This window comes from Mauremys reevesii, unplaced genomic scaffold (genome assembly GCF_016161935.1).
Source record: "Mauremys reevesii isolate NIE-2019 unplaced genomic scaffold, ASM1616193v1 Contig47, whole genome shotgun sequence".
NCBI classification, from domain to species: Eukaryota; Metazoa; Chordata; order Testudines; family Geoemydidae; genus Mauremys; species Mauremys reevesii.
Genome location: NW_024100859.1, coordinates 102334 through 174113, shown reverse-complemented (window position 1 = coordinate 174113; position 71780 = coordinate 102334). Strand labels below are relative to the sequence as shown.

The window sequence follows — 71780 nt, the reverse complement described above, 5'->3', positions numbered from 1 at the left end:
GCGTCATTTCAGCGGTGACGCCTCTCGATGATGCCGCTTGCCGCCGACAAACAATGTCATCGAGAGGCGTCGCTGCTGAAATGCCGCTGAAATTCGGCGGCATTTCGGTGGATGCTCGACCACCGCCGCAGTCCTTTGTCTGGCGCCCCCAGACAAAAAGTTTGGGGACCACTGATTTAGACACTTGGTATGTTTCGTCATCTCCTCCACAAACAATCCTGTAGTCTCAGCCTGATCACCGGATGCCTCAGGCAGATTGGTAACAGAAATCTGTCACAGTTTTGGTGGAGAATTGTGCGGGGTGGGGAGCACACCAACTGTTTTGCCTTTGGTATTTCATGTTTGCTCTGTCCGGCACTGTTGGTTTTACACATTGAGGATTTTATGATTAAAGTTGTGCCCACTCTCAGCCGTAGTAGATCTGAGAACCCGAGAGAGGTTTAGCATTCCTCTCTCCACCCCTTTTGGTGGGGATAGGGTGCAGGTGGGTATACTCCCAGTTGTAGAAGTCCGAGGTAGCAGTAGGACTCAGGGAGTCTCGCTCCACACATATAATCCTAGGTGCACACACCCCCAGTCATAGCATGCCTGAGTTGAAGAGGAGGACATAGGGTGTCTTACTCTGCCCGGGAAGGGTTTTGATGTATGGACCCTCGGTGATATTGGACTGAGTAATATGGAGGGAGGCTTAGCATCTCTCCCTCCGGCCCAGGGGGAGTGAACATTGTAGGCCTGGTGCCAGTGTGGGCTACATGAAATCTCAAGTAATTAAAAGATCTTAAGAGTTGTACTAATAAATTGTAACAACATGTTCAGGAAACAGAAGGGTACAGCTGCGGACTTGGGCATCCCGCAGTTGTGGGCGATGGCATCAATGACAGGTTCAAGGCCGGACATACAGGCATTAGGGAGCACGGACATGGAAGTCCGGCTGCCTGGTCAGCTGGCATCACAGGAGGCAGGTGGACCTGATGCCCAAGCCACGGGAGGGGTGACAAAGAGGGACGGGACCCTGCTGTCTCTTTCAAATGGGGGGTGAGGATCTCTCCCGGTTGGAGAGGGCTCTCACCAAAGTGGGATATCATCCCTGTGGTTCTGTAGTAGAGCTTCAGAAAAAAATGCAGACTGGGCAGGATTTGTTAGACCTGTATGCCGAGTATAAAAAGCTAAAGGGTAAAAACCTAGGGGTAGCTGTGGGATTAATTTGGACTGCAGTGGCCATATGATATCAAATGTTGGGACAGAGAGAGAAGGGGAGAAGGGAAGAGGTGTGTACCCGACAGCTGGTGGAAATTGAACAACTGAAAGCGCAAATCACTAGCCAGGCTGCAACCCATGTCTATGCCCAGGACAAGTCGCAAGCCTTGGAACAGGACTTCCAGGCAGAAAAGGTGGAATGCACCTGCCTTGAAGCTCTGGCTAAGCAAGTACCGGTCCTTCAGGGACTTGTGAAAGACTTGACCATCTGTGCCCAGCATATGCCACAACGGCAGTGTGCTCGCCATAAAAAAAAATTGAACAGTTAAAACGTCAGTTGGCCGTGCGTTCGGTCCAGGTGGTGAGCCTCACAGGAGATGATTCGGGTGATCCTTGTGAAAACTTGAATCTCTCCCTTTGTGGGGAACCTCAATTTTGGACCGAACCTTGTTGCACCCCTATAGTGGCCCTTATTGAAACCAAGGAGAGGTCCAGCAGGTGAAGGGGGAAAAGGTTGTATGTACGGCACCCCCGACTACGAGAAGAGCACCTCGTGGGGTAATGACAAAGAGCAAAGGGACCAGGAGGGGTGGTGGCTAGTTGAGGAGCCGACCTTCCTTGCTAAATTAGTAATAAAACGAAGCTTGTGCCCATAAAACAACCAATTCAGCAAAAAAAGCAAAATCGGGCCCAGTCAAGGAAGCAGGAAGCAAACAAACAAACAAACAAAAATGGTTTAAAAGCCCTAAGGGCATAGTGGCAAAAGTAAAAAAAAGCAGTAAGTGCAGGTATAAAAAATTAGAATCCCTAAAATAGTACTTAAAATGGTAACATCTAAGTTAATGTATGCGTCATTTTAAAAAATAGGCAAATAATTAAAAAAAATTAACTCTGCAAAAGCTAAAAAAGAATTAAGCAGTTAAACATTGTAACAAAGTTAAAAAAAGTGTTATATTAAAAAAAAATCTTGGTTTCTTTTCAGCCATTTTAGAGGGAAAATGGGCCCTTTTCCAAAAAAAAGTCTGTAAATAATCCAAGCAAAAAAACTATCGAAGTAAAATCACTTAACTATAAACAAGTTAGTCAAATTTGCTAAAAAAACATAAGGGGGTTCTGTTAAAACTTAACTGCCCCAAATATATATAAAAATGTAATTTATATACAGCTATATAAAAACAAAGCAATATAAGAAATGTGTATTTTCCCCAGGACATGTGCAGTATAGATATAAACAAACAAATAAATAAATAAATGCAAACCTACCAGGCTACTTAATTAAAATCCTATAAGGGCTCCAAAGGGAGCCACAATAAGTTGTATTTTCCTTTTCAAATCACTGTGTGTTTTAAAAGCAAAATTTAAAAATTAAAAGTAAGCAGAACTCTAGTAAAAGTTAATTGTGTCCCTGTAGCGGGGGGGGGGGGGGTGGTCACCCCGCTCCTGCCTGAAGGGGTTAAAATGGCCCTGGGAGAGGGCTGGGGCAGGGGAAAAGCTGGGCTGGTGGGGAAGCAGCCACAGCTGTAGCCAGTGCAATCAGGGCCCAGCTGGCCCCTATAAGAGGTCGGTGGCCAGAAGGACACACTCTCCCTCTAGCTGCATGAGAGAGCAGGGCCTGGCTGCCTGGAAGCTGAGGCGGGTACCTGGGGTGGAGCAGTGCTGGGGAAGGGCAGAGGGAGCTGGGGAGCTCCAGCCTAGCAAAGCCCCAGGCTGCAGGCCGAGTTAAGGGCCCACAAGAGGTACTGGGCCTGCAGAGGGGCAGCCCAGAGCTAGGCAGAGGCGGCTGGTCCATCCCCCCTTGCCAATGCTGAGTGGTTTACAGACTGTGTCTGCCCCAGGCAGTGGGGGCTAGATGATGACGGGCAGTAGCCACTGAGTGGGGACAGAGGGGTGGGGGTTCCCCTGGGTGGGGAGACCCAGATTGTGGGTTAGTGCTGGGGCAGGACCCAGAAGAAAAGGGGCACTGGGGTCTGGGAGGGACACAGGGGCCAGCGGCAGGCAAGACACTGGCCTGCAGGGAGCGCTCTGGGCTGGAAGAGCTAATTCCCTGGATGACCAGCAGGAGGCGCCGTGCTGGTGAGGCTTTGCCCCACCACAGTACCTTTTAAGACAAAGCCTCTGAGCTGCTAATGGCTTTAAATCCAAAAGCAAGTTAAAAAGCGTCTGTCAATGCAAATTACCTCACTAATAAAAATAGAAGCCATTAAACCTGGCCTGCTTATAAAACAAACAAAGGAAAATATGGGGGTAATTCCTCTGTTTTGCCTACAATCAGCAAAAATATTTATTAAAAAAATATTTTAAGCAATAATCTGCCATCCCCAAAGGGTAAAAATATGTTCTTTTTGTCTTTCAAAAAATAAAAAAAAGCTAATACCAGCTAAAAAGCAACCCCAAATACCATAAATCTACTGTCACAATAGAAAGTGTGTTTTGTGTTCTATTTCTTGTGTTGTTTGTCTTGTTGGTAGCACTGTTATGTATCAAATACTGCAAAAAAAAATCCATCCTCAGGTAGTAAACACCATATTACAAAAAATTGGTTTTAAAGCAAAAATATAAAAACTTAGCCCACTCCCCGTATTGCACATAGAATCTTTCTGGCTACCCTGGATCTCAAGCCAGTGGGCTAAAAAACCCCAAAAAACTACTGGACACCAAAGGCTGTACTGAGTGGACTCCTCAGAAGTGGATGTGCTTGTCCTGGCTTGTTGCTCCAAAGCCCTGTAGTAAAAACATGTCACTAAAATCCTGTATATAAAATAAATTAAACAATAAAACCAAAATACTGTATAATGGGCAATGTGTATATATTAATTCCTAAAAAAAAGTGTTTTAAAAAAATAAATGTTAGCAACCCACTAGTAAACAAATATAAATGTAATGTCAATATTATATATCAGAGGGGTGGCCGTGTTAGTCTGGATCTGTAAAAGCAGCAAAGAGTCCTGTGGCACCTTATAGACTAACAGACGTTTTGGAGCATGAGCTTTCGTGGGTGAACATGCATCCGACGAAATGGGCATTCACTCACGAAAGCTCATGCTCCAATACGTCTGTTAGTCTATAAGGTGCCACAGGACTCTTTGCTGTCAATATTATGTTTACCAATAATGACATTTACTGTTTGCCACAACCAAAAAAGTTTCAGCTTTGCCTAATTAAAAAAAAAAGCTATGCAAAGCCGTAAAGGCCACTTTAAAAAAAAAAAAGGCAAACACAAAGGAATCATCATTAAAAACATCTGGGAATAACACATTAAAAACAAGGTAATGTTGCAAAAACTGGGGAAAGTGGCCCACATCCCATTGTAAGCTGCATCTCTCCGGTAGTATATCAACTTCAGCTACCTGGGAAATTAAAATGGGTGCATGACAATCGGCTCAAAACATATGTTTCTTCCTAGGTTTTACTTCAGCTACCTGGGAAATTAAAATGGGCACATGACAATCGGCTCAAAACATATGTTTCTTCCTAGGTTTTTGGTCATGGCATCGTGGGCCCCAGCTGTGGACCAGCCGCCTGCCTGGACCATCTGGGTTTCCAGCTATCCATAAAATTATCTAAATTATGTATAATTAAAAAAAAAACAAAAAACCTTCAGAGGCTCTCCCTGGCTTGAGCTGCTGATGGGGCCCAACCCACAGTGTGGCACAAAGCTTAAAAAAAAGGTCCCTTAAAAACAATGCACAGTCCCGATAGACACAGCAGGGCCACAGCAAAATACCTGGTGCGTGGCGCTGAATCTCCCCTGAACCTCATGGGGACAAATCCTGTTCCTCCTGTGATGGCCTAAAGCAAAATAAAAACCCCTCTGGCAAATAATAGTAATCCCTGAACGCAGTATTGTTATTGCAACCTCCTAAACCAAACAAACAACATCCACAACAAAAGCCAAAAAAAGCTATAACAAAACAACTAATAACTTTAAAAGTTTTTGTATGTGCCTCAGTTTCGCCAATAAGTTCATTTACGTTGTTCTTTTTCTTTTCCTTTTGCTTTATTTACAAAACAAGGCAGTAATAGCAAGAGCCCCAAAACACCCTGAACAGAAGTGGTGGAACTGCTCTTGCTGCTTCAGGCCTGCAAAATCCTTCATTGTAATACAATGTTTTTCTGGGTATTCTTCAAAAGCGGCCCCAGCCAAAAGCCCCAGGTCCCCTGGCTCTGCATATCCCTCCCCAGTTAAGTCCCAAACAAAATTGACCCAGAAAAGCTCCGTACCTGCCAGGCATCCCCAGCCAGGACAACATCTCGTCCCATTGCCCCACCAGCGGTGGTGGCAAACGTTACCCGCCACTGAATGGGAGGCAGCCACTTAACGCTGAATCCTCCTGAATGCCACCTTGGGAGCTTTAGACATTTACCTGCCCCAACACGCTTTCAGGTCCCAGCCTTCCTTCCCAATTGTACCAGGGAGGCCACCCTCCAAATGGCCCTCCTCAGGCAGACATCCTTGTCCCCCCCCACAAAAAACCCAAACCTTAGTGGGCTCCTTGTGAAATGGGCCCAATACGGCAGCTAGTATTTAAAATATACTAGCAAGGGGCCATACAAAACAAACAATTAATAAAGGCCATAAAACTGGTCACAAGTACAAATCTCACCCACCTGACGGTGGCCACTGCCGCCCTCAAACATACTGCCAAATTGGCCCTCCACACGCGGAATACCTCGCAGGGACTAATTAAAACCATAATTAAGGACAAAAACCAACTAGCATGAAATTCAATGTGCTCTCAGCTCCAACAATATTTAATGAACAAATCTGTAGCATGTTTGTGCTATATCGGTGTTTATGCAAAAGGCCAAGAGTAACCCTAGCCACTGTATCAAAAAATAAAAATAAAAACCAGAATGGTGACCCCTCATAACAAAATGTTGATTCGGGGTCAAGGGGGGGACTGTCACCAGGCCCAAGGACTCCCTCCCATGGGGTCCCATGGGGAAGCAAATCAGCAAGGTGTGTTGCTAATGCGGTTGCAGGCATCACAAGGCGTTTTAGGGAAGGATCAAAGGTATAAGTGTAAAATAAAAAATTCCTTTGCAGGTTGCAAAAAGCCCCACCCCCAAAAAAGGAGGCAAAAATGGGTTAACTCCACACTCCTGCTAAGCCCAAAAATAAGATGCTGACTCCAGCAAGCCCAAGGCTGCAGCATAGAGCTGACTATCAGCTGCCGGCCAAGAAAGCTGGTGGGGGGGACTAAATTCCACCCGAACCAGCCATAAAAAAAAAAAATTCAACTAAACAACCAACAATCCTGCAAAAGCAGCCCCAGACAAACAAAACAGCAGAAGCTAACACACAAAAACAAAGTCGAGCCGGTATGTCTAAAGCTGGTATGTTTTAAAAAAGCTAAAAAGGCCACAAAAACCCAGTTTAAACTAATACAAAAAACACTAAAAGCAAAAGTCACTAAACAAAAACACCCCCCAAAAAACCCAGAGCTTAAAAACCCTCCCAAAAGCCAAAGCAAGCCGGAGATCACAGCGGACCCCAAACAACCTGGGACCAGGACAACCCCTGCCCCCCTTCTTCTTATGTTACACCCAGGCTTGGCCATTCTCAAATAAAGCGTGTGTATGTATAAAAGTGGGTTAGGGCTTGGGGCACTAACACTTTCTTCACAGATCACTCTCCGCTGTTTTATTTTTTTATTAATAAAGCTTTAAAATGCTCGTGTTTTATCATCTCCTCCCCAAACAATCCTGTGGCCTTGAAGGGCGCAAGTATCACCAACACCTTAACGCTGGGTTAGTGAAGTATTTTTGCCCTGTAATTTCTCTCTCTGTGTAGATAGTTAGCTATATAAAGAGCAGCACCGACTGGCACACGTATATGTTACACACTATTATACCTAAGTAGGTGAGTGCAGGGCGGGAAGATCCTGAGTCTCAGGTCTGGCCCAGCTGATCCTTTCACTCTGTCATTGACCCATGTCTGCCAATAACGCTCTGATTCTGTCTCTCTCCAGTGAATCTGACTCTGGATCCAGACACGGCACATCCTGAGCTCATCCTGTCTGAAGATCTAAAAACCGTGAGCCGGGGACACAAAAAACAGAGTTTGCCTGACAATCCGGAGAGATTTGATTATTCTTACTGTGTGCTGGGCTCTGAGGGCTTCACCTCGGGGAAACATTCCTGGGAGGTGAAGGTGGAGGGAGGGCCAGCTGGGCTCTGGGCTGTGGGGGTAGCTAGAGAGTCAGTGCAGAGGAAGGGAGAGGTTGGCTTTACTCCTGAGGAGGGGGTCTGGATGGGGGTGCGGCAGTGGGATGGTGTCCATGACTACCGGGCTCACACCAAACCTATCACCCCCCTGTCTTTGAGGAGAGATCCCAGGAGGATCCGGGTCTCTCTGGACTATGAAGGGGGGTTGGTGGCATTTAGTTATGCTGATAATCTGGCCCCAATCTTCACTTTCCCACGGGCTTCTTTCAATGGGGAGAAAATCTTCCCTTTCTTCTGGGTCTTGAATACAGGATTCCATCTGACCCTGCTTCCCTGAGACTCAGGGTAGCCCGGGGCCCTGTCAGTACCATAGAGAGCAGGCTAGATAAACCCATCTCACGGTCCGGCAGTGACGGCCCGGTCTGCTTGTTCTCATGCTGTATGGTTCTGTAGGGTTATATCAGAGAACAGGGTCAGAGAAAGGTGGGGGGGGGGGAAAGAGGGGGGGAAAGGAAAGGAAGTGCCTCGGGAGTGGGGGAGGAGGGGATGGGAAAGAAGAACTGGGGGCTTGGGCGGGGAGGGATGAAGGATGGATTACAAAGTGAACAGCTAGAAGGAGGAGGGGCAGCCACCCTGCAAAGTACGCAGCCCTTGATATCCATTTGAGGTGAGGATTTCATATTTCTCCTCGTGGAGTAAGTGAGATTCTTTGTCCCAGGGCAGGATCCTGTCTGGAGCACGCTCAGTGCACCAATACATCTGACAGAAACGGGATCCCTTAGAACAGGGGTGGGGAACCTTTTTTGTATCAGGAGCCATTGACCCACCCAAAAAATCAGTGGAGGGCCACACATGTTCAACTCACCCGCCTGGGGGGCACGGAGGCTGCAGCGGGGTGAGCCGGCACTCACAGCTCCAGCCTGTCGGGCGGGCACTGAGAGTCAGGGCTTCCCCCACGCAGTAGGGTGAGCCGGCACTTGCAGCTCACAGCCTTGGCGTGCACACGCACCCCCACGAGGCTGGAGCCAGGAGAGCCGGCTTGCCCTGCTGCGGGCGGGGGGAGGGGGAAGCCCCAAGCCTCCATTCACTTCCCCCACCCCCCAGTAGGTGATTGGCACATGTGTGGCCTGTGGGATGGATGAAAATGAGCAAGGGGCTGGATCCAGCCCACGGGCTGTAGAATGAGTCTGTGGGAGGTTCTGGCTGGACCCTGCCCGGGCGCGGAGGGTGCAAAGGAAAGCTGAGGGGTCGGCAGGCAGGGCCACAATGCCATTGGCCGTGCGATCCCCACCCCGTCCTAGAGCCACTGCGGCTGGAAGCTCAGCTGCACAATGGGCACCAGGAGCTCTGCCCTTTGCGCCCTGTGCAGGCCTTGGCCAGAACCCACCGTGGTGCTCACTGCCTGAAAGGGACAAAGTAAAACCAGGGCCATCGCCCTGCCTCTCCACCCCCTCTTCCTGTACAGGGCACAAGCCCTGGCAGCTCCCTGCACCGTCTCCACGTGCTCATCAGGGGTTTCTAGCTGATTCACATACACTTGCCCCACTCACAGCATGGGCCCTTTGCACAGTCTGAGGGGGCAGGTGTAGCCAGTTAGTTCATTTGATTATCCACGTACGGTTGTGCTGTGTGATGTAATGATTAACTCAGATGCTAAATTACTTCTAATGAAGGTAGCTAACTAGAGTTAAGGTGTAGGATTGTAGAAGTAGAAGAGTGATAAGTAGCATTAGGCATATACGTGTGGCATGGCTGAAACGCAAGGCCTGCAGGCTGAGGCCTGTCAGATTTCAGCTTAGTCATACTAGTGTCGAAGAAAAACTCAGTTCTCGCTTTCTGTTTGGGTGCAGCAAAATCAAATACTTTATTCTTTCTCTAGTAATTACAATAGAGGGAGGGAGTGTCCTAGGAAACAGGGTTGCCCCTTGTCCCGGACAGGTCTCTCTCAATTAGTAAACAATCACAGCAAGCATTTATACCTTTGTTACAGACAATAGCTAGCAATCCTGGAGACAGTAAAAAGAAAACATTTGCATTTGTTTATACATAAGCTTCTTTGCTATCTTATTTGTCTTACTACTAGAAAAAAACAAGACTGCATATTGCAAGGTCATAATAACTTTCACACAGTTCACTCTGTCTTACATTCTCTTGCTTCTACAAATCTCACATCATTAGGGTCACAGCTAGCCAACTCATGCTAACTTAACTAACATACATTTAAGATCCCTTCAAATCCTTGTTAATTATTAATTGGCTTCCACACTAGGCCATAGGTTTAAGAATGCTTGACATGAATAAGTAACCAAAGATTGACCCTACGCTAGTATGACATTATATTGGTGTAATATAATATCTCATTGAAAAGTGACACAAGGCCAGAAAGAGTTAATTATCTCATAGACAGACACGACCCATGGAAAAATTTTTAAGACTTGTTAGGAAGGGATGTGTAATGATAGTTGGGCTATCCCATTAGGTTAGAATAGAACTTTGAAATGCAAGCCTGGATTGTTAGAGATAGAAGGATAATGTTTACTCAGGTCTTGTGATGTAAGCAAACAAGTCTTGTCTATTAGTATAGCTTTGATTCAAGATCCAAAAGGAATATTAACATTTATGATGACACTTGACTGAAATAGTATTATTGTCTATATGTCTCTTTGAAGGTTGTGGTAACCTGTATCTGAACTGTTTAATGGATACATTACCCTGTGCTAATTGCCATGATGTGTGGGAGACAGAAGGTTAAGCCTATTGTTCTCTCAGGCCAAGAGGCTGCTGGAAATGTATAAAGACCCTGGGACACGATCCTTCTTTATCTCAGATCTGCTCTGGGTTTCAAGAGGGGGAAACCTTAGCCATAGGAATTGAGATCCCCAGTCATTGGCTGGAGTCACCCTGAATATGGACATTGGACTATTTCTAAAAGAACTTTTGGCAACTACAAATTCATCATCTCTGCTGTGTATCTGAACCTCAAGAACTGAAATCAAGTCTGTCTGTATATTTATCTTTTAACCAACACTCTATCTTTCCTTTTTTAATAAATTGTAGGTTAGTTAATAAGAATTGAGTATGACTATATTTATAACTTGGGCATGGGTATTCATAGGATTTCTATATGCTTGGGTAATTGTAACCTTGCTTGGGACGCTAATAAAACGTGTAATACAGACTAGACGTGGTACTTGTGAATGTGTGTGTCACTATCCATGGTCTTCACGTGTTCCTAGAGGCTCTAAATCTGAAGCAGGTAGCAGAGGTGACTGTCACTCTGTTGATCTCGACACTGTGGCAACCAGAGCCGAACCCAGGGCGATGTAGGATCACGTCACTACATTTATTCTAAATTAAATAAAAGGCTACAAAGGGCAGAACCCTGCCCCAGGATCAGCCCCTACTACTGTGCTACAATGATTACTCACCTCTTCTCTTTGGGTTGTTCAGAGGTGTTTATATCCTACTGTAAAAATATCTTTGTCTTGCGTAAGGAATGCAAAGTATTTTAATGGCAGAAATTACTAAATAAAATCCTACTTTATGCTTTCAGACCATTGTCAGATTGTGTGTTAGGTATATCTTACTATGAAATGTGTTGCTTTGTGCCAGAGCTAATCAAAATTTTGAAATACTTTGATATTTCAAAGAACAAATAAACACATTCCTCCACCATTCAACACAGCTACACTTAACACAGTGAATGCAGCTGGAGTGCAGGCAGGTCATTCCCAGTGGCTATTGCCAGCGATGGGTTGGCAGAGTTAAAGTTGCATGGGTGCTTAATTGAACTCTGTATTTTCTGGTTTTCAGACGTTTGAATGTTGGTGAACTTAATATCCAGGAAGGACACGAGAGATCACTGGGCAACCTTAACTCTAAGTTCATTAATTTTGTTGCCATTTAATTTAATTCAGTTTTGTTTCGGCTTTCACCAAAAAGGTTGCCATAGAGAATGCTGTGAAAATGGGGTAGGTTCAGCTGCTGAAATAGGGAAAGAACAAGTTAAAAGTTACTTGGACAAGTTAGATGTCTTCAAGTCACCAGGGCCTGATGAAATGCATCCTAGAACACTCATGGAACTGGCCGAGGAGATATCTGAGCCATTAGCTATTATCTTTGAAAAGTCATGGAAGACAGGAGAGATCCCAGAAGCCTGGAAAAGAGCAAATATTGTGCCTGTCTATAAAAAGGGAAAGAAGGGCAACCCAGGCAATGACAGACCAGTCAGCTTCACTTCTGTACCAGGAAAGATAATGGAGCAAATAATTAGAACATAAGAACGGCCAGACTGGGTCAGACCTAAGGTCCATCTATCCCAGTGTCCGGTCCTCCGACGGTGGCCAGTGCCCCAGAGGGAATGAATAGAACAGGGAATCATCAAATGATCCATCCCCTGTTGCCCATTCCCAGCTTCTGGCAAACAGAGATTAGAGACACCATCCCTGCCCAGCCTGGCTAATAGCCATTGATGGACCTGTCCTCCATGAATCTATCTAGCTCCCTTTTGAACCCCATTATAATATTGGCCTTCACAACACCCTCTGGCAAGGAGTTCCAGAGGTTCACAGTGCATTGCATGAAAAAATACTTTCTTGTGTTTGTTTTAAACCTGTGTGATAAACTCAGGACAGACAGCTACAAGGGAGGGGTTGAAAGCAGCCTCAGAGGGTTAAAAGGCCCCTCCTCCCTGTCAACTGGGGGGTAACTACGGGTCAATCAGGTTCAGCTGAGAAGGGCTTGCCAAGGTATCAATTAGAATCAGCTGAGAGGGAGCTACCTGAAGTTGGTTAGGATCAGCTGATTCCAACTAAGGCCCACCTGTGACCTTTTTAAACCCTCCCCTGGGAGGAAGGAGGGGGAGAAGAGAGAGAAGGAGCCCTGCTGCCAGTTGCTTGGGAGCAGCAAGACAGCGAGCCTCACCAGGAGGAGAGGCCGTATTCTTTCCCACAAGGGAGAAATTTACTCTAAGAAGGACTGGTGGAGGAAGGGAACAGACTTCCCCTGTGCCCCAAGGGGGACCAGACTACCCAAGCCTGTCTCACCCCGGCTAAAATCAGTGGCTGGGGAGACCGAGAAGGTGCCTTGCCACACCTAATAATTAAGGAATCAGTTTGCAAACATCTAGAAGATAATGAAGTGATAAGTGATAGTCAGCATGGATTTGTCAAGAACAAATCATGTCAGACCAACCTGATAGCTTTCTTGACAGGGTAACAAGCCTTGTGGATGGGGCGGATGTGGTAGATGTGATCAGTGATTAGCTGCCAAAATATTAACAACGGGTTCCCTCCTCCTCACTTCACAAGGGGGTCGTGCCCCATCCAACCTCCCATGTTCCTTGACACCTCCCCCCAGGGACCCCTGACCCATCCACACCCCTTCCCTGTCCCCTGACTGCCCCCTGCTGCCCCATCCAACCCCTCCTCTCATTCTTGATGGCCCCTGGGACTCCTGCCCCATCTAACCACCCCTTCTCTCTGTCCCTGACTGCCCCCCCACCTCATCCAACCCCTGCTCCCTCCTGACTGCCCCCTGGGACCCTTGCCCCCATTCAATCCTCCTGTTCCCTGCCCTCTGACCACCCCGACCCCTATCCACTCCCCCACAACCCACCAAACTCGCCTGCCATCTTACAACACTCCCTCCCTTCTCCCTGCCCCCTTACCACACTGCATGGGGCCGGGACCGTGACTGGCGCTGCGGGGCCCGACTCCCCATGCTGGTCCGGTCCAGGCCGGAGCCACTCGGCTGGGACCAGGACCGGCGCAGTGAGGCCCAACTCCCTGGGCTGGGCCGAGCCGGGCCGGAACCACTCAGCCGGGACCGGGACCAGTGCCATCGGGCCCAACTCCCTGGGCCGGGCCGGAGCCGCTCGGCTGGCACCGGGACCGGCGCCGCGGGGCCTGACTCCCCAGGCCGGTCTGGTACGGGCCGGAGCCGCTCGGCCGGGACCGGGACCAGTGCCATGGGGCCCAACTCCCTGGGCCGGGCCGAGCTGGGCTGGGCTGGAACCGCTCATCCGGGACTGGGACCAGTGTCATGGGGCCCAACTCCCCGGGCCGGGCCGAGCCGGGCCGGAACCGCTCAGCTGGGCCCGGGACGAGTGTCATGGGGCCCAACTCCCTGGGCCGGGCTGGAGCCGCTCGGCTGGCACCGGGACCGGCGCCCCGGGGCCTGACTCCCCAAGCTGGCTGGAGCCACTCGGCCGGGATTGGTGCTGCGGGGCCCGAGCTGGGCCAGGTCGGAGCCACTCGGCCGGGACCAGCCCGAGCCAGGGGTGCTTGGCCGGGGCCGGGCTGGGGCGCTCAGCCGGGGCCAGGGGGAGCCGCTCACGTGGAGCCGGACTGGGCCGCATGTGCTATGCCTCCCTGGAGCCCTCCTCGCATCCTCCCTCTCCCCCTTCCCCTCGCCCAGCTTACCTGCCTGATGCTTGTTTCAGACTTCCCACGAACATTTGATTCGCGGGAAGCAGGGGAGGGGGAGGGGGAGGAGAAGGAGGGCGGAGCATTCAGGGGAGGAGGGGGCGTGAGCTGGGGCCAGGGGCCGGGTGTACAGCTGCCCGAGCCTTTGTTAAATTTAAAAGCTTTTTTAGAACCGGTTGTCCTGGAACAACTGGTTCTAAAAAGGCTTCTAAATTTAACAACCACTTCCTGCGAACTGGTGCGAACCAGCCCCAGCTCACCACTGGATGTGATATATCTAGACTTTAGTAAGGCTTTTGATACAGTCTTGCATGAAAGATGACAGAACAAAGAGTAGTGGTCTCAAGTTGCAGTGGGGGAGGTCTAGGTTGGATATTAGGAAAAACTTTTTCACTAGGAGGGTGGTGAAGCACTGGAATGGGTTCCCTAGGGAGGTGGTGGAATCTCCTTCCTTAGCGGTTTTTAAGGTCAGGCTTGACAAAGCCCTGGCTGGGATGATTTAGTTGGGGTTGGTCCTGCTTTGAGCTGGGGGTTGGACTAGATCCCTCCTGAGGTCCCTTCCAACCCTGATATTCTATGATTCTATAATTGACCTTCTCATTAGGAAACTAGGGAAATACAACCTAGATAGAGCTACTATAATGTGGGTGCAGAACTGGTTGGAAAACTGCTTCCAGAAAGTAGTTCACAGTCAGGCTGGAAGGGCATAATGAATGGGGTTCTGCAGGGCTGCAGTCAGGTTGATCAGCTCTTTCCCCAAGTCTGCAACATCTGATAGATTCTTTCTTTCCCCATGTGCTGAAACCCCAGGGTCTGGGGTTGGGTGACTGGGAACATTTAACAGTTTGAAAGAAGACTCTGTTCTCAGCTCCCTTTTTCTGCAATCTAGTTCAGCAGCTTGTCTCTGACAATGCCCAGCTCTTCGTGATTCATAGGAAGGTGTAACAACCTCACAAGGGGCAGATGTGGGACGTCCCCCACCGCCCAAGCTGATACATCTCATCCTGGTCTCTAACAGGGAGGGAGGAAACAGAGCCATTTGAGCTTCACAGGCAAATAAGAAAACATTATGAGTGCTAGGAAATTTAGATGTCATGTGATTTATAGGGGGCTTCATCTCAGGACCCACTTAGTCAAAAATCCCAAATATTGACCGTTAACCCTACACTGCACCCTAGGAGGCACAGCAATATTCAAGACAATCTGATTCAGCAGGTACATGTAAGCAGTCAGGATGAGCTCTACCCTGACATCTGGTGGTGAATTATGGGAAGTATGGAAAAGAACTTACGGGGCTGATATTTTTGCATAGGCACACCCACTCTGCCTAGCATGAGCCCATGGCAGCCCAAAATGGTCATTTTGACAGCTGTGGGATCCCCAATTTCTCTGTTATTGGGGCAGGAGGAATAAAGTGTTGTTACCTTGATTATGTGAATGAAGGACTATGAAACTGTTTTATGACAGAGGGTCTCACCATCACCTAAGTAGCACTCGCTAGACAAGGGACATGGGTTCCAAAACCCAGTGAATTGAGAGAAGTTGGGGACAGGTATGTATATGTGATGGTATGGTTCTCTTTGCAGGGTCTGGCAAACCAATTGTAGCTTTCTCCCCACTGTTAAGTAGCAAAGCTAATTTTGATTCCCTTAGAAGTCTAGCTAGAAGCTGCTGATCTGAATTCACTTTGGGCTAATGGTGCACCAGCAGCGGGATTCCCCTGTCACAAGCAGAAATCACTGAAAGAGCTAATTAGTGAGCTGTGTTAACCAGTGGGGGAGCCTGATGATTTCTCACTAAGCAGCTGGCAGAGCAGAGCAGTTTGCAGGGTGGTTGGAGCAGGCTGCAGAGTGGAGCTGAGCAGTTTGCAGAGGCAGCTGGAGCAGTTCATGGGATGGCTGGCGGAGTGGAGCAACTGGTGGAGTGGAGCAGCTTGTGAGACAGTTGGAGCGGCCCACGGAACAGCGAGTGGAGCACAGCGGAGCAGTTTGCAGGGGTGGCTGGAGTGGCTCACGGAACAGTGAGTGGAGTGGAGCAGAGCGGAACAGTTTGTGGGGACGGCTGAAATGGCTCATGGGATGGCTGGACGAGCGGAGTGGCTGGTGGAGCGGAGCCATTTGTGGTGAAGGCGGCAGCAGAACTCCATGAAGAGGTGGGGCAGTCGGCCTCCGCCCACATAAGGTGCCCCTTAACACCCCATGTGCCCCCCCCCCATTTCTACCCAGGTTGGGGGGGGGTAAAACTCTGCAGATGAACTTTTGAACTCTGGAGCAGCACTCACCAGGGACAGAGACTTTTGGGTTGTTGTACCTTGGGGTGATTTGGACTTAAGACCTTGAGGAGAAAAGGACACTGCCAAACTTACTTGGAGGTGGGTCTTTTGCTCATGCTTTGTGTTATGAATCCTGTTTGTGGTGTTTCCCCAACATAATGCCACATTGTTTCCCTCATTTATTAAAAGGCTTTTGCTACACTCAGACTCTGTGCTTGCGAGAGGGGAAGTGTTGCCTCCTAGAGACGCCCGGGGGGGGGGGGTGTAATTGTCCCAGGCCACTGGGTGGGGGCTCGAGCTGGTTTTGCATTGTGTTATTGAAACAACCCCTGGATACTGAACCCGGCCCTTGTTGCTGCCAACTCAGAGGGGCAGAAGGGTTACATACATTTCAGAGCACTTAGAAAATTATCTGTTAAATAGTAAGTGAGTCTCAACCTTAGCTACCGCTGTAATCCTGACACAGGATTTCATACACCCATGAGAACCTGCACCCGGTGGAGACAGGACCCAGATTTCTGGTGTGACAGACCCAAAGCCCAGTGTGGATGGATTTGCAGCGATGGGTTCCCAAACTGCGGGGGAGCAAAGGACAGCACACACATCCCTGTTTTGTCACCAGACCACCCTGCCCCAGCTTACATCAAGAGAACGGGATACTTTTCTCCTGGCTCCCCTGTACAATCTGCTTGTAGAGATCCACATTTCTACGGCTGGTCGATACCGGTGTCTGCATAGCCACTTCTCCCCACGGACCCAGGAGATCCCGTATCTCCTGTCTACTCCAAGTAGGAGTGCAACTGGCGTGTGGAGCCGGCAGGGTCAGCTGGGGAGCTGCACACCCAGGGTGCTCCCCAAGCTGGACAATCAGGAACAGGCCTTTCAAAAATTCACAGGGATTTAGAGGAGATGGGGGGCTCTGGTGACTCCTGGGCAGTGGAGTTCACATGATTATCTCATAAAGGGGATTATAACTAAGTAAAAAACCCACTGAACAAACCCAGCTACGTTCAGTTACAGGAAATAATGCACCATTTATAAAAGCATTTTATTTTAAAAACCAATAGCTTACATTGTGCCTAACCTTTTATTTACGTGTGATCACTATGGGGCATTGTGGGACAGCTGCTTATGGCGCTTACTTTGGTAGGACACAAATTTAAGTGTAGACACTTGCCCACCTAGGTCGACACAAGGTGACTACATTGACCTAACTCTGTAGTGCAGACCAGGGTGACCAGACAGCAAGTGTGAAAAATCAGGATGTGGCGGGTGGGGGGTGTGTGTGTAATAGGAGCCTACAAGACAAAGCCTCAAATATCAGGACTGCCCTTATAAAATCGGGACATCTGGTCACCCTAGTGCAGCATTTGTTTGCTGCCTGAGGAGACCCAGTATGTTCCAGACTTAGTACATCTCCTCCTTCTTTTCTTGCTGGGACTCCTGGACCTCTCTCTTGTCCGTTCTGTCCTTCTCCATGCTCTCTGCCAATCCATGTTGGCCCTCCGGGACCTTGGTTTGCAGTCTGATGCAGCATTGCCTTTCAGGATCTTGTGTAACATGTCCCCCCTATTGCTTTTCTTTCTCCTCCTCCTCAGAGTCAGGTGTTCTGCAGGCGTGAAAGGGGGCTGAGGATAAGTGAGGGGTTGGGGAGGGGAGAAGCAGGATGGAGAGGTGCGGAGTGAGCCCAGGGCAGTCTGAGGAGAAAGAGAAGACAAGGAGATAAGAGAAAAGGGAAAGGGAAAGCTAGAGAAACAAGAAGAGGAAGCTTGGGGGAGGTGGATTGAGAAGAGAAGCAGAAGGGGGAAAGCAAGAGTGTAGGATATGTAATGTGCAGAACGTATATTTTAGGGGTTGGGTCATGTGAAAAGGTGCCTGCTTGTCTGGCAAGAAAAGAGAACAGTCAGGTGAAAATCTGAGCCAGCAACCGGATCAGATAAACCACTTGGTCAGTCGTCCAATCAGGTGAGCAACTGAGTTAGCAAATTAATCTCAGTGTTGGGCACAAGTGTTTATACAATAGGTAATGAATCACTTTGTAACAGTGTATTTAAGGTGAGCTCTGAATGTGGGAGTGCGCTTGCATTTAACCCTGTGCTCTGCCCTGTTTCGATGGGCTGATCACTCACTGTAGTTGCAAAGAAATGACGTACTCCTTCAGCTCAAGAGTCAGCCTGTGAACCTGGGCATTCTGGGTAACGGGGAAAAGAACTGGTCCACAAGGAGGTAATATGGAGTTGTGAGCCTGGCACCGTCTCCCCTCCTGCAGCTCCCAGACCTTCATCACTAACATTTATTTGTCTAACCCTTCTGCCAGGGGGAATCGGCAGGAGCCAGGGCCAGGTTCAATATCTAGGGGTTCCTTTTCAACAATACAACACAGAACCGGCTTGAGCCCCCTCACATTGGGAAAATTACACCCCTCCCCTGGGCTCCTCGGAGAGGCAACACTGCCCCACTCACACACACAGCGTCTGAGTGTAGGAAAAGAAGTTTTAATGAAAAGAGGGAAGTCACCCAACATTAATTAAGGAAAATGCCACAAGGGGGATTCATAATCATAGAACTGGGAGCAGGACACCCACCCCAGAGTGCGTGGGGCAGAGTCTTCTGCCTCGTGTTCTTGAGTTCCTGAGTTCTGTGCCCTTCTCTGCCCTCACCCCATACCCCACTCACAGTGGTTGTCCTTGATCAGTGAGGACCCAGGGTTCAGAGGTGCCTCTGTCTGAGTTCACCTCCCACATGTGGAAGGCGGCATCCTGTTTGCTCTGCCATCTGAGCACTTCCTCTGGCTGGCTGCCCCACCAGCCACTGTTCCGTCCCCTCACCACTTTGCTGGCTACCTGCCTCTCTGCTGTGATCGCTGCAGGTCAGTCTCGTGAGGATCCATCTAACTCTTAGTGGGGAAACCTGAGGAAGGCTGGGCACAAATGCTGTCCCAGCACAAGTGACTGTCAGCTCTTTTGAGTACTTAAAATGACAAAAGCTCTATCTTTGAACAATGGGGCAGACCAGGTTAAATCACCCCGAGGATCCTTAGGGAGTGTTGACATCTCTAGACAGCAGAGGCGGCTCTATGTATTTTGCCGCCCCATGCACAGCAGTCAGGCAGTTTTTGGCGGTGCACCTGTGGGAGGTCCGCTGGTAACACGGATTTGGCAGCATGCCTGAGGGAGGTGCACTGGTCCCGCGTCTTGGCGTACCCACCGCGGTGCCGCCGAAACGCGGGAGGCGGCAGACCTCCTGCAGGCATGCCGCGAAGGCAGCCTGACTGCTGCCCCACAGCGACCGGCAGGCCGCCCCCACGGCTTGCCGCCCCAGGCACGCGCTTGGTGCGCTGGTGCCTGGAGCCGCCCCTGCTAGACAGGAACATCTGTAGTAAGATGAGGTCCTGAAACATAAACCCTTGGTATCAGAGGCCTGGTCTGAGGCCTGAGGCCTGAGCTAAAGTAATGGTCAAGACTTTATAAAAGCAAAGCAAAGCTGTGAGCTAGAGGCAGGCCCTGCTCACAGAAGCTGGCAAGGAGAGGGCTGATGTTGCATAAACATATACCTACAATGTATTGGATACTAGAGAGATAAACATATCGTACCAGGACACTCCGATACTTGCACATGCCACACAGATAACAAGGAACAGGCTGACCCATCCTAAAGACACCAGCAAAAGGGTAAGGGATAGCTCAGTGGTTTGAGTATCGGCCTGCTAAACCCAGGGCTGTAAGTTCAGTCCTTGAGGAGGCTACTTAGGGATGTGGGGCAAAAATTGGTCCTGCTAGTGAAGGCAGGGGGCTGGACTCAATGACCTTTTGAGGTCCCTTCCAGTTCTAAGAGATTGGTATATCTCCAATTATTACCTTTATTACCTTTTACCTTTATGATGCATGGAATTGTTTTGTTCCAACCAACCTGTACAAGGTGAGAGGCGGCACCTTACTATGTAGAGGGGTTGTATCTCAATATGTCAGGAGTGAGGTGTAACTTGTTTGTACCTGTGTATAAAAATACATCCCTGGGGCGGTGTCTTTGTCCGGCCTAGGGGGCAGTGGAGAATCCCATCACTGACTGAGCTGGTCCATTGTCAGGAAGCACATCTGTACTAGCAGAACTGTAGACATCTGATCAGGGGAGCTGGAGACTGTGTTTCTCTTTGACAATAAACCTGTCCAGGTACCTTATCGCAGTCTGTGCTTATTGGGGGCTCTGCTGTGCCAGCAATCTGGGGCAGTACACAGAGGGAACACACACAAGCAGCTGACTGATATCAACATTAAGCAGAGCAGAGCACCCACCAGTGGCCTCTGACAACAATCGCTAGCTCCATCTGCCCTTACTGTCACCAGCCTCTGCCATTTGAGCCCCTGGTTTAGCAAGTTCCTGTCAGCTGAGGGTGACCCCCGCTCCAGCCAGACAAGTAGTTTTGCTTTCCTTTACTCAAACAATAAGGACAACAACATTGATAATATTTCACTACCTGCATTCAGTACTACAGTGTTTTGTAACTCAACACCAGCCAAAGTTAATCACTTTGACCAACACAGATCTGTCTGCTGGATACCTAGCAGGGGCGGCTCTAGCCACTTCGCCGCCCCAAGCACGGCGGCACACTGCGGGGGGGCGCTCTGCCGGTCGCTGGTCCTGCGGCTCCAGTGGACCTCCCGCAGGCACGTCTGTGGGAGGTCCACTGGAGCTGCCTGCCGCTCTCCTGGTGACCGGCAGAGCGCTCCCCGCGGCATGCTGCCCCAAGCACGCGCTTGGTGTGCTGGGGCCTGGAGCCGCCCCTGATACCTAGGCAGATTAGGTCTGTTCATGGAAACACAGTTTGCTCCTGAAGTCTCTCTGCCTCCCAGCTAGCTGTCAGGGAAGAGTTCATTCAGACCGTGCTTACATCTGTATTCCTGTAATGTCCAGGCGCCCCCAACTCAGATCAGAGGCCCATTGTGCAGGCCCTATGCAGATACAGAGCTTGCAACTTCAATGCACAATAAAGCCTCCACCATGATCATCCCTGACCCCTGCACCAGCCCCCTCCCCAGCAATGCTTCCTCCTGGCCTACCATCAGCATGGAGAGAGGTGGTCTCTAGTAACAAAACTGGGAAGGTTCCTTTGTAATGATTTGCTCTCTTTAGCCCATAGGGTAATAAAGGTTAGAGGTAGCAAATTGTAACAGGACAGGGGAAAAAGAACATCCACTGGCATCAGTAACTGCTACTGACAAGTATCAGAGAAGCAGTCATGTTAGTCTGTATCCACAAAAACAACAAAAAGTCTTAGTCTCGACTAACAGATTTATTTGGGCATAAGCTTTTATGGGTCAAGACCCACTTCTTCAAATGCATGGAGTGAAAATTACAGATACAGGCATAAATATACTAGCACACAAAGAGAAGGGAGTTACCTCACAAGTGGAGAACCAGTGTTGACAGGGCCAATTCAGTCAGGGTGGATGTGGTCCACTCCCAAGATTTGATGAGGAGGTGTCAATACCAACAAAGGGAAAAGTGCTTTTGTAGTGCTTCATATTCCACTGTTAAAGGGCTTTTCTCCCAGTTCCCATCCTCATTCCTTCCCATCTCTATAGCTGCTGGTTGTTCCACCCCCTCCATCACCTGGGAACCATTTCTACCCCCTCTTTCTACTAATTGCCCCCATTTGATGCTGTCATTGATTCTGGCCAGATTTTCCTCTTGAACATCATCCAGCATCACTTCGACTCGAACCCTTTGACAGCAACTATTTCTGTGCAGTGTTTTTCCTTAGTTACTGTTTAACTGCTTTTGTGCTAAGGAAGGAGGTAAAGCCAGCTGAGTCACTGTATTCTTAGAACAAGGCTTGTTTGTGTGTTTCTGTGATTTCCGAGAAACAGAACGTGTTCTCCTAAAGCATTTGCTGTGCACCTTCTCCAGCCCCATTCCACACGCATGGGGCGGCACCTGACTGAGGCCTGGTCTGACTCTGCACTACAAAGTTAGGTCAATGTAGCCACCTTGTGTTGACCTAGGTGTGCAAGTGTCTACACTTAAATTTATGTCCCTGTAGCAGGGTGGACCCTGCTCCTGCTGTGAGGGGTTTAAAAGTGGCCTGGCAGGGCTTGAGAGTGGCGGTTCTCAAGACTGGGCTGATTGGCGAAGTGGCTGCAGCTGAGGCCATGCCCCAAACTGAGCAACAGCTGGTCCCTATAAAAGGCCAGGGAAGCCAGAAGCTCAGACAGTCTTCCTCTGCCTGAAGAGGAAGAAGGGCCTGGCTGCAGGGGCTATAAGCAAGGTACCTAGAGTGAAGCAGGGCTGGGGAAAGGCTGGGGAGCTCCAGCCTAGAAAGCCCCAGGCTGCGGCCTAGCAGTGGGCCAACAGGTACTAGGGGTTGCAGAGGGCAGTCCAGGGGTAGGCCAAGGCAGCAGGTCCAAACCCTCCTTGCCTGTGATGAGTAGGCTGATACTGCAGTCTGCCCCAGAATGTGGGGCTAGACAATGACTGTCAGTAGCCAATACTGAGGCAAGGTGGGGATAGAGGGTGAGGGTTCCCTGAGGAGGGGAGACCCTAAGAGATAGGGGTTACTGCCAGGGGGCAGCACCCCCATGTTAAAGGGCACCGGGTCCAGGGAGGGACACGGGGGCCAGAGGACAGGTGGATCACCGGCCTGCAGAGGGCGCTCCAGTGCTGGAACAGAGCTAATTCCCGGAGTCACCAGCAGGAGGCGCCGCAGGGGTGAGTCCAACCCGTTACACGTGGTGGAGAATGCGGGCAGGAGCGGTCCGCCCCTGATGCAAGGGGCCAGGGCAAGGACTGTGGGACAGTTGCCCAGAAGAAGAGCTGAGTTCACAATGGTGGAGAAGAGGAGCAGTTACTGGAGGGCCTGGGCAGCCCATCTAGCCGAGCGGCAGAGGACATTGCTCTGGCTGCTACGGGTGTGGGCACCCGGCCCTTGTATGAGACCAGGTGCTGGAGGCGAGAGACCAGGGCCTGGACTTAAAGACTGTTTTGCCTGTGTGCAACAAGGGCACTTGGAAAGAGAGTGCCCCCATCAGGAGAGTGCAAGGAGGCCCTGCCCAGAAGAGGCACCCCCTGTGAGGGTAACAGGGGGGGCCCAGACTTGTTGGGCCTGTGGGCGGCCGGGGCACCAGAAGAGGGAGTGCCAGTATAGGACTCACAGGGCACAGGCGAGTCCTGGAGGAAGGGCTGCACTGGAGACAGACCGTGGACAGACTCGAGTGCCCCCTGTGAAGTCAACATGGGGGCTCAAAATGTGTTGGGCCTGTGGGGAACCAGGGCACAGGAAGAGGGAATGTCCACAGGGGACTCACAGGGCCCAGACTAGCCCTGAGGTGGTCAGGGGTAGGCACTGGAGGTGCTGCTTCTGCCATAAGGGGCACAAGAAGCCTAGTCCCCAGAGAAGTTGGGGGAGACCGGAGGACCAGGCCAGGTCCAAGATTGCCCCAAAGGAGGGGGCTGTGATGGCCAAGACCCAAAAGAGGGGCCTGGCAGGGGCAGAGAGGCCCCAGACAAACCGGGGATCCCATGGAGGAGCTGAAAAGGCTACCATGGGAACCCAAACCCTGGAGGAAGGAAGCAGGCTGCTCCAAACACTAGAGAGCCTGCGGCAAGAAAGGGATTCTCTGCGGGCCCAGCTGAGTAGAAAGCTGGGCCGGTAGAGCACCCTGCCCCCTCACCCCCGGTGGGGGTTCTTGAGGTGGGGGGTGTGTAGCAGGGTGGACCCTGCTCCTGCTGTGAGGGGTTTAAAAGTGGCCTGGCAGGGCTTGAGAGCGCCGGTTCTCAAGACTGGGCTGATTGGGGAAGTGGCTGCAGCTGAGGCCACGCCCCAAACTGCGTGACAGCTGGTCCCTATAAAAGGCCAGGGAAGCCAGAAGCTCAGACAGTCTTCCTCTGCCTGAAGAGGAAGAAGGGCCTGGCTGCAGGGGCTATAAGCAAGGTACCTAGAGTGAAGCAGGGCTGGGGAAAGGCTGGGGAGCTCCAGCCTGGAAAGCCCCAGGCTGCGGCCTAGCAGTGGGCCAACTGGTACTAGGGGTTGCAGAGGGCAGCCCAGGGATAGGCCAAAGCAGCAGGTCCAAACCCTCCCTGCCAGTGATGAGTAGGCTGATACTGCAGCCTGCCCCAGGACGTGGGGCTAGACAATGACTGGCAGTAGCCATACACTTAGGCAAGGTGAGGATAGAGGGTGAGGGTTCCCTGAGGAGGGGAGACCCAGAGAGAAAGGGGTTACTGCCAGGGGGGCAGCACCCCCATGTAAAAGGGCACCGGGTCCAGGGAGGGACACGGGGGGGCCAGAAGACAGGCAGATCACCGGCCTGCAGAGGGCGCTCCAGTGCTGGAACAGAGCTAATTCCCGGAGTCACCAGCAGGAGGCGCCGCAGGGGTGAGTCCAACCCGTTACAGTCCCACCAAAGTAAGTGCCGTTACAGCAACACAGTCACACTAGCGCCTCGAGGGTCGACGCACCATGAGTGGAGACACTCACTGAGATACTTATGTTGACCCTAACCCATGGATGGTGGATGAACTGTGGGTTTGGGGAAGTTAGGCCTGAATCCCGGCTGGCCTGCTACTTCTGCCCAGGGCCCTCCCATCCTGGCCCCTTCCCCCGCTGGAGCCCGGAGACACCCCCCCGACCCTCCGCCAGGCCTGGGCTGAGCGCCTCCAGCCTTGGAGTACTGGGTGTAGCACCTCCCACCCCCAGCCCTGGAGCACTGCGCAGGCAGATCAGCCCCCAGCCCAAGCCCAGGAGCGGCAATCAGAGGGGCGGGTGTCTGCCACTTTCGGGAAGCAATATTCCCAAAATTCCTCAGGCTAAAGTTAGTAACTACAACATAGGTGGAGCCAAACTGACGTACTACAGAGAGTCAACGGCACATACGCTATAGACCCATATGCCTTAAAGCTCTACCTGGAAAATTGGTAGAATCACTCATTAAAAAAACAACAACAACAACATATGGAAAGTCATGATCATATACCAGGGGTTCTCAAACTGGGGGTCAGGACCCCTCAGGGGGTCTCGAGGTTACATGGGAGGTTGTGAGCTGTCAGCCTCCACCCCCAACCCCGCTTTGCATCCAGCATTTATAATGGTGTTAAATATATATAAAAAAGTATTTTTAATTTATATGGGGGGGTCACACTCAGAGGCTTGCTGTGTGAAAGGGGTCACCAGTACAAAAGTTTGAGAACCACTGTCTTATAGGGTCTAACCAACATTGATTCTGCCAACAGATGTCATGTCTCACTAGTCTCAGAATTCTTTGCTTTATTGACATGTCCCCTGGACAGAGGGGAGCCATCAGAGCCTGCTCTGGCTTCCTTTCTCCTAGCCAGTGTTTGATCCACGATGACCCTTTGCCTCTCACCCCATGACTGCTTAGCTTGTCTGGGAGCCTCCTGTGCAGGACTTTGTCAAAGGCCCTTTGGAAGTCTGAGGGTCTGTGCACACGGCAAAAGCTGTGCAGGGGCTCCCCTCCCCAAGCTAGCTTGACTCCAGCTAGTGCAGGTAACAATAGCTGTGTAAACAGTGCAGTGCAGCCCTCAGAGGGACTAGTGCACAGAGTGCTCACTCCCAGCCCATGCCGGACCAGAGGCCAACTTCCCTCATGGCAAAAGGTTCCATGCTAGCAGCAGTGGCTCCAGGCCCCAGCACGCCAAGCGCGTGCTTGGGGTGGCAAGCTGCGGGGGGCGCTCTGCCGGTCGCTGCGAGGGTGGCAGCCAGGCTGCCTTCGGCGGCTTGCCTGCGGAGGGTCCACTGGTTCCACGGCTTTGGACCTCCTGCAGGGACCAGCGGACCCGCGGCAGGCAAGCCGCCAAAGGCAGCCTGCCTGCCGTGCTTGGGGCAGCAAAATCCCTAGAGCCGCCCCTGCGTGCTAGGCAGTGGTTTCCCCAGGAATTGAAATTAGGGGGGGGGTGTTCGAATTTACAGGGGGGGGGTGTCAGGACCAATGAGATATATAAAAGAGATATGAATAAAGTAAATGTTTTGTTAGGATTATGCAAATTTAACATAAGAATAATGCAAGTTACACCAAAACACCTAACAGGTCTAGATTTCTAAAAAAATATATACATTTAAAAAAAAGTATTTAATTTAAATTGACTTTTGAAAAGTAAGCCATCATGGGGTAAGAGGAAAGTCCTCTCATGGATCAGTAACTGGTTAAAAGATGGGAAACAAAGGGTAGGAATAAATTATCAGTTTTCAGAATGGAGAGAGATAAATAGTGGTATCCCTGAGGGGTTGGTACTGGGACCAGTGCTGTTCAACATATTCATAAATGATCTGGAAAAATGGGTAAACAGTGAGGTGGCAAAATTTGCAGATGATACAAAACTATTCAAGATAGTTAAGTCCCAGGCAGACTGTGAAGAATTACAAAGGGATCTCATAAAACTGGGTGACTGGGCAACAAAAATGGCAGATGAAATTTAATGTTGATAAATACAAAGTAATGTACATTGGAAAACAATCTCAACTATACATACAAAATGAAGGAGTCTGAATTAGCTGTTAACACTCAAGAAAGATCTTGCAGTCATTGTGGATAGTTCTCTGAAAACATCCACTCAGTGTGCAGCGTCAGTTAGTGATTCCCAACATTCTGTTTGCTTTTTTAAAAAGAACAGGAGCACTTGTGGCATCTTAGAGACTAACAAATTTATCTGAGCATAAGCTTTCGTGGGCTACAGTCCACTTCATCGGATGTAGCCCATGAAAGCTTATGTTCTTTTTGCAATACAGACTAACAGGGCTGCTACTCTGAAACCTTTGCTTTTTTAAGAAAGGGATAGATAAGAAGACAGAAAATATCATATTGCCTCTATATAAATCCATGGCACATGTACACCTTGAATACCGTGTGCAGATCTGGTTACCCCATCCCAAAAAAGACATACTGGAAATGCAAAAAGTACAGAGATGGGCAACTAAAATGATTAGGGGTATAAAACAGGAGAAGAAATTAAAATGACTGGGAATTTTCAGCTTAGAAAAGAGACGACTAAGGGGGGATATGCTAAAGGTCTATAAAATCTTGACTGATGTGAAGAAAGTGAATAAAGTAAATGTTTTGTTAGGATAATCCAAATTTAACATAAGGAAAATGCAAGTTACACCAAAACACATAACAGATCTAGATTTCTAAAAAAATATATAATTTAAAAAAAATGTATTGAATTTAAATTGACTTTTGAAAAGTAAGCCATCATGGGGTAAGAGGGAAGATCCTCTCATGGATCAGTAACTGGTTAAAAGATGGGAAACAAAGGGTAGGAATAAATTATCAGTTTTCAGAATGGAGAGAGATAAATAGTGGTATCCTTGAGGGGTCAGTACTGGCACCAGTCCTATTCAACGTATTCATCTGGAAAAATGGGTAAACAGTGAGGTGGCAAAATTTGCAGATGATACAAAACTATTCAAGATAGTTAAGTCCCAGGCAGACTGCGAAGATCTACAAAGGGATCTTACAAAACTGGGTGACTGGGCAACAAAATGGCAAATTAAATTCAATGCTGATAAATGCAAAGTACTGCACACTGGAAAGCCATCTCAACTATACATACAAAATGATGGCATCTGAATTAGCTGTTAACACTCAAGGAAGAGATCTTGGAGTCATTGTGGATAGATCTCTGAAAACATCCACTCAGTGTGCAGCAACAGTCACAAAAGCAAACAATGTTGGGAATCATTAAGAAAGGGATAGATAATAAGACAGAAAATATCAGATTGCCTCTATATAAATCCATGTTACGTGCACACCTTGAATAGTGTGTGTAGATCTGTTCACCCATCCTAAAAAATATATATTGGAATTGGAAAAGGTACAGAGATGGGCAACTAAAATGATGAGGGGTATGAAACAGGAGGAGAGATTAAAGTGACTGGGAATTTTCAGCTTAGAAAAGAGATGACTAATGGGGATATGATAGAGGTCTACAAAATCTTGACTGGTGCAAAGAAAGAGAATAAGGAAATTTTATTTAATCCTTCACATAACACAAGAACTAGCAGTCACCCAATGAAATTATTAGGCAGCAGATTTTAAAAAAACAAAAGGAAGTATTTCTTCACACAATATAAAGTCAACCCAGGGAACTCTTTGCCAGGGGATGCTGTGAAGACCAAAACTATAACAGGATTTAAAAAAGAACTAGCTAAATTCCTGGAGAACAGGTCCATCTGTGGCTATTAGCCAGGATGAGAGGGATGCAGCGCCATGCTCTGAGTGTCCCTAGCCTGTTTGCCAGAAGCTGGGAATGGGCGACAGGGGATGGATCACTTGATGATTCCCTGTTCTATTCATTCCCTCTGAAGCACCTGGCCTTGACCACTGTTGTAAGACAGGGTACTGGGCTATATGGACCATGGGTCTGATCCAGTATGACCATTCTTATGTAAAAATTAATTATAATAAAAATGTTTAGTACAGAAACTCCCCAGCATAATGACCTCCCAAGATAGCAATGTGAGATAACAACCTTGGCAAATACTGCATTTTAAAAATCTTGGCCTACTGGGAAACATATTTATATAAGTTTCCATTCCCAGTCACAAATCTAGCATTCTGGAGCAAAGTGACTAAAATATAGTCCGACAAACAAATGTTTATTTAACATGCCCCTCACTTTTCCCTCCACCACACTCCACTCACTGGTGTTGTCCTTGGTCAGTGGAGACTCAGAGTTCAGAGGTGCTTTCACGTGAGTACACCTTCCAGGTGGGGGACAAAAAGGCACAGTTTGCTCTGGCCACGGCTGTTCATTGTGCCACCGTTCACTCCACCACTCTGTTGCCAATGGCCCTGCACAGTCACCTTCTGCTGTCACCTACCACTGTGACCTCTGTGAGTTGGTCTCTTGAGGTTCCACCAGCTCTCAGTGATTTTAGCTGAGCTCTCAGTGGGGGAACCTCGCTGCTAGTGCAGTCTGGGCTGTCTCTTACACAAAAACACTATACCCACAGGAACACTGTCCCCACAACAGGACTAAGCACTTAGACCTGATTATCAGTGATTTCAGCTGCAGTGGTCACTTAACAGAACAAAAGACTATCTATGGAGCCTAATCAGCTCTGTCTTTAAACAGTGGAGAGGGACAGGTCCCCACCCACTCTCTTGATGCCTTCAAATCATCACAGGCTAAGTTCAGTTCTACTGCCCTTTATTCATACAATAAGAACAACATTTCATCCCCCCTTCCCCCACATTCAAGTGGTTTGTAACCCAACCCCAGCCAAAATCTATCACTTGGACAACACAGCTCTGTTTGCTGGATACCTAGGTAGATTAGGTGTGAATGTAAATATAATCTGGCCCTGAAGCCTTAGCCCCCAGCTCATCACTAGCTGTCAGGGAGAACTCATTTAGACGTTGCTTACAAATCATCATTTGAAATTATTAGGTTGGCCAACATCACCAAAATGAATGCACTGACATCATAAAAAACAGCTGTATAAGGAAGCAAGGAAGCTAGTCTATGTTCATACTTATCAAATCTATTATACTTTTTCAGATACACATATTTTATCATACACTGTATAAGCTTTTAAAGTGTGTATTAATGTTTCAGTTTAAATTGAGATTTCCAAACAGTCACTAAATGGGTATGTAACTAGCTCACAAAACTGTGGGGGGGTGTTGGGAAAATTCAGGGGGGGTGTAGGAAAATCACTGGTGCTAGGTCCTGTGTGGTTTAAGATATTTATTAATTATCTCCTCAGGGCTGGGGGTGAGCAGGGAGGTAGCAAAATCTGCAGCTGACAACAAGGGTATTTAGATTAGTCAGGATCAGAGGGGGCTGTAAGAAACTAGAGAGAGACCTAAAGAAACTCTAGGAACTGAGTAAAACTCACTGTTGATAAATGCAAAGTGATCTTCACTGGAAGGAAAGATTTAAACTCCTCAGATACTTTGCAGGTTCCTAGGGCAATTGTACTGACTAGAAACTTACTGGGGGCCATGCTTCTCTCAACCTGCTGCTCAGAAACAGGGAAGAATTGGTAGGGGAAGTAGAAGTGGGTGGCAACCTAGGCAGTAGTGACCATGAGATGGTTGAGTTCAGGATCCTCACAAAAGGAAGAAAGGAGAGTAGCAAAATACAGACCCTTGACTTCAGAAAAGCAGATTGACTCCCTTAGGGAACTGATGGGCAGGATTCCCTGGGAGGCTAATATGAGGGGGCAAGGAGTCTAGGAGAGCTGGCTGTATTTTAAAGAAGCCTTATTGAGGTTGCATGAACAAATCATCCCACTGTGCAGAAAGAATAGCAAATATGTCAGGCGACCAGCTTGGCTTAACAGTGAAATCTTCGGTGAGCTTAAACTCAAAAAGGAAGCTTAGAAGAAGTGGAAATTTGGACAGATGACTAGGGAGGAGTATAAAAATATTGCTCGAGTATGCAGGGGTGTAATCAGGAAGGCCAAGGCACAATTGGAGTTGCAGCTAGCAGGGGATGTGAAGGGTAATAAGAAGGGTTTCTATAGCTATGTTAGCAACAAGAAGAAGGTCAGGAAAAGCCAAGGTCAGCCAAACCCCCACCCCAGCCTCCTTCTCCCCCACCTCCGAGCATGCCGCATCCCCAGTCCCCCCCTCCCTCCCTCCCTCCCAGCGCTTCCCGACATGGCACATGGCACAAAATTCAAATTAACTTCATGAATAAATTACCAAAAAGTAAAAGAAAGGTTTCCATCCCTACTAGTCACCGTGAATTCCTTTTCAGAATGAGGAAAAGCTTTCCCTAAAACAACAGCGCCAGAACTGCTGCTAAAAAGCTTATTAGAAAGGTGGTATGTAGGTATGGAGCCCCCAAGGTTATAAACTCAAATAATGGGGGTGAATTCATAAAAAAAAATCTTTACTATAATAATGCATGCCTTAAAAATTAAACAAAAGTTACATATCCCATGCCTCATATTTCATAGCCTCAGTCCTCAAAACAGGCAAAAAACCTAAATTGCACCATTAAAAAGGCACTGCCAAAAGTGGTGAACCACACCAGTAAAAACTGGCCTAAAATGCTGCCCTTACTCCTGGCAGGAGCGGCAGCTTATATGGGCTCGAGGTGCTTAAGCACCAGGAATATTCAAGGCTGAGGGCTCTGCTCCACCAATATTTGGAGCTGGGTTTCTCCCCTGCCCCTGCCTCGGAGCCTCCCTGCCTGAAAGAAAACAGCCAGTGGCTCTCTCCCTTGTTTGTGCTGCTTCTGCCTAAGGCTATAGAGATCAGCGGCCGGCAGCCTCTTGGAGCACCGGGGGAGGGGAAGAGGGAGAGAGGAGGAGGAAGGAGGCACACCGGTGCTTCGGAGGTCCCCCCGGCACCCAGGGGCAGCAGCAGGGGTGGGGAGGCCACACATGATGGCAACCCCCCGCCCCGGTGTGACGAACTGGGAATGTTCTGAATGTTTTCTCTGAATACTGTGCCGGTGCCTCAGTGTCCCCTAGGCAGTTCTTAAGTATCTAGGTGGTGGGATAAGGGTGTGTGATTGCTACAGAGCAAGGGGCCAGTGCACCTAAATGCCTGGCACTCTGTCTCCTAGCAACTGATGGCCTGGGCCCCTCCCCTGCAAAGGTGCCAGCTGAAGGTGTTGGAGACAAAGAGGTCAGGTGACCTCCTGGCTGGGAAAGGAACTGAGCAGAGAGGAGGGGCTGGAGGGGGTTTGGGAGTCTGGAGCTGGCTGGGGACGAGGAGTGAAGTGTAGACGGGGGGGTCTGGCTCACTGCCCCCAGAATGGACCCGGCCGAGGAGTCCGGTTCGCTGTATCTACAAGCTCTGTTTTAGACCCTGTTCCTGTCCTTGAATAAACCTCTGTGTTGCCGGCTGGCTGAGAGTCACGTCTGACTGCGGAGTGGGGGGGGCAGGACCCCGTGGCTTCCCCAGGACCCCGCCTGGGTGGACTCGCTGTGGGAAGCGCACGGAAGGGCAGAGGATGCTGAATTTAGCAAAAAGAACTAGTTTTAATAGTAGCAAGAAGGAATTGTTTTCGTAAGGTTTGTTTAGCTTTTGTTTAGCTCTGTGAAAACCCTTTGCTCTGCAAGAAGTCTTCCTGTTGAAGTTATTTGCTGTTCTGCGGGTGAGAAAAGGAATGTACGGTGTGCTAACGGATAAGAAAGAGGAGGCGCCAAATGGGCAGGATAAACAAAGGGGAACAAACATTCGAGAGGCGCCGACCAAACTCTCAAGGTCATTCCGACGGCTGAAGAAGGGCAAATTAGCAACCCGAACGCAAAGGCAAATTACCAAAAAGTAAAAGAAAGGTTTCCATCCCTACTAGTCATTGTGAATTCCTTTTCAGAATGAGGAAAAGCTTTCCCTAAAACAACAGCATCAGAACTGCTGCTAAAAAGCTTATTAGAAAGGTGGTATGTAGGTATGGAGCCCCCAAGGTTATAAACTCAAATAATGGGGGTGAATTCATAAAAAAAAATCTTTACTATAATAATGCATGCCTTAAAAATTAAACAAAAGTTACATATCCCATAGCCTCATATTTCATAGCCTGTTTTACCAAAACAGGTAAAAAAAATAAATTGCACCATTAAAAAGGCACTGCCAAAAGTGGTGAACCACACTAGTAAAAACCGCCCCTCCCACTTTCTCCCTCCTCTCTTCCCTCCCCTCCCTGCTCACCTCCTTCCAGCCAAATCCCTGAACCCAAATGAAGCAAATGATGTTTGAAAAAAACATTCCTCTGCAATTTCTTTCTAAAGAAAATGGAGCATGTTTCCACTGCATGTCAGAAGGTGAAGACTGGACCTGCAGAAAGTACCTAATTAAAAGCACTAAACTTGGGAATAAAAAATGTCAGTCACAGGTTTTTTGAAATACCCTGAAGTTTGTCAGAGATTTATTTGTAAAAACTTTGTAGCAAGGGCAAGTCAGCTGTCCTGATGAATACAACGTTAACTATTATGGGATACATGACGCAGTTCTTCTCTGTTTTACATTTTCTTAATCAGTGTTTCTAAGCTGATTGTATATTTTAAATGTACTCTTAAGCCTTCATAAAGTAATCATTCCAGATTACTACATATTTAACTCACTGAAACAAAAACATTATTTTAAATTAATCAGTCACAGAGGTTTAGTTCATAACAACGTTCATTGCTTTTAGAAAAAGGGACAATAATTTACTGTGTGTGATCTCCATAACAATAGACGTTTATGAAATTTCACCAATTTAAAAAAAATATATTTCCAAAGATTTTAGGCATAAAAAGGATTTTATATCTACTAAGGTACTGATTTTGCTGGAGGGCTCCCTTAAAACTAGGTTCACCAAATTGTCAGAACAGTAAAGAAAGGTGAACAAATGCGATTCCCTATTGGGAAGAAAAGGAGTGTTGTCCCTTTAAGGGCTGTCTTCCACAGGAGGTGAAGGATTACAAGGAGGGACAGGACAGGAAGACTTTGGAAGCAAGTGTTTTGTACTATAGTAATTAAAATTAAAACGTGTATGTTAGAGAAGGGGGCTCTTTGGAAGGATTTATTTTAAAAACTGTCTGGCCGAAGATCCCAGCATTTAAAGCTAAAAATGAATACTCGGATTGTGCATCTAAAAATCTGTGCAAGGATTTTTTAGCGAAGTGATTTTATAATCTTCAGCAACACACGAAAGGATATTTTTAAAGCAAATTTTAAACTAAGATCCTGTAGGCTAACATGTTCTGAGTAAATATGACAGCAATGCACCACTGGTTTTGTCAGTAAATTCACAAACTGACAGTAAATACCTGTAAAGAACTTGATGACAACAAAATGAAGCCAATGATTGTTCTTCAAGGTCTCGCTTGCTCAGATTTTTGACAGGGTATTTAGGCATTGCTGCGCTCAGGGTTAAAACCTGTTTTATTTTCAAAAGGGAGTTAGGAACCTAAATGCTGTTGTCTGGGCATATGTCACTACAGAGTTTTTTTTAGCTTCAGTAGGAGAGACCCTTCAGAGAAGATACATTGCTCGCTAGGAGCTGTCGTACAGGGCTCTGGAGCACTATTTAAAGTGTGTTGTGGGGGCTCAGTTCTCCCCTCTCCTCCTCAGCGTTTAGGCCCAGAAGCTTAACAGAGAAAATTTGTTTAAATAATAATTATGATAATTAATGTAAGTTGTAACAAGCATAATGTATTTTAATATAGCAAAAAGAACTAGTTTTAATAGTAGCAAGAAGGAATTGTTTTCGTAAGGTTTGTTTAGCTTTTGTTTAGCTCTGTGAAAACCCTTTGCTCTGCAAGAAGTCTTGCTTTTGAAGTTATTTGCCGTTCTGTGTGTGAGAAAAGGAATGTACGGTGTGCTAATGGAGAAGAAAGAGGAGGCGCCAAATGGGCAGGATAAACAAAGGGGAACAAACATTCGAGAGGCGCCGACCAAACTCTCAAGGTCATTCCGACGGCTGAAGAAGGGCAAATTAACAACCCGAATGCAAAGGCAAACACCCTCCAAACGAAAGAAAACTAAAGCCAAAAAAGCAAAATAAAAACTATGCTTCAAAAACTCCCCAAACAACCCAAAATAATGTTCATTCAAAACAACCGTCACTACTTTCTAATTAACAACTCCAGCGTAACACAGCAAGGCCCCATAAACTTGCAGGGGGTCTTATTATGCTCAACAGCCCAAAATTGCAATAATCATTAAAAGCCAGACAAAAAGCACTAGCAATGATGCATCTCCGCCAGTAAATGGCACCCCAAGGGATTCTAAACCTACCCCCCAAAAGCTTAAGAAACCAATACTGTATAATGTAGCACTCCAATTTATGCACCAGGGTGTAAAATAACAACCACTAAAAAAATTAGAGCAAGTCGCTAAATGAGCAAATATACAAATAATATAAAAACATGGGTCCAAAATTCTGTTAGTTGTGCGAGGAATAAAGCTCTCCGCAACACTGCCAGCCAATAATCCACCAGCAACAACTTAAACCACGGCACAAAATTCAAATTAATTTCATGAATAAATTACCAAAAAGTAAAAGAAAGGTTTCCATCCCTACTAGTCACCATGAATTCCTTTTCAGAATGAGGAAAAGCTTTCCCTAAAACAACAGCGCCAGAACTGCTGCTAAAAAGCTTATTAGAAAGGTGGTATGTAGGTATGGAGCCCCCAAGGTTATAAACTCAAATAATGGGGGTGAATTCATAAAAAAAATCTTTACTATAATAATGCATGCCTTAAAAATTAAACAAAAGTTACATATCCCATAGCCTCATATTTCATAGCCTCAATCCTCAAAACAGGTAAAAAAAATAAATTGCACCATTAAAAAGGCACTGCCAAAAGTGGTGAACCACACCAGTAAAAACTGGCCTAAAATGCTGCCCTTACTTCTGGCAGGGGCAGCAGCTTATATGGGCTCGAGGTGCTTAAGCTCCAGGAATATTCAAGGCTGAGGGCTCTGTTCCACCAATATTTGGAGCTGGGTTTCTCCTCTGCCCCCACCTCGGAGCTTCCCTGCCTTAAAGAAAACAGCCAGTGCCTCTCTCCTTTGCTTGTGCTGCTTCTGCCTAAGGCTATAGAGATCAGCGGCCGGCAGCCTCTTGAATGCTCCAAGGAGAGACCCAGGAGGTGAAGCCGTGTGAGCTTCTTGCCCTGAAAAAGTCAGCTCCAAGGGAGAGGGGGCTCCCCATAGTCCTGACTGGCTTTTTGAGGAGCAGTTCCAGAGCATCGCCCAGGGACTCCATGACACCCGGTACCCACCATAGGGGAGACGAGTGGGCTTTCTGGACCTGAGAGAGTCCCTAGAAACATTTGCAGTGACTTTGGTGCAGAGTGAGTGTGCTGCGGGGCGGGGAGAGGAGGGGTCCCTTCCCTGGAGCTTGCTGCTGCTGGTAACAGGGTGGGTGGGGGGAGTCCCCTCTGGCCCTAGCCCTGGGGCAGCCTGTCTGTATCCCAAGTTCGTTATCCCCAGCCCTGCCCCACCCCAGGGCCTGCACACCCAACCCTGAGCACCCTGCTGCACTGTGAACCCCTCATCCTCAGGGTGCTGAGGGAATTGGCTGATGTGATTGCACAGCCATTGGCCATTATCTTTGAAAATTTGTGGCAATTGGGGGAGTTTCTGGACGATTGGAAAAAGGCAAATATAGTGCCCATATTTAAAAAAGAGAAGAAGGAGAATCCAGAGAACTACAGAACAGTGAGCCTCACCTCACTCCCCAGCAAAATCATGGAGCAGGTCCTCAAGGAAACCATTTTGAAGCACTTCGAGGAGAGGAAGGTGATCAGGAACAGTCAACATGGATTCACCAACGGCAAGTCATGCCTAACCAACCTTCTATGATGAGGTAACTGGCTCTGTGGATATGGGGAAAGTGATGGACATGATATACCTTCACTTTAGCAAAGATTTTGATATGGTCTGCCATAGTATTCTTGCCAGCAAGTTAAAGAAGTATGGATTGGATGGATGGACTATAAGCTGGATAGAAAGCTGGCTAGATTGTTGGGCTCAACGGGTAGTGATCAACAGATCGATATCCAGTTGGCCGTTGGTATTAAGCTGAGTGCCCCAGGGGTCGGTCCTGAGGACGGTTTTGTTCAACATCTTCATTAATGATCTGGATGATGGGATGAATTGCACCCTCAGCAAGTTCGCAGATGACACTAAACTGGGGGGAGATGTAGCTATGCCTGAGGGTAGGGAAAGGGTCCAGAGTGACCTAGACAAATTGGAGGATTGGGCCAAAAGAAATCTGATGAGGTTCAACAAGGACAAGTGCAGAGTCCTGCACTTAGGAAGGAATAATCCCATGCACCACTACAGGCTGGGGACTGACTGGCTAAGCAGCAGTTCTGCAGAAAAGGACCTGGGGATTACAGTGGGTGAGAAGCTGGATAGGAGTCAGCAGTGTGCCCTTGTTGCCAAGAAGGCTAATGGCATATTGAGCTGCATTATTAGAAGCATTATCAGTGAATCGAGGGAAGTCATTATTCCCCTCTGTTCGGAACTGGTGAGGCCACACCTGGAGTATTGTGTCCAGTTTTGGTCCCACCACTACAGAAAGGATGTTGACAAATTGGAGAGAGTCCAGCGCAGGGCAACAAAAATGATTAGGGGGCTGGGGCACATGACTTACGAGGAGAGGCTGAGGGAACTGGGGTTATTTAGTCTGCAGAACAGAAGAGTGGAGGGTATTTGATAGCAGCCTTGGGAAAAGAGGTGATCAACCTGACTGCAGCCCTGATGGGAGAGAGGTACCAGCACTTCAGTTCTCCGGTTCACACGCTGCTCTGGTTCCGATGCTGGGGCAGGTTGAGAGTGGTCAGGTTACCCAGGTCCTATAAAACACATCTGGAATTGTTCTCCAGACAGAGGTCACTTGCTAATCAGGTTCCAACTCCACCCCACCACCCCACACAAATTACATAGACCAATAATGAAACTGAAATAATTTATTTTATCTCTGTCTTTCCATAAACACTTTGTTCCAGTTTTACTTTCTATAAGCTACATAACACAAGCATCCCTATAAATTGGTATCAGACCTGTCAGAGCCCCAGTAGCCTGGCAGGACGGCACAGCGGCTGGAAGGCGCTCCGGAGGCTGCAGGAGGAGCACACGTTCGTTCTCCAGGCACACAGGTATTGTTGGCTGAATGTTCTAAACTTGTCTGCAATGTCTGACTAAAGAATGTGTATAACTGAAGATCTGTCACTGAAAATGCTCCTGGGTTACAGGAAGAAAAAGTATTTGACTGGCAGAGCTCTCTCTCTCTCTCTCTCTCTCTCTAAGTCTGTCTGTACAAGATCCAGCTGACACCAATTCCCAAGAGAGATGGAATCAACCAGTAGGTGATCCTTGAGAGCTTTCATTGAACTTGGTTAATAATCTCATGCTAATTTGAAAGCATCCCAATAAATTTAGTATCTTTAGCATCATATTGCAGAGGATGTCCCCTTCCCAAGAGATACCATAACTATAAATTCGCAGTGTTCAGGTTTTTCTGGTCTATAGGTCATTCCCTGGTGATAACTACAGCTGGTCAGATATTATATGTCAAATGAATGATGAACTTGTCACATTTTTGGTTGGTGAATCACTCCTGACTTCTGCAAGTGTATTCATGATTTGTAAACTATTCAGAATACTCTGGATGAAATGCTCTCTGGCAGGGTATGTGTTTGCATCCTCATCACTTTGAATGTTATTCATTCCAATAAGTGTTCAAAGAATATTCATTTCTGGCAAAACTCATTGAGCTTTTGTGATTTGTGAACCTTTTAATAAATAACCAGCAGTTGCCTGAATACTTGTAACAAGTGATATAACATCATGAATCCTAACCGGCTGAAGCTGGTGCTTTTACTCAAAGCTCTGAAATACCCCAGACCCAGTTATCTTGGAGACCAGCCTCTTTAAGGTGGTACACAGGTATCAGGTAAGCTCAGCTGGGAGGATCTCAATGTTGCTGAATCTATACTAGTAGCTGAAAGCCCCAGGCTGTCACAGAGGTGTCATTTGTAAAGTCATGTGTAAAAAGCCCAAAATGGTTGAAAACTTAAAAACTGGACTGTAACAAACTGTGAATCCCAGTGAGAATTGAGCCGGGTGATATTTGGAACAAGAGAAGCTCTCAGCCAGGCTCATAGGAGTTTCCATCACTTTATACTGGCGCAGACAGTCTAGATTTCAGAGTGACGTCTGAAACCACGGGCAGTGGCTGCATAGGCGCCGACTCCGTGGGTGCTCTGGGGCTGGAGCACCCACAGGGAAAAATTAGCGGGTGCACCGCACCCACCAGCAGCCAACCCCCCCCAGCCTCCTTCTCCCCCCCAAGCATGCCGCATCCCCGGTCCCCCCCTCCCTCCCTCCCAGCGCTTCCCGACACCTAACAGCTGTTTGGTGGCGCTTAGGACTTTCCGGGAGGGCGGGGATGCGGTGCACTCAGGGGAGGAGGAGGAGGAGAAGAGGCAGGGCAAGGATGGGGACTTGGGGGAAGCGGGTGGGAAAATGTGGGGTGGGGACTTTTGGGAAGGGGTGGAATGGGGGTGGGGTCAGGGCAGTGCAGGGGTGGGGTGGGGCGGGGCGGGGGTCAAGCACTCACTGGGCAGAGGGGAAGTCGGCACCTATGATTGAATGAAGCTCCCCAGCTCAACTTTTCTGCCTGTGGCCCTGCCCATACTCCACCCCTGCTCCAGCCCAGACCCCGCCCCTCCCACTTCCTCCCTCCTCTCTTCCCTCCGGCTCTCTGCTCACCTCCTTCCAGCCAAATCCCTGAACCCAAATGAAGCAAATGATGTTTGAAAAAAACATTCCTCTGCAATTTCTTTCTAAAGAAAATGGAGCATGTTTCCACTGCATGTCAGAAGGTGAAGACTGGACATGCAGAAAGTACCTAATTAAAAGCACTAAACTTGGGAATAAAAAATGTCAGTCACAGGTTTTTTGATATACCCTGAAGTTTGTCAGAGATTTATTTGTAAAAACTTTGTAGCAAGGGCAAGTCAGCTGTCCTGCTGAATACAACGTTAACTATTATGGGATACATGACACAGTTCTTCTCTGTTTTACATTTTCTTAATCAGTGTTTCTAAGCTGATTGTATATTTTAAATGTACTCTTAAGCCTTCATAAAGTAATCATTCCAGATTACTACATATTTAACTCACTGAAACAAAAACATTATTTTAAATTAATCAGTCACAGAGGTTTAGTTCATAACAACGTTCATTGCTTTTAGAAAAAGGGACAATAATTTACTGTGTGTGATCTCCATAACAATAGACGTTTATGAAATTTCACCAATTTTAAAAAAATATATTTCCAAAGATTTTAGGCATAACAAAGGATTTTATATCTACTAAGGTATTGATTTTGCTGGAGGGCTCTCTTAAAACTAGGTTCACCAAATTGTCAGAACAGTAAAGAAAGGTGAACAAACGCGATTCCCTATCAGGAAGAAAAGGGGTGTTGTCCCTTTAAGGGTTGTCTTCCACAGGAGGTGAAGAGAGAAAGATTACAAGGAGGGACAGGACAGGAAGACTTTGGAAGCAAGTGTTTTGTACTATAGTAATTAAAATTAAAACGTGTATGTTAGAGAAGGGGGCTCTTTTGAAGGATTTATTTTAAAAAATATATGTCCGAAGATCCAAGCATTTAAAGCTAAAAATGAATACTTGGATTGTGCATCTAAAAATCTGTGCAAGAATTTTTTAGAGAAGTGATTTTATAATCTTCAGCAACACACGAAGGAATATTTTTAAAGCAAATTTTAAACTAAGGTCCTGTAGGCTAACATGTTCTGAATAAATATTACAGCAATGCACCACTGGTTTTGTCAGTAAATTCAGAAACTGACAGTATATACCTGTAAAGAACTTGATGACAACATAATTAAGCCAATGATTGTTCTTCAAAATCTCTCTTGCTCAGATTTTTGACAGGGTATTTAGGCATTCCTGCACTCAGGGTTAAAGCTTGTTTTATTTTCAAAAGGGAGTTAGGAACCTAAATGCTATTGTCTGGGCATATGTCACTACAGAATTTTTTTTAGCTTCAGTAGGAGAGACCCTTCAGAGAAGATACATTGCTCGCTAGGAGCTGTGGTACAGGGCTCTGGAGCACTATTTAAAGTGTGTTGTGGGGGCTCAGTTCTCCCCTCTCCTCCTCAGCATTTAGGCCCAGAAGCTTAACAGAGAAAATTAGTTTAAATAATAATTATGATAATTAATGTAAGTTTTAACAAGCATAATGTATTTTAATTTAGCAAAAAGAACTAGTATTAATAGTAGCAAGAAGGAATTGTTTTCGTAAGGTTTGTTTAGCTTTTGTTTAGCTCTGTGAAAACCCTTTGCTCTGCAAGAAATCTTGCTGTTGAAGTTATTTGCTGTTCTGCGGGTGAGAAAAGGAATGTACGGTGTGCTAACGGATAAGAAATAGGAGGCGCCAAATGGGCAGGATAAACAAAGGGGAACAAACATTCGAGAGACGCCGACCAAACTCTCAAGGTCATTCCGACGGCTGAAGAAGGGCAAATTAACAACCCGAACGCAAAGGCAAACACCCTCCAAACGAAAGAAAACTAAAGCCAAAACAGCAAAATAAAAACTATGCTTCAAAAACTCCCCAAACAACCCAAAATAATGTTCATTCAAAACAACCGTCACTACTTTCTAATTAACAACTCCAGCGTAACACAGCAAGGCCCCATAAACTTGCAGGGGGTCTTATTATGCTCAACAGCCCAAAATTGCAATAATCACTAAAAGCCAGACAAAAAGCACTAGCAATGATGCATCTCCGCCAGTAAATGGCACCTACCCCCCAAAAGCTTAAGAAACCAATACTGTATAATGTAGCACTCCAATTTATGCACCAGGGTGTAAAATAACAACCACTAAAAAAATTAGAGCATGTCGCTAAATGAGCAAATATACAAATAATATAAAAACATGGGTCCAAAATTCTGTTAGTTGTGCGAGGAATAAAGCTCTCTGCAACACTGCCAGCCAATAATCCACCAGCAACAACTTAAACCACGACACAAAATTCAAATTAATTTCATGAATAAATTACCAAAAAGTAAAAGAAAGGTTTCCATCCCTACTAGTCATCGTGAATTCCTTTTCAGAATGAGGAAAAGCTTTCCCTAAAACAACAGCAGCAGAACTGCTGCTAAAAAGCTTATTAGAAAGGTGGTATGTAGGTATGGAGCCCCCAAGGTTATAAACTCAAATAATGGGGGTGAATTCATAAAAAAAAATCTTTACTATAATAATGCATGCCTTAAAAATTAAACAAAAGTTACATATCCCATAGCCTCATATTTCATAGCCTCAGTCCTCAAAACAGGTAAAAAAAGTAAATTGCACCATTAAAAAGGCACTGCCAAAAGTGGTGAACCACACCAGTAAAAACTGGCCTAAAATGCTGCCCTTACTCCTGGCAGGGGTGGCAGCTTATATGGGCTCGAGGTGCTTAAGCACCAGGAATATTCAAGGCTGAGGGCTCTGCTCCACCAATATTTGGAGCTGGGTTTCTCCCCTGCCCCTGCCTCGGAGCTTCCCTGCCTGAAAGAAAACAGCCAGTGCCTCTCTCCCTTGTTTGTGCTGCTTCTGCCTAAGGCTATAGAGATCAGCTGCCGACAGCCTCTTGGAGCACCGGGGGAGGAGAAGAGGGAGAGAGGAGGAGGAAGGAGGCACACAGGTGCTTGGGAGCTCTCTCCCCCGCTTCCCCCTCCCCTCCGGCACCCAGGGGCAGCAGCAGGGGTGGGGAGGCCACACATGATGGCAACCCCCCGCCCCGGTGTGACAAACTGGGAATGTTCTTAATGTTTTCTCTGAATACTGTGTTGGTGCCTCAGTGTCCCCTCTGCAGTTCTTAAGTATCTAGGTGGTGGATCAGGGTGTGTGATTGCTACAGAGCAAGGGGCCAGTGCACCTAAATGCCTGGCACTCTGTCTCCTAGCAACTGACGGCCTGGGCCCCTCCTCTGCAAAGGTGCCAGCTGAAGGTGTTGGAGACAAAGAGGTCAGGTGACCTCCTGGCCGGGAAAGGAACTGAGCTGAGAGGAGGGGCTGGGGCTTTGGGAGTCTGGAGCTGGCTGGGGACAAGGAGTGAAGTGCAGACGGGGGGGTCTGGCTCACTGCCCCCAGAATGGACCCGGCCGAGGGGTCCGGTTCGCTGTATCTACAAGCTCTGTTTTAGACCCTGTTCCTGTCATTGAATAAACCTCTGTGTTACCAGCTGGCTGAGAGTCACGTCTGACTGCAAAGTGGGGGTGCAGGACCCTGTGGCTTCCCCAGGCCCCCGCCTGGGCAACTCGCTGTGGGAAGCGCACGGAGGTGTTGCCGGCACAGAGGGCCGAGGACAGCAACAGCGGGGGTTCGTTGCCCGGTGTGCGCTGCACTAATTAACACACCAGGGTGGAGAAGCAAAACCAGGTTTATTTGAGCCCAAATAAGGTGCAAGGGAGACATAGCAATCTCAAATCCTGCACACAGATACAAACAGCTCTCTCTCTTTATACATGATTTCAGCTAAGCATTTCCATTCCCCCCACACTCCTCATCCCCCTTACCCCCCTTCTTGCCCCTCCCGTCTATTCCCATGTACCAAATACACTAAGCAGGTTAAATCATACTTGGCAAAAACCACTTTAGCTCGTTAGTAACTCTTCTGTGAACAGTTATCTTGTTTTACTCCCTCTTTGAGCAGGCACGCTCATTATAGCAGGCCTTGTTATTACCTTCTGGTGCAGGTGTTGTAACTGAGAACCATTCTTTGTTGCCGGCCTATTAGGTCAATTAAAGTTCAAACATAAAAATGGAAGCACTTTGGTCAGACATGGAGTGACTTTAGTTCATTCAGGCCTACTACAGAAAGGCTTCATTGACACTTATGGTTTTCCACCCTCCTGAGTTACCTAGAGTCATGCCTAGTGACACCAACAGAGGGGCAGAGGATGCTGAATGCTCCAAGGAGAGACCCAGAAGGTGAAGCCGTGTGAGCTTCTTGCCCTGAACAAGTCTGCTCCAAGGGAGAGGAGGCTCCCCAGAGTCCTTCCTGGCTTTGTGAGGAGCAGTTCCAGAGCATCGCCCATGGACTCCGTGACACCTGGTACCCACCATAGGGTAGGCGAATGGGCTTTTTGGACCTGAGAGAGTCCCTAGGAGCATGTGCAGTGACTGTGGTGCAGAGTGAGTGTGCTGCGGGAGGGGGGGAGAGGAGGGGTGCCTCCCCTGGAGCTTGCTGCTGCTGGTAACGGGGTGGGGGGGGGAGTCCTCTCTGGCCCTAGCCTTGGGGCAGCCTGTCTGCATCCCAAGTTCCTTATCCCCAGCCCTGCCCCACCCCAGAGCCTGCACCCCCAGCACCCCAACCCTGAGCACCCTCCTGCACTGTGAACCCCTCATCCCCAGCCCCACCCCAGAGCCCTCACCTGAGAGGAAAAACGTGCAACTTAAATTTGGTGGTCAGTTTGGAGTATCATTGTGTTTAGCACAATACTTGATTATTTTACACCCTTTAAAGTATATAACTAGTCATATACAGGTGTTACGAAGTGGGAATGTTCTTAATGTTTTCTCTGAATACTGTGTGGGTGCCTCAGTTTCCCCTATGCATTTCTCAAGGATGGTGGGATAAGGGGGTATGATTGTTGTAGAGCCCTAGAGGGCCAGTGTGATGCCGTCTGCACATAGAATGACCGAAACCCTGTCTCCGGGCAACTGATGGCCTGGGCCACTCTCCTGCAAGCTGCCAACTGAAGGTGTTGGAGAACAAAGTGATTAGGTGGCCTCCTAATTCCTGGAAAAGAGACAAAGGCCAGAGGAAGGAGTGTCAGTGCCTGTGCGAACTTCCGGGAAGCGCATGGTGTCGAAGGGGATGCTGGGATGCTTTGGAACTACTCCATACAAAGCCAGTCAGGACTCTGGGGGAGCCTCCTCTCTCTGAGCAGACTGTCTCCAGGGCAAGACGCTTACACCTTCCTGGGTCTGATCTCGGAGGCATTCAGCATGCCCTTCCACACCATGCACTTTCCGCAGCGAGTGTGCCCAGGCAGGTCCTGGGGCAACCAGAGGTCCCTGCACCCCAACTCTGCAGTCAGACGTGACTCTCAGCCAGCCAGTAAAACAGAAGGTTTATTAGATGACAGGATCACAGTCTAAAACAGAGCTTGTAGGTACAGAGAACAGGACCCCGGAGTCAGGTCCATCTTGGAGGGTGGGGAGCCTAGACCCAAGTTCTGGGCCTCTCCCATTTCCCCAGCCAGCTCCAAACTGACACTCCCTCCTCTGGCCTTTGTGTCTCTTCTGGACAGGGAGGCCACCTGATCTCTTTGTCCCCAACACCTTCAGCTGGCACCTTGCAGGGGAAACTGAGGCACCCACACAGTATTCAGAGAAAACATTAAGAACATTCCCACTTTGTCACAACAGGTGCAACAAAATTTAATACCGTATATTGAAGCAGGCAAGTGCTGCTTCTCACTTTCCACTTTTAATTGACCCTTGTAATCTTGTGGTGCCGACGCGTTGTAGCTTCATTTTATATCGGCTTACAGGGCGAGAGCGGGGGGGGACAACCATTTTGGGCACCACCAAAAATTATACAAACCTGCCGCCTATGAGATTCCTGGCTGCCATCCGCAGCTGTGACAGGCTAAAAGCACAAATCCAGCCAGACCAAATTCTGTTTAAGCAGCAAATGCGATTAACAATTAATCCCAAATGCCTCACTAAAAATTCTAAAAAACACCCTATAGCAACACAGCAAAGCTACTTCCAGTGACTTAAACAACTGCAAAAAAACAAAACTACCTTTCAATACAAAGTAAACCAAACCATTAAGCATAGAAAAACAAAATTATACAAGCAAAAAGCCACTAATTCTAAGCTATAAAAGGACAAAAACCAGGTAATAGCTCTAAAATTAAAAAAAATAATCACACTGTAAACTTCAACTAAACAGGCCCCTATTCCATAATTAACTATCTTAGCCCACTAGTGTACCATATTAAAAAAAACCAGCAAACTCAAATGGGTTCATATTTTACAAATAAAATTGTTTTTCTAATTAGTTTGTGTTTAATTGTTCCGGGCATTGACCGGAGGTGTATACCTGCCAGTCAAAAGTCCAAGGAACATGCAAATTCCTGGACCCCAATAAAAGTTTACTTGCGCACTGCTTAATCCCATCAAAAAAGTCCCGCCAAAAACCTGCTACATGCAAAAACGTTGTTGTTCTTGGAAATATTTATAAATGTTGGGGGTTCAGAAACAGCACACGCACACTAAAGCATACAATGGTTTAATTTAACAAACGACAATAAAATCCCCAAAATATCCATGCATAACAATTCTCTGTATGGGCCTTTTGCAAAAATCATATTGCAGGCCTGGGTCAACAGCGCTTTCCCTACTGCGCTCTCTGAGGGCTGGTTTAACTCACAGCAACAGCACAGTGACAGACGGAGCGTGGGAACCAGCCTGGAATGGGCAGGGGTGGGGGGAAGCGGCTCCTAGCTCGGACAGCGGAGATGGGAGCAGGTCAGTGCCCTGTGGAGGGGAGCACCCTGACCCCCCACTGCCAAGCAGCTCCCACAACACCCCACTGACGGCAGCCGAGAGAGGGGACAGCTCAGTGCATTGGACAGGTCCCGATACTCCCCACTGCCAAACAGCCAGATGCTGAGGAAGGGGGGAGGAAACCGTCCAGCTGCGCATCTGCTGCTCTCCCAACCCCAGCTCCCCCCATCCCTGAACCCTCCCCCACCCCGAGCCTCCCCCCTGCTCGCCATGTGCTGTGTCAGGCAGGGCAGTTCCCCGGGGCTGTGTGTCCTGGAGCTGCGCTGAAGGGCCAGGCTGGGGGTGAGGGTGGGATGGAAAGATGCAGTGGGGGGAGGGGGGCTCCCCCCCAAGTTTCATATCCCCCCCCACTGGCCTATTCTCTGCTCAGCCCATAGGACTGCAGAGCTGTATCTGGCAGGGCCAATAGCAGGGCTGGGAGCCTCTGCGGCATCTTTCCATCCCTGAAACAAGCCCACTCCAGGAGGTCAGGGGGACACTCCCAAGCTCTGGGCTTAGGTCAGAAGACACCTACTGCAGATTTCATCCTGCTCTGACCCCAACTTCACATGGCAACATGTTCAATGGCAGGAATGAGCCCCTGGGACACCAGGAGACGCAGGGCTGCGCAGGCACCTTCAGGGGATGATTATCCTCACAGCGAGCCCAGCTTTGGAAGGATCAGCCTGCAAGAGCAGCGCTGCTGAAGGACCCCCTGGAATCTTTCCTGCTGTGAGAAAGAAGCCTGAGCGGCCCTGTCACTAAAAGCCATGTAGTGCAGTATAGATAAAACCCTAGTGTCTATGGATCAATGTTCTCCATCTCCGAAATGATGCAGACAAGTGTGTCCTAATTCAAGCATCCAACAAACAAAAACAAAGCAAAACAACACACCCAGTGTTCACCAGAGTTCAAAGCAGTTTCACTTTCTTCATCTTTCGTCATCACTTTGTACAAGACAAGCCAGAAGAGAGAACTCTGTTTACAGCTCTCCCCTCACTGAGACCAAGGGCACAAAACCAAAGATTACTTCATTACAGCGTAAATATGAAATGCTGCTAATTGTGTAACTAGAAACACTACTTCAGGGCAGAGAGGTGTCAAATAATTCCCGGAGACCCAAGCTTTCTATGTAAATAAAAAGCAAATCTCTAACCCTTTGCCATGCAGAGAAACCTCAGAATGTTCTTATGTTTATGTTCCATCAAAACTGAAGCTAATCAGAGAAGCCCTTGAAGTTAAGAGGTCACCATAGTTAGACATTTGTTCAAATACTTTGAGGTGAGGGGAAGGGGCAGATCCTTGCTGGAGAACAGAGAGATGAAGTTCATTTTCCCATCCCACCTCCTGATCTCCCTCACCCCCACTCTCATCCCCTCCATTCTAATAGCAGACTGCACCGTCTGGTATTGCTGAGTTGATTTTAACCTCAAAAACAATGAGGAGTCTGGTGGCACCTTAAAGTCTAACAGATTTATTTGAGCATAAGTTTCTGTGGGTAAAAAACCCACTTCTTCAGATGTTATCCCAAATGGAGTTTCCCAAACACTTCAATCCAAACTCACTGGTTTAGATAAAACAAATGTATTAACTACAAAAAGAAAAAAAATTAAGTGATTACAAGTAATGAGGCATAAAAGTCAGAATTGGTTACAAGGAAAATAAAAGGTAAAATGCAGCATCTAACTTAACAAGCTAAATGAATTAAAAACAAAGGTGAGCCAGGACCCCTCCCCCCATCCAATGTTACTCTCCTTGACATTCAGGTATTGTCGATGCTGTGAGCAGAGAGAAAGGGGAGAGTCTTTTGGGGGCATCTATTCCCCTTTCTTATTGTTTTCCCTCCTTTTTGAGAATTGTCTCCAGCTGGGGTCCAGGCGACAGTCTGTTGGGACAGGAACCTCCAGCTGTTACTTTGCCAAGATGTAAATTTCTCATTCACACCCTTTTCCTGCTGAAGAATGGCCACTGAATCAGGTGATGGTCCATTTCATTGTGTTGACACCAGGCTGAGGGGTTGGCTAGCCTTTGGTCTGTGGGGAACTGGTTTGAAGCTGTTTCCCCAGACTTGGAACATATCTTTCTCATGGAGTACGTAGGCTGGGTGCTCCGGAACTGCTCTGAATGAGGTCTCAGACAGGCCTCTTGCAGTGTGACAACCCCTCCAGGCACACACTCACTAGGGCAAGAAGCCCCCTTGGCTTCAGTGCCTCCCGGGTCTGACCTCGGAAAGTTCAGCCCCCTGTTCCATGCTGTGAGCTCCCCGCAGTGACTCCATCTGGATGGGACCCCTGGGGAAGCCTTACACCCCCCCCAAAGGGGCCATGCACCCTACCTCCGCAGCCAGCAGTGACTCTCAGCCCGTGTGTGACACAGATGGGTTATTAGTCGACGGGAACACAGCACAGAACAGAGCCTGTTAGCACAGAAATTAGGAACATTCAGAAAAGTCCATCTCGGGGGGTCCAGAGCCAGAGCTCTCCCCCCTGAGACCCAGAAGACTGACCAGCTTCCAGCAGCCCACCCTCAGTCATGTCCCATTGTCCCTCCTCCATCCTTTGTCTCTTTCCGGGGCAAACTGGTCACCTGACCTCCACCTCTCTTTGTTCTCCAACTCCTCCAGCTGGCTCTTGCAGAGGATGGGCCCCAGCCATCAGTTGCCCAGATACAGAGTGTCTGGCTATTGTCTGAGCCCAGGGAGCTAGACAGCATCACACCTGCCCTCTGGGGTCTCTGCAACAATCACACACCCTTGTCCCACCTCCTAAATACTTGTGCAACACATCAGTGAAACTAAGGCACACACAGAGTGTCCGTACAAAACATTAAGAGAATTCCCACTTTGTCAACAGTCTCGTACAGTAGAATTTTATAACTTTACATACAAAGCACAGTTATTTTACCAGGACATTAATGTTCAGCAGATTATATGTTTGTAAATGTTACCTAACAAGGCATACTTAGTACAGTATTTATCAGTTTCTTGTAAAAGGGGTCAGCACAGGGATACAGACTGTCACAGTAATGGGTATTTTCTTTGGTTTGTTTCCGAATGGCTGATTCAGAGAGTGAAGTTAGTCATTTACTGTAACTGTAGTTGGGATTTATGTGCCAACAGGTACCTGAGGCACACGTTTGTAAATAAAATAAAATAGAGACGTATCATAGAAAAAGAATGTGGGGTTAGAATGTTACTGCTGCTCAATCCTGGGGAAGTGTTTGAATTATAAAATCAACTGAGCATATAGTGCTTAATAGCAGACCCCAAACAGGAACCCTCCGAGCAAAAAGACAAAAGGATTATTGACAGGAATCCTACTCAAAGACAGGAGGAGAAATTAACGTAAGAGACAAGGCTGTTCTAGGTGCTTCTGGCTTCCCATGAAGGCCGCAGCTTCGGGTGGGTGAGTAACCAGCTGCTTATCCCTTGGGAACAACAAAAGCGCTGCATAGCGACTGACGCAAGTCCAGAGTGTGCACTCCAGCTTCTCTTCAAAGCCACAAAACACACTGACTAACATGAGAGCAGAAGCCTCAAGCGAGAGCCTCAAACTTCAGTGCTGCTCCGGTGCCCTCTGGCAGGACAGAGCTGAAACTGCCAGTGGATAACACTGACCTGGCACTTGGGTGCTGGGAAGTGACTGAACCAAGTAAGATCAGCAAAGGGAACACAGAAGAAGGGAAAAGTGAGGTGGGGAAAGGTGCTCCTTTCCTGGTGCAGTGGCAGGGGTGGTGCTGGGGGGTGGTTGTGGGGGCTATAGACACCCTAAAATTTGCCTTAGCCCCCCCGGAGTCACCCCTCCCAGCACAAAAATCACAGGTTATAGAAAAGAGTGAAGGTGGCACGGTATTGGCATTGCCACCCTTACTTCTGCGCTGCTGCTGGCAGCGGTGCTGCCTTCAGAGCTGAGCAGCTGGAGAACAGCAGTTGCTGACCTGATGCCCAGCTCGGAAGGCCGTGCTGCCACCACCATGGCTGGATTAACTCTTCTGGGGACCTGGGGCTATTAGATTTTGTGGGGCCCCCAGCCAATGGGAGCTGCAGGAGCGGAGTCAGCAGGCAAGGGCAGCGTGGGGATGGACTAGCTTCCTGGCACAGCGACGTGACTCCAGCCCGGGTGGGGCGGAACACCAGCACGCGGAGCCACCTCCCCCCAACCTGAGACAGGCAGGTCTGAAACACAGAGTCTTTAGTGGTTGCAGCCCAGGGCCCTGGGATAAGGGGGCCCCACAAAAAGATCTGCACTTTGGTCCACCCAGAGATCTTTTTGCAGGGTCCCCTTAGCCTGGGTCCCTAGGCTGCAGCCCCCGAAACCCCTGCGTTAATCAGCCCTGGCCGCCAGCAGTGGTGCAGCAGTAAGGGCGGCGTACACATCAAACAACTTTGCTCACATTAGTTGGCAGTGCTGAATGCGTCCAGCCTCCGCGATCAGTGGTTTAATGGGAGCTGTGGGATTTTTTAAAGCCTTTTGAAGGGAAATGCTTTGGTTTACAGCTGGAAGTGCTTGCATCATCCTGCGGAGCCACTTGACCACAAAGTGACGCAACTGATCCTCTGTGATGTTCCTCGCCTAAGCCAGATGAGGCTGCCTGCGTGGTTTGGCAGTAAAAAGCTACCCCTGCTGAACCACCAACCAAAAATGATCTTCAAATTTGGGGAGGTGGGGATCACTCGCAATCACCTGCCGCATAACAAGTTATTGAAAATGAAGCACCTCTGATTAAAACACTAATCTCCAGCATAAATTCTCTCAGGCAGTTACCCAGGCCAGTGAACCTGATAGCTTACTGAGAAAATACATAAGGGCAGTCAGACATTTGCATCATGTGATCAGGATTATCCACCCATCCCAGCTACATCTACTACTTGCTACTGTAATAGCAGAGATGACCATTTTTGGCAGAACTTAGTAGAGCAGTGTAGTAATTGTTACCTCAGGGGGCAAACAGTTCTGCATATACAACGAGGAGTCCTTTATTTGGGCATAAGCTTTCATGGGCTACAACCCACTTCATCAGATGCATGGAGTGGAAAATACAGGAGCAGGTATAAATACATGAAAGGATGGGGATGTTTTACCAAGTGTGAGGTCAGTCTAATGAGACAATTCAATAGACAGCAGGATACCAAGGGAGGAAAAATAACTTTTGAAGTGGTAGTGAGTGGCCCATTTCAGACAGTTGACAAGAAGGTGTGAGTAACAGTAGGGGGAAATTAGTATTGGGGCAATTAGGTTTAGGTTTTGTAATGACCCAACCACTCCCAGTCTTTATTCAGACCTTATCTGATGGTGTCCAGTTTGAAAATTAATTCCAGTTCTGCAGTTTCATGTTGGAGTCTGTTTTTTGTTGAAGAATTGCCACTTTTAGGTCTATTATTGAGTGACCGGGGAGATTGAAGTGCTCGCCTACTGGTTTCTGAATGTTATGATTCCTTATGTTAGATCTGTGTCCATTTATTCTTTTGAGCAGAGACTGTCCGGTTTGGCCAATGTACATGGCAGAGGGGCATTGCTGGCACATGATGGCATATATCACATTGTGCATATCTCTCTTTCAGTGATACACAGGAAGGTTTCAGGTAAACAAGGCCATTTGCAGCCAATTGTCCTGGTCAATGGGAGCCATCGAGTTCCTAATGCCCCATTCACGGCCCTCACCTGGTGACTACATTAGTAACACAAGTTCATATCTTATATTTCTAACTTCAGATATAAGAATGATACATGCGTATGAACAGGATGAACACTCGTAGTAGAGTATAAGCTTTCTAATGATACCATACAGGGGGTATTTAGTGTAAAGCATATTCCAGTGATGTCATATTCAAAAGCATGCACCTCTACCCCGATATAACGTGACCCGATATAACACGAATTCTGATCTAACGCGGTAAAGCAGTGCTCCAGGGGGGCGGGGCTGCACACTGTAGTGGATCAAAGCAAGTTCAATATAACGCGGTTTCACCTATAACGCGGTAAGATTTTTTGGCTCCTGAGAACGGCGTTATATCGAGGTAGAGGTGTATGTTCATAAAGCATATGGAGTGCAACGTCACAACTACAAATGGTCAAAACTTTTCTGACGGACTTGACAGATCAGCACCTTCCACGGGAACGTGTGAGTTTAGTTGAAAGGTCTCTCTTCTCCTGCTGGGTTGCTGTGTCTAGGGAATACATTGAAACAACGAGGAGTCCGGTGCTTATGCCCAAATAAATCTGTTAGTTTTTAAGGTGCCACCGGACTCCTCATTGTTTTTGTGGATACAGACTAACACGGCTACCCCCGATACTGGGGAACACATTGTGTTTCAGGGACACCAAAACAACAGCCTGGGCAGCTGGAACATTTTGGAATTTCCAAAACAAAATGTATCAGACTTTTAATCCCATTGGGGCTTTTGGTCCTGATTCAGGACAGAACATCTTTCAAAATCTCAAAGTTTGAATAGGCTGGAAATTCTGTTTCCTGGTCAAATAACAAAACCATCCCAGCTCCCCCTGTGCTACTCACCTACCGGATACTGTGACCATTTCCTGTAGTGTCGGCAGGACTACAGGATTCATTGTGTGAAATGCACAGGCACAGAATTAAATGTTTTAAGAATATGACAAATTGCCATTAGTGATTCAAAAAGGTCAGGGTCCAAATCACTCTTGCCCTGCACTTAGTGTAGTCACTTACACCAGTGCAAGGTGGGTGTGAAACACGACCATTCTGACTGGCAGCATTTCACACCCACTCTCAGCTCATTTTGCTCTGGTGTCTCAGCAGTGTGCAGAGCTGCAGTGAATCTGGTCCCTTGTCCTCACCTTCCAGGCCCTGCTTGTTCTCTTCCTGCCTACGTCTCTCCTCACACTGTCTCCCAGTCCCCTCTTCTCACGGCTTCCTTCGGTTCCTAACTGCTTGGATCCTGACTCTCCCCTGCCTGGTGCTTGTGTCATTTTTGACACCTGTGCAAAAATCAGTTTAAAATGTTACCAGACCAGAGCGGAAGCATTTCATACTCACTTTGTAGGGCTGTCAGCGACGACAATGGGCGTAAAGCAGTGGAGAATCAGGCCATGGTCTTCTACCCCAGTTTGCGTTACCCTGTCCAACCATCTCCTTCTCTCCCCCTTCAGCTTTCTCCTTTAAACCCACTTCTTCCAGCAACTCTGCCCTGGCTGAGCTCACCAACAATTTCCCTTCACTATTGCCCAGTGTTCTGTGTTTACACTAGACAGTGAGATCACTGAACTCCCCAAGTCATGTCAGTAGCATCAAATGATGCACAGAAGAGTGAAACTAGCCCTTCTGCCAGATTTCTACACAGACTCATTACTGTTGGGAATCAGTTTCTGGGCCCTCAGTACATTGCACCTGAGTGTGTGTCAGGAATTGACACAGATCCATGCTCACAAACTCACACTTCCAATACGATGAACCAAACTCACCTGGTCAGAGAGGTGTGATGTCCGCAGCCAAGGAGAAGCATTTGAATTTGCCCCCTGGAGGATGTCAGTGTAACACGAGTTATTTCTTGCAGGTGAGACGCAGAGGAAAGTGTTTGGACGTTAAACCATGGCCGGGTCAGCTGACACCATTGTGATGCCGGCTCTGGGCCGCCCGTTCCAGCTGGGGATGCTGTACGACTGCCGCAGCGACTCCCTCATCCCAGGTAATTCCCCAGCTGTAGCCCTGAACTCAGGAGTGAGAGGAGGGAAGGGTCACAGTCCGAACCCCTTCATACCTGAGAATGAGCCAAGTGTGCTGTGAGCGGCCTGGTTACGGGTATTATGGAAATGGCCCTGCACATTCCCCAGGGTCCGGGCTGAAGTAACTGGATGGGGCAGGAGATACGTGCGTTGGGGAACCTGCTGCCATTCGTTCTAGGTCAGTGGTTCTCCCCTTCTTTGTGTCTGTCATAGTTTACCCTCCCCCAGCTCCCACCACACAAGTACATACACCAGTAAAAGAAAATCAACATGTAGCTCTCACTGCAGATTACAAACAGTGAGGCCTTGATTCAAACAGAGTCAACGATCCATTGTAATAAGAGCAAAAGCAAACCTGCGACTGTGGTCCGTGCTTACAATCAAATGTGCACCCCACCCCCGCCTCGTAGCAAGCGGGTTAATGTACAGATGGCAGAGACCTCGTATAATGCTTCGCAGCTTCCCAGAAATCCATCAGAATGCACAGCACCGCCTAGAGTCAAATACACAGCACCATCCAGAATGTAAGATCAACCCAGGATCTACCCCGCCCCTTCCCAGAGACCACACCCCTTCCCCGAGGCCCCACCCCACTCACTCCATTCCCCCCCTCCCTCCGTCGCTCGCTCTCCCAAAGGGCTGGGGTGCAGACTCTGGGCTGGGGCCAAGGGGTTTGGAGTGGTCGGGGGAGCACTCCAGGCTGAGCCTGGGGCAGAAGGTTGGGGAGCAGGAGTGAGGGGTGCAGGCTCTGGGAGGGAGTTTGGGTGCAGGAGGGGCTCCAAGCTGGGGCCGTGTTGGGATGCAGGAGAGAGTGGCGGGTGCAGGCTCTGGGAGGGAGTTTGGGACCGGGGCAGGGGCTTGGGGTGCAGGAGGGAGTGTGACGTTCAGGCTTTGGCTGGGAGATGCTTACCACAGGCAGCTCCATGCTGGCGGTGCAGCGGGGCTCAGGCAGGTTAGTGACCACTGATCAAGAGTCAAATGAACAGTGCTTTCTGAGGACCTGATATGTCTGGAGGAATCAGCGTTGCTCATTATTCGTTGCTGTGGGTAAAATGTGCACAGTGAGGCTTTTTCTCCTAAAGCTTCTCATGCCTCCCAGTTTGAGAACCTCCGTTCTAGGTCTGGTAGAACTAAAACACATCTGGTAAATGGGGGGGAGGGGGGTAGCACCTTTTATGGACACCCAGCCAGTCAGTTAGCTATAAAAATCCTTCTTATCAGTGGGATTCTACTTGCTTTGCCTGTAAGGGATTAAGAAATCTCACTGAAATGCTTAGGTAGAAGGAACTGAGTTGGCACCTGGCCAAAAGAGCCAACAGGAAGACTAGAAACTTTTAAAATTGGAAAAAAAACTTCCCTTCTGGGTCTGTGTTCTCTCAGCTGGAGAGCCAGAGCCAGCAGGTCTGCTACAAGGAGCTTGGTCCAGGTATGAAAATTCCTCATTATTCATACCTAGAATTATTCATTTGGAACTACAGATCTGTAAGTAGCACAGGAAATGTTTAGCTAGATGGGATCAGGTTTATCTCTTTATTTTGTGCTTGTGGATTTCTCTGTGCTGAACACAGGTGCTTTTCTTTTCTTTTGTACGCTGGACCCCCAGGGAGCCATTTCTGATGTTTAACCCTTTTCAGTTGCTCTTTAAAATCTAGCAACAGCCTGATTTCCCAGATGAGCTGTCTTTCTTTTTTTTAAATAAAAATTACCCTTTTTAAGAACATGGTTGGATTCCTGTATCTTAGGAGGTAAATAGGCCTGTGCACATGTTACTCAGTTAGCTTCTAAGAGGGACAAAGCGTTCCAGGTTCAGCTGGTGGCAACAGCTGATTTCTTTTTCTCTTTCCTTTCTCGGCTCTTCCCCGGAGGAGGGTGAAAGAGCTTGAGGGTGCTCTACAGCAGCAGTTCTCAACCTTTCTCTTTTGGAGGGCCCCCCAACACTCTATAAAAACTCCATGGCCCACATGGGGCCCTGGGCAATTTCTCTGCTTGCTACCCCCTAACGCCCGCCCTGCACACAAAAGCCAGGGCGGGCGATAGGGGGTAGCAAGCAGAGCTTGCCCAGGCCCCATGCCACAGGGGGTCCCGTGCAGCTACACTGCTCAGGCTTCAGCCCTGGGAGGTGGGGATCAGGGCCCTGGGCTTCAGCCCCATGTGGTGGGGTTCAGCTTTCTGCCCTGAGCCCTAGTAATTCTGGCCCTGCTTGGAGGCCCCCCTGAAACCTGCTCGAGGCCCTGTAGGGAAGCCCGGCCCCCGGGTTGAGAACAGCTGTCCTACAGGAAGGAATTCCCAAATGCAGCTTCCTAGGCTCTCAAAAGGGTTTTTGCATTTGGCTGGTGGCAGCACTATGCCCCAAGGCCAGCGGGATCTGTAACCTTGGGAGTTTACTACAGGCCTGGAGTGGCAAGTATTATTTTTTTAAAAGTCTTTGTGGGCCCCCACCTTCTGCACTCAAAGTGCTTGAGTAGGGAATTAGCATTAACAACATCTCATATTCCTGATTACATGAAACTATCCGCTGCCCAGCTGGGAAGGTTTATTTTCTCCTGATCTTTTCTCAGGGTGACTGCTCTCTTACATCTCCACCCACCAACCAATAAAGTCTAAACATGGAGCACATGACTTATGAGGAGAGGCTGAGGGAACTGGGACTGTTTAATCTGCAAAAAGAAGAATAAGGATTTGATAGCTGCTTTCACTAGCTGAAATGGGGTTCCAAAGAGGATGGAGCTCGGCTGTTCTTAGTGGTGGCAAATGACAGAACAAGGAGTCTCAAGTTGCAGTGAGGGAGGTTTAGGCTGGATTTTAGGAAACACTATTTCACTGGGAGGGTGGTGAAGCACTGGAATGGGTTACCTAGGGAGGTGGTGGAATCTCCTTCCTTAGAGGTTTTTAAGGCCCGGCTTGACAAAGCCCTGGCTGGGATGATTTAGTTGGGGATTGGTCCTGCTTTGAGCAGGGGGTTGGACTAGATACCTCCTGAGGTCGCGTCCAACCCTGATATTCTAGGATTCTATGATATCACAGGCTAGTAAATTTCACCTCATTACCCCTGTATTGAGCCCAGGAACTTGTATCTGACTAAAGTCAGTTTGTGTTTGACTCTGATACTAGGCTGCCACTTTCTCCCTGACCCTTATCCATCCCCCCCCCGTCACCCAGAGGAGCTCTCCCACCCGACGTGCACCGCTGGAACCTCCAGCCAGGCGCTGGCTCTGCCCTATGCCAGGCCATGTGCCGGCCTCCTCCCTAGTTCCTCGCAGGCTGAGCTGTTAGCAGAGCTCCCTTTGGCACGACAGGGGTCACTAGTGCAGCTGAGCAAACATCCAGCATCTCTGCTCCCACGTGGAACTGCAGTCACAGCCCCTGGGTGGCTCCCACTCCACATGGACCCAAGAGTTCAGCTTGGCACTTAGGGCCGTTCCCTAACCACTGAGTTTCAGCCAGTGCACAGAACCAGCCCGGCCAGAGAGCAAACTCCTCCCTTAGTGCGCACACAGCATGTGCTTTGCTCAGGGCCCGACTGAAATGCAGAACAAACATGTGCTGCATTCGCAGGCTATTTGCACTAATAGAGCAGTGATGTAAAGTCCCTGCAAAAGGAAGTTTCCCCTTTGCCAGGAATTAATTTCTGCTCATTGTGTAATTTCTGGCTTTCTGGCTAAGGTCACGTGAAGTGCTGTGAAGAGACAGTTGTGTCAAACTCTGTTTTCCATTTCATTGGTTTCAGTCAGGAATAATTCTAGTGACTTCAGTTTGCACTGGGGTGAGCAAGAGCAGAATATGGCCCAGTAGCATAGTCAGGGTGAAGCTAACTTTCCATGACAGGCCTGATTTCTTACCCCCTCCCCCTTATCTAAATACACCGCCAACAGTTTAGCTAGAGAAGCCATTTGCCTCCTTCCACAGAAACTTGTCTCTGTGGGCTGCGGTCCCTGTGCGGTGGAACTGCCTTGGTCCTTCTAACTTTCAGGCCTGGGATTTGGGCTTGAATGTGGTTGATGAAGTCACTAGAAACTCAGCAGAGGCCATAAGGTGCACACAGCACAGCTACAGGCCTTAGCAAGTCAGTAACATCCTTGTGTAGCAAGTGGATCTGGGTGAACTAAGCATGCGCTGGTAGCCAGGACCCCACGTTCTGTCCTACCCCTGCTATATCATTTTAAATATACTTTGCACTATAGAAATGTTATTAAGTTAGGTCTCAAAGAGCCCTATGAACAAGTAAATGTCATCTCAACATTACAGCCAGACCAAGTGACTTTGAGAGGTTACGTAATTTATCCAGAGTCCCACTGAAAATCAGCATCAGAACAGTAATGAGAATGGAGCGTGGAGATGGCAGAATGAGCCAGAAGTCAAGCGGGGCAGGTCAGGCAGAGACAGATTGAGCCAGGAGGAGACTGAGACGTGACCTAGAAGGGGAAAGGAAAGGAACCAGGAGCTGTGAGGGGGGGACACTGTCACGGAGCAGACTGGAGACAGGGCACAAGACAGTGACGAGGGTAGCAGGGGTCAGCCCTGGTGGGGGAGAGAGGCAGAAGGACCCTGAGTCTCTAGGGTCCTTACCCCCGAGTGTTATGGCAGATAGCTTCCCACCGGGGGCGCTACAGTGCAATGATGTACTGGAACTTCGAGAACCCGACCTTCAGGGAGCTTGTGGGGAAAGCACAGTAAATGTCGAGGGCTGAACAGAGCCTGAAGGTTGCGCTATTTGGCTGTCTCCCTCTTTATATTTGATCCCTGGACACAGGCTCCAGGGGCCAGATTTTTTAAAGGATGCACCAGGCTTCTGAGAATCCCACTAGGCACCTTTGTGTCACTTTATGCATCTTTAAACACCTTTAAAAATCTGGCCCTACGTTTCTTTGCTGATGGCAAATAGCTGCAAATCCGCTGGAAGATGTGTCCCTCTTCCCCTCTGTGGCCAGTCAGATCTGCAGAAGTGCTGAGCACTCACAGCTGCAACTGGAGTCACTGGGAGCTGCACTCGAATATGTAAAGTGCTATAAACCTGCTAAAAGCTCTGAAAATAGTCAGGCTCTGGGTTTCTCAAGTTGGGCACTCAAATGAGTGGATGTTTTTGACAATTTTGTCCTTACTCTCTGTGCCTCAGTTCCTCCTATGTAAAATAGGGATATAAACACCTCTCTGCCTCCCAGGGTGTTGTGGAGAAAAGTGTATTAGTGTTGTGGAAGCACTTTGTGATGTGGCACGCTTGCCCCACACTGGTTCAGCAGGGGTTAATCCCACTCTGTGGGCTGAGGAGACCAGGCCGCCTTGGCCCTGCTGGGCCTGCTCTGGCTGGAACCCAGGTACAAAAGGGACCTGAAGAGGGAGGATGCATGTTGCTGGCTCCAGCCCGGGAGCTGCCAAATTGCCAGATTGCAGAAGCCAAACTCGCCGAGACCCAGGCAGACTCCAGGCTGCCAGAGGGTGCCCAAGAGAGGTCGGAGTCCCTGGAACAGCCCAAACTGAGGAATCCAGAGGCCCCAGAGACACCCAGACCACCACACGAAGAGACAGGGCAGAAAGTAGCTCAGGGGGACCAGCCATAGAGCAAAGTGACATCCGTGGGTTTCAGCCGGATCCCTGCTGACTCAGTGGCGAATACACTCGCACAGGCAGGGCCCTGGGCAGGGACCCAGTGGATTAGGGAGGGCCTGGGTCCTTCTACCCCGGCCCCCATCAACCCCTAGGTGGTGACCCACTTTCCCCACTGGCCATTAGGCCAGACAGCCCTGAGGAGAGGGCAGCCATATTAACTCCAGCCCTTAGGCTGCACAGCCCTGCGAGCAGGGGCTATCACATTGACTTCAGACACTAGGCCACTCCACCCCGAGGCCAAGGGTGGACGGGACGTGCTGGCCCCATGACATACATATGGTGATGGTCACCCAGGAGGAAATTAACAGTTCTGTATTCAGTGCAGGCTTTGAATGGTGACAGTGAATGAGGCCTAGGGCCGCACATTGAATGTGTGGTATAAAAAGAAATATTGGACATCACCATTCCGGTGAGAACCATTCCAGCTGTGCACTGAACGAGGAGTTCTATGGAAAAGACACTATTTGAACACGTAATTAAAGACTGTGCCAGAATGCGTACACACAAGATGGCTCAATTAAGGCTGGGTGGAAACCTTAATTATGACATTTCCTTACTTTTGTCTGCTTGGCTTTGCAACCTTCACTTTCCTAATGTAAAAGGTTTTTTTTTAAAAAAAAATTAAGAGTATAGATATTGAACTGGAGAAGGAGCTAGTCCAATCTGTTATATGCTTTGGGATCCACATGTATAATAAGAGCACATACGTGTAACATTCTCATTATCGGCTGCTGAAACTGCCCTAAGTGCAGCAGGCTACAATAAAAATGTCATTTTAATCATAACTTTGCGGAGTCAGGGTTGTGTGTTTATGTTAGACTTTTAAACATATGTTAATCTATTTTTCGTCTCACACACAGACACAAGAAGTGAAGCGTGTTACCAGATCAGACACTTTGTTCAGGCGCATCCAGCTCTTATTTCAATGTTAGACAATGTCTTGCAGTTACAGAACTGAAAGGTTTCTTACCCTCTCTGCCATTTACCATGTGTCTGTCTGTACTATTCTAGGCATCACTTTATGGGACCTGGAGACACTTCGAAATCATGTAGATGCAGAACCACAGCCCAAGACTGACTATCAGATTATTGCATCTGACACCACTTACGACAAGGCATCTGCCCTCAATGTCACAGCATCGCTGAAGGCCAGTTTCCTGTCTGGCCTGGTGGAGGTGAATGGATCCGCAGAATATTTAAGTGATACCAAGACATCAAAACATCAAGCCCGTGTTTCTCTCCGGTACTCAACTACAACACAGTTTAAGCAGCTGAGTATGAGCCATTTAGGGCTCCCTAATATTTCTTACCCTGATGTGTTTGACCAAGGCACGGCCACCCACGTGGTCACGGCTGTACTATACGGGGCGCAGGCTGTTTTTGTCTTTGATCAGGATGTTTCTTCATCTGAGAACGTACAAGACATACACGGAAACCTCCATGTTATCATTAAAAAGATACCCCTGATTTCCATCGAAAGGAAAGGAGATCTCAAAATGGATGACACAGAAAAAGCACAAGCTGAAAAACTTAGTTGTAAGTTTTATGGTGATTTTGCTCTGGAGAACAATCCAGCTACTTACCAAGATGCCATGAAAATTTATTCCACCCTCCCAAAGCTGCTGGGTGACAGTGGGGAGAAGGCCGTACCCGTGAGAGTCTGGCTGTACCCGCTGACCAAGCTGGAGTCCAAAGCTGCTCAGCTGGTGCGTGAGATCAGCACAGAACTCATCTTTGATGTTCAAACTGCTCTGGAGCAACTAACAGAATTAGACATGCGATGTAATGACGCAGTGAAGAAATCAAATGCCACAAAGTTCCCTGAAATCAGGAGCAAAATCCAGGAATTCAAGGATCTGTGTAAACAACACAGAGAAACTTTCCAGAAACAGCTAGCAAGTATCTTACCCTCCATCCGTGGAGGTGGAAAAGAGGAAGGGGCCCTGGTGGACATTTTATCTCGTAAAAAACAGTCACCGTTCAACACTCAGAAACTCAATGAATTTCTGGATACAAAGGAGCGAGAGATGAATTATGTGAATTCCTACCTTAAGGCCCTAATGGATGTAGAAGTGGTGTCCTCTCAGAGTGCACTAGATGAAATAGTACTCGACACTGGGCTTGATTTCATCGTCTCATTTACATTCACCTCATTAAATGAAGAGGAGCCGTATTTATCAGATTTAAAACAATGGCTTCAGACCCAGTCTATGGAGGAAACTCATGATCCTGCCTCAGCCAGTTCTGTCGCTGAGAAACCAAAATCCAAAGAGTGGTTTGAGGAAAAAGAAATGTATAAAAAAGCTCGAAAATCTGTGAAATCCCTTTCAAATTTTGCCAGTGTCAACAAATCTAATGGGAAGACTCGGTTCATTGTGGCCTCTGTTCCAGACAAGGACAATCCAGGCACTGCCATTTACCTGTATGAGGATGGAGAGCTGATCAGCACCAACTTCGAGCCTCCATCAAAGCCTCTTCCTGCCCTGATTGATGGAATCAGACATGACCGTGTGCAGCTCACGTTTAACCCAGCAGCCTATGGCAGGGCTGAGATATCCGGCTATCGGGCAGAGTACAGAATTGTAGGGCAGGAGAACTGGACAGCTGTGAATGTAAATAACACACAAGAGACATTCACAGTGACAGGGCTCCGTGCAAACACCGAGTACCAGTTCCAATACGCTGCAGTGAGCAAACCAGGGCTCAGCGAGAGCAGCGACGTGAGTGATCCTGTGAAGACCCTTCTCCCTCCTACCAGCCCTCCTGGGAAGCCTGTAGCAACTGCTGTAGATTCATCTACCATCACCCTCAGCTGGGAGAGTCCAAGTGTCACTGGAGATGGAGTCAGTATAAGCGAGTATTTGGTGGAATATAAAGAGAAGACAGGAGATACGAGTCAGGAGGGGAAAGGCAAATGGCTGGAACAAAGGACAGGAAAGAGAACCGAGTTCTGTACCATTGATGAACTGCATCCTGAGACGCCGTACAGATTCCGGTGTCGGCTGTGTGTGCAGATGGGGCTGTGAGTGACCCAAGTGAAGAGATTTGGCTCTCAACGCTAAAAGGTAAACATTTAAATATATTTGCATTCCCCAACACACAGGACTCTGAGGCCCTTGTTTCAGGTACAACTGTCATTGGGAGAATACTGAGCCATCTCAGGCTCATAATGTACAAATGAGTTGAGAATCAAACAATTTATTGGTGTCAGAGTAGCAGCCGTGTTAGTCTGTATCCGCAAAAAGAACAGGAGGACTTGTGGCACCTTAGAGACTAACACATTTATTTGAGCATGAGCTTTTGTGGACTACAGCTCACTTCTTTATGCTCAAATAAAGTTGTTAGTCTCTAAGATGCCACAAGTACTCCTGTTCTTTTTGCAAACAATTTATTGCTATTTAATAACTGATTTGTTGTAATGCATACAGAACCCAACCACTGGGTCCAATAATGGGCCAAACCCGGCAACAGGCTTTTGTAGGTGACAAATCTGAGGAATTGTCACAGATTGAGGTGTCACTAGAGGAGGTTTTGGAATTAATTGATAAACTCAACATTAACAAGTCACCGGGACCAGATGGCATTCACCTAACAGTTCTGAAAGAACTCAAATGTGAAGTTGCGGAACTATTAACTAAGGTTTGTAACCTGTCCTTTAAATCGGCTTCAGTACCCAATGACTGGAAGATAGCTAATGTAATGCCAATATTTAAAAAGGGCTCTAGAGGTGATCCAGGCAATTACAGACTGGTAAGTCTAACGTCGGTACCGGGCAAATTAGTTGAAACAATAGTAAAGAATAAAATTGTCAGACACATAGAAGAACATAAATTGTTGGGCAAAAGTCAACATGGTTTCTGTAAAGGGAAATCGTGTCTAACTAATCTATTAGAGTTCTTTGAAGGGGTCAACAAACATGTGGACAAGGGGGATCCAGTGGACATAGTGTACTTAGATTTCCAGAAAGCCTTTGACAAGGTCCCTCACCAAAGGCTCTTATGTAAATTAAGTTGTCATGGGATAAAAGGGAAGGTACTTTCATGGCTATGAACTGGTTAAAAGATAGGGAATCCTAGAATATCAGGGTTGGAAGGTCATCTAGTCCAATCTGCTACTCAATCCCCAGACAGATTTTTACCCCAGTTCCTTAAATGCGCCCCTCAAGGATTGAACTCACAACCTTGGGTTTAGTAGGCCAATGCTCAAACCACTGAGCTATTACTCCCCACAAAGAGTAGGAATAAATGGTAAATTCTCAGAATGGAGAGGGGTAACTAGTGGTGTTCGCCAAGGGTCAGTCCTAGGACCAATCCTATTCAATTTATTCATAAATGATCTGGAGGAAGGGGTAAACAGTGAGGTGGCAAAGTTTTCAGGTGATACTAAACTGCTCAAGATATTTAAGACCAAAGCAGTCCGTGAAGAACCTCAAAAAGATCTCACAAAACTAAGTGTTTGGGCAACAAAATCATAGATCATAGAATCTCAGGGTTGGAAGGGACCTCAGGAGGTCATCTAGTCCAACCCCCTGCTCAAAGCAGGCAAATGAAATTTAATGTGGATAAATGTAAAGTAATGCACATTGGAAAAAATAACCCCAACTATACATACAACATGATGGGGGCTAATTTAGCTACAACTAATCAGGAAAAAGATCTTGGAGTCATTGTGGATAGTTCTCTGAAGATGTCCACGCAGTGTGCAGCGGCAGTCAAAAAACCAAACAGGATGTTAGGAATCATTTAAAAGGGGATAGAGAATAAGATGGAGAATATCTTATTGCCCATATATAAATCCATGGTACGCCCACATATCGGATACTGTGTACAGATATGGTCTCCTCATCTCAAAAAAGATATACTGGCACTAGAAAAGGTTCAGAGAAGGGCAACTAAAATGATTAGGGACTTGGAGAGGGTGCCATATGAGGAGAGATTAAAGAGGCTAGGACTCTTCAGCTTGGAAAAGAGGAGACTAAGGGAGAATATGATAGAGGTCTATAAAATCATGAATGGTGTGAAGAAAGTGATTTTACTTGTTATTCCCATAATATAAGAACTAGGGGCCACCAAATGAAATTAATGGGCAGCAGGTTTAAAACAAATAAAAGGAAGTTCTTCTTCACGCAGCGCACAGTCAACCTATGGAACTCCTTACCTGAGGAGTTTGTGAAGGCTAGGACTATAACAATGTTTAAAAGGGGACTGGATAAATTCATGGTGGTTAAGTCCATTAATGGTTATTAGCCAGGATGGGTAAGGAATGGCGTCCCTAGACTCTGTTTGTCAGAGGGAGGATCGCTTGATCATTGCCTGTTAGGTTCACTCCCTCTGGGGCACCTGGCATTGGCCACTGTCGGTAGACAGGATACTGGACTGGATGGACCTTTGGTCTGACCCAGTACGACCATTCTTATGTTCTTAATAGGGCCCCATTGTGCTGGGCACTGTAAAAATTATATGACTGCCAGGTCTGGTCAAGTTAAGGTTCCAATCTGGTTTCTGTGAAGTTTCATTCTTCTAAGTGCTCTAAAATCAGCATGGTTACTCGGATTGCTTTGTAATTTGTTGTGCCTCAAGGGGTGCTGGCTAGGGTCAGTGATCCAAATTTGGGGTCATTTGACCAAGGGATTCACAAGATGCAACACCTCCTCATTGTCCCCCTGATTTTCTAGAGGTTGACATGTTCTATCCACATGGTTTTGCCCAGACCTGGGGATCAAGCCACGGCTCTGATCCTGGTGAAAGGGTCTCACTCACTTGAGAGTAACCCCCAGAGAGTAAACGGCACCCCATGCTCTTTGGGGGAGCAAAATTTGGAACATTATTAGGTAAATAATATTGTTTGTTAACTAAGTTGATCATACTCAGCACATGTGGACAGAGGAGCCAAGAGGGTCTGTAGGTGGAAAGCTTTCACTCTGGCTAGACAGGTCTCTGCAGATATGACAATTTCCTGCAAGATCACTGAAACCGAATTTGGGTTCTTTGAGCAGGAGAGTCCTGAGATCCAGCCCCCTGAAAACACAGCTGTTCTTAAAGTTCACAGATTCGATCAACTACTTTGTGCACATGTGGCTTCTAAAATGCTAATGGCTGCATGGACAGGACTGGGAGGGTGAGCTGGAAACGATGGAGTGGGGGAGCTATCTGTTGTGGGGACTAATAGGAGAGGGAGGGGAGAGACATACACCAGCCTTCTCTCCTATGCTTAAAGTTACTGCAACCACAGGTGTTAAAGCTGCCCATTTCTTGGGCCGCAGGCTATGTCTGAGATTTCTCCCACTGGCCATTTTAGCAACTACATAAGAACATAAGAAGAGCTATACTGGGTCAGACCAATGGTCAATCTAGACCAGTATCCTTGTCACAGGCCCAAGGCCTCCCTCCCTCAGGGGGTCCTATGGGGAGGCAGATGAGCATTGTATGCTAACGCGGTTGCAGGCATCGCAAGGCATTTCGGGGGATGGTCAAAGGTGTGAGTGTGAAATGGAAGATTCCTTTGCAGGTTGCAAGAGGCCAAGAGGGGGAAAAAGAAAGAGAGCAGAGTACGGGTTAACTCCATGCTCCTGCTAGGCCCAAAAATAAGATGCTGACTCCAGCAAGCCCAAGGCCACAGCATGCAGCTGACTCTCAGCTGCCTGCCAAGAACGATGGGGCATGGGACTAAATTCCACCCCAACCAGCTGTAAGAAAAAATAATTAATCTGAACAGACAACAGACCTGCAGAGGCAGCCCAAAACAAACAAGACAGCGAAGACCAACGCAGAGGAAAACAAAGTCTAGCCAGTGTGTCTGGAGCCGGTGTGTTTTGGAAAAGCTAAGGAGGCCACAAAAAGACCTGGTATGAACTGGTACAAAGATCACCAGGAACAGAGGTTGCTAAAAAAAAACGCCACCAAAAGAACCCAGGACTTAAAAACTCTCCCCAAAATCCAAAGCAAGCCGGAAATCACAGTGGACCCCAGACAACCTGGACCCAGGACAGAACTCCTGGCCATCTTTCCCCCTCTTCTTCTTATGTTACACCCAGGCTTGGCCAGCCTCGAGTAGAGCATGTGTGAGCATGAAAGTGGGCTAGGGCTTGGGGCACTAACACTTCCTTCCTTCCTCTGAGTGACGTGGGGAGCACCCATCACGCTCCGCTGTTATTTTATTATTTAATTAATAAAGCTTTAAAATTTAGACCAGGGTTCCCCAGTGCAGCACCTGCCGGGCGCCATGGTGCCCGTGGGGGCATCTAAATGCACCTGTGTCCTGGCCAGTGGTCGAGCATCTGCTGAAATGCTGCTGAAATTCAGCGGCATTTCAGCGGCGACACCTCTCGATGATGCCGCTTGCCACCGACAAACAACGTCATCGAGGTGTCGCGCTGAAATGCCGCTGAAATTCAGCGGCATTCGGCGGATGATCGCCCACCGCTGCAGTCCTTTGTCTGGTGTCCCCAGACAAAAAGGATGGGGACCACTGATTTAGACACTTGGTATGTTTCATCATCTCCTCCCCAAACAATCCTGTGGTCTCAGCCTGATCACCGGATGCCTCAGGCAGATTGGTAACAGAAATCGGTCACAGTTTTGGTGGAGAATTGTGCAAGGGGGAGCGCACCAACTGTTTTGCCCTTGTTATTTCATGTTTGCTCTGTCCGGCGCACTTGGTTTTACACGTTGAGGATTTTATGGTTAAAGGTGCCCACTCTCAGCCGTAGTAGATCTGAGAACCCAAGAAAGGTTTAGCATTCCTCTCTCCACCCCTTTTGGTGGGGATAGGGTGCAGGTGGGTATACTCCCAGTTGTAGAAGTCCGAGGTAGCAGTAGGACTCAGGGAGTCTCGCTCCACACATATAATCCTAGGTGCACACACCCCCAGTCATAGCATGCCTGAGTTGAAGAGGAGGACATAGGGTGTCTCACTCTGCCCGGGAAGGGTTTTGATGTATGGACCCTCGGTGATATTGGACTGAGTAATATGGAGGGAGGCTTAGCATCTCTCCCTCCGGCCCGGGCGGGTGAACATTGTAGGCCTGGTGCCAGTGTGGGCTACATGAAATCTCAAGTAATTAAAAGCAACAAAGAATCCTGTGGCAGCTTATAGACTAACAGACGTTTTGCAGCATGAGCTTTCGTGGGTGAATACCCACTTCTTCGGATGCAAGTGGTGGAAATTTCCAGGGGCAGGTTTATATATGCAAGCAAGAAGCAAGCTAGAGATAACGAGGTTATGCATTGGTGACCTTCCAGAAAACACCATCCTGGCCACCATGGATGTAGAGGCTCTCTACACCAACATCCCACACACAGATGGAATACAAGCTGTCAGGAACAGTATCCCTGATGATGCCACAGCACAACTGGTTGCTGAGCTCTGTGCCTTTATCCTCAGACACAACTATTTTAAATTTGATGACAATATATATCTCCAGATCAGTGGCACCGCTATGGGCACCCGCATGGCCCCACAATATGCCAATATTTTTATGGCTGACCTGGAACAACGCTTCCTCAGCTCCCGTCCACTCACGCCCCTTCTCTACCTACGCTACATTGATGACATCTTCATCATCTGGACCCATGGGAAGGAGACTCTGGAAAAATTCCACCACGATTTCAACAGCTTCCACCCCACCATCAACCTCAGCCTGGACCAATCTACACGGGAGGTCCACTTCCTAGACACTACAGTGCAAATAATTGATGGTCACATTAACACCACCCTATACCGAAAACCTACCGACCGCTATGCCTACCTTCATGCCTCCAGCTTCCATCCCAGGCACACCACAAGATCCATTGTCTACAGCCAAGCACTGAGGTACAACCGCATCTGCTCTAACCCCACAGACAGAGACCAACACCTACAAAATCTCCACCAAGCATTCTCAAAACTACAGTACCCGCACGAGGAAATAAGGAAACAGATCAACAGAGCCAGACGTGTACCCAGAAGCCTCCTACTGCAAGACAAACCCAAGAAAGAAACCAACAGGACTCCACTGGCCATCACATACAGTCCCCAGCTAAAACCCCTCCAGCGCATCATCAGGGATCTACAACCCATCCTGGAGAATGATCCCACACTTTCACAGGCCTTGGGTGGCAGGCCAGTCCTCGCCCACAGACAACCTGCCAACCTGAAGCATATTCTCACCAGTGACTGCACACCGCACCATAGTAACTCTAGCTCAGGAACCAACCCATGCAACAAACCTCGATGCCAACTCTGCCCACATATCTACACCAGCAACACCATCACAGGACCTAACCAGATCAGCCACACCATCACCGGTTCATTCACCTGCACGTCCACCAATGTAATATATGCCATCATATGCCAGCAATGCCCCTCTGCTATGTACATTGGCCAAACTGGACAGTCTCTAAGGAAAAGGATAAATGGACACAAATCAGATATTAGGAATGGCAATATACAAAAACCTGTAGGAGAACACTTCAACCTCCCTGGCCACACAATAGCAGATCTTAAGGTGGCCATCCTGCAGCAAAAAAACTTCAGGACCAGACTTCAAAGAGAAACTGCTGAGCTCCAGTTCATCTGCAAATTTGACACCATCAGCTCAGGATTAAACAAAGACTGTGAATGGCTTGCCAATTACAGAACCAGTTTCTCCTCCCTTGGTTTTCACACCTCAGCTGCTAGAACAGGGCCTCATCCTCCCTGACTGAACCAACCTCATTATCTCTAGCTTGCTTCTTGCTTGCATATATAAACCTGCCCCTGGAAATTTCCACCACTTGCATCCGAAGAAGTGGGTATTCACCCACGAAAGCTCATGCTGCAAAACGTCTGTTAGTCTATAAGGTGCCACAGGATTCTTTGTTGCTTTTACAGATCCAGACTAACACGGCTACCCCTCTGATACAAGTAATTAAAAGATCTTAAGAGTTGTATTAATACATTGTAACAACATGTTCAGGAAACAGAAGGGTACAGCTGTGGTCTTGGGAGTCCCGCAGTCGTGGGCGATGGCATCAACGACGGGTTCAAGGCTGGACATACGGGCATTAGGGAGTGCGGACATGGAAGTCCGGCTGCCCGGTCAGCTGGCATCACAGGAGGCAGGTGGACCTGATGCCCGAGCCACGGGAGGGGTGACAAAGAGGGACGGGACCCTGCTGTCTCTTTCAAATGGGGGGTGAGGATCTCTTCCGGTTGGAGAGGGCTCTCACCAAAGTGGGATATAATCCCTGTGGTTCTGTAGTAGAGCTTCAGAAAAAAATGCAGACTGGGCAGGATTTGTTAGACCCGTATGCCGAGTATAAAAAGCTAAAGGGTAAAAACCTAGGGGTAGCTGTGGGATTAATTTGGACTGCAGTGGCCATGTGATACCAAATGTTGGGACAGAGAGAGAAGGGGAGAAGGGAAGAGGTGTGTACCCGACAGCTGGTGGAAATTGAACAACTGAAAGCGCAAATCACTAACCAGGCTGCAACCCATGCCTATGCCCAGGACAAATTGCAAGCCTTGGAACAGGACTTCCAGGCGGAAAAGGTGGAACACACCTGCCTGGAAGCACTGGCTAAGCAAGTACCGGTCCTTCAGGGACTTGTGAAAGACTTGACCATCTGTGCCCAGCATATGCCACAACGGCAGTGTGCTCACCATAAAAATAAATTGAACAGTTAAAACGTCAGTTGGCCGTGCGTTTGGTCCAGGTGGCGAGCCTCACGGGAGATGATTCAGGTGACCCTTGTGAAAACTTGAATCTCTCCCTTTGTGGGGAACCTCAATTTTGGACGGAACCTTGTTGCACCCCTATAGTGGCCCTTATTGAAACCGAGGAGAGGTCCAGCAGGTGAAGGGGGAAAAGGTTGTATGTACGGCACCCCCGACTACAAGAAGAGCACCTCGTGGGGTAATGACAAAGAGCAAAGGGACCAGGAGGGGTGGTGGCTAGTTGAGGAGCCGACCTTCCTTGCTAAATTAGTAATAAAACAAAGCCTATGCCCATAAAAAAACCAATTCAGCAAAAAAAGCAAAATCGGGCCCAGTCAAGCAAGCAGGCAGCAAACAAAAAAATTTTAAAAAATGGTTTAAAAGCACTAAGGGCATAGTGGCAAAAGTAAAAAAAGCAGTAAGTGCAGGTATAAAAAATTTGAATCCCTAAAATAGTACTTAAAATGGTAACATCTAAGTTAATGTATGCGTCATTTTAAAAAATAGGCAAATAATTTAAAAAAATTAACTCTGCAAAAGCTAAAAAAGAATTAAGCAGTTAAACATTGTAACAATGTTAAAAAAAGTGTTATATTAAAAAAAATCTTGGTTTCTTTTCAGCCATTTTAAAGGGAAAATGGGCCCTTTTCCAAAAAAAAAGTCTGTAAATAATCCAAGCAAAAAAACTATCAAAGTAAAATCACTTAACTATAAACAAGTTAGTCAAATTTGCTAAAAAAACATAAGGGGGTTCTATTAAAACTTAACTGCCCCAAATATATATAAAAATTTAATTTATATACAGCTATATAAAAACAAAGCAATATAAAAAATGTGTATTTTCCCCAGGACACGTGCAGTAAATATATAAACAAATAAATAAATAAATAAATGCAAACCTACCAGGCTACTTAATTAAAATCCTATAAGGGCTCCAAAGGGATCCACAATAAGTTGTGTTTTCCTTTTCAAATCACTGTGTGTTTTAAAAGCAAAAATTAAAAATTAAAAGTAATCAGAACTCTAGTAAAAGTTCATTCTGTCCCTGTAGTGGGGTGGGGGGTCACCCTGCTCCTGCCTGAAGGGGTTAAAACGGCCCTGGGAGAGGGCTGGGGCAGGGGGAAGCTGGGCTGGTGGGGAAGCAGCCACAGCTGTAGCCAGTGCAATCAGGGCCCAGCTGGCCCCTATAAGAGGTCGGTGGCCAGAAGGACACTCTCTCCCTCTAGCTGCATGAGAGAGCAGGGCCTGGCTGCCTGGGAGCTGAGGCGGGTACCTGGGGTGGAGCAGGGCTGGGGAAGGGCAGAGGGAGCTGGGGAGCTCCAGCCAGGCCGAGTTAAGGGCCCACTAGAGGTACTGGGGTTGCAGAGGGACAGCCCAGAGCTAGGCAGAGGCAGCTGGTCCAACCCCCGTTGCCGATGCTGAGTGGCTCACACACTGCGTCTGCCCCAGGCAGTGGAGGCTAGATGGTGACGGGCAGTAGCCATTGATTGGGGACAGAGGGGTGGGGGTTCCCCTGGGTGGGGAGACCCAGATTGTGGGTTAGTGCTGGGGCAGGACCCAGAAGAAAAGGGGCACTGGTGTCCAGGAGGGACACAGGGGCCAGCGGCAGGCAAGACACCGGCCTGCAGAGGGCGCTCTGGGCTGGAAGAGCTAATTCCCTGGATGACCAGCAGGAGGCGCCGTGCTGGTGAGGCTTTGCCCCACCACAGTCCCTTTTAAGACAAAGCCTCTGAGCTGCTAATGGCTTT

General features: G+C 48.0%; 1 protein-coding gene across 1 annotated transcript; it reads left to right on the top strand.

The window, feature by feature from the left end:
- The first annotated feature begins 37592 nt into the window (after positions 1–37592).
- LOC120394280 (stonustoxin subunit alpha-like) lies at positions 37593–62384 on the top strand. Its single transcript, XM_039518527.1, has 3 exons — positions 37593–37634; positions 53586–53717; positions 60370–62384. The coding sequence occupies exons 2-3, from the start codon at positions 53621–53623 to the stop codon at positions 62382–62384; spliced, it is 2112 nt and encodes a 703-aa protein (XP_039374461.1). The 5' UTR covers positions 37593–37634; positions 53586–53620.
- The last annotated feature ends 9396 nt before the right edge of the window (positions 62385–71780 follow it).

Coding starts and splice junctions, on each gene's coding strand:
- LOC120394280 (XM_039518527.1), top strand. CDS start 53,621: ATGGCCGGGTCAGCTGACACCATTGTGATGCCGGCTCTGGGCCGCCCG. Junction 53,718..60,369: donor CAGCGACTCCCTCATCCCAG/GTAATTCCCCAG, acceptor GTACTATTCTAG/GCATCACTTTATGGGACCTG.